General features: G+C 34.2%; 5 protein-coding genes, 1 long non-coding RNA gene and 1 other non-coding gene across 7 annotated transcripts in view; 4 read left to right on the top strand and 3 right to left on the bottom strand.

The window, feature by feature from the left end:
* Positions 1-106, top strand: part of LOC131020187 (bidirectional sugar transporter SWEET13-like) — a 2,169-nt gene extending 2,063 nt beyond the window's left edge. Inside the window, exon 6 of the mRNA XM_057948880.1 lies at positions 1-106. This exon is cut by the window's left edge and continues 427 nt beyond it. The gene's annotated coding sequence lies outside the window, so the exon portion shown is untranslated.
* Positions 107-11,490: 11,384 nt separating this feature from the next.
* On the bottom strand, positions 11,491-13,333 carry LOC131020186 (pentatricopeptide repeat-containing protein At3g13160, mitochondrial-like). Its single transcript, XM_057948878.1, has one exon. It carries the CDS (start codon positions 12,670-12,672, stop codon positions 11,557-11,559), a length of 1,116 nt encoding a protein of 371 aa, XP_057804861.1. The 5' UTR covers positions 12,673-13,333; the 3' UTR covers positions 11,491-11,556.
* Positions 13,334-20,728: 7,395 nt separating this feature from the next.
* TRNAQ-UUG (transfer RNA glutamine (anticodon UUG)) lies at positions 20,729-20,800 on the bottom strand. Its single transcript has one exon. It is a non-coding gene; the product is annotated as a tRNA-Gln (tRNA).
* Positions 20,801-28,254: 7,454 nt separating this feature from the next.
* LOC131020185 (bidirectional sugar transporter SWEET13-like) lies at positions 28,255-30,080 on the top strand. The gene is made up of 6 exons (XM_057948877.1): positions 28,255-28,387; positions 28,706-28,742; positions 28,845-29,055; positions 29,160-29,321; positions 29,425-29,544; positions 29,617-30,080. Exons 1-6 carry the CDS (start codon positions 28,342-28,344, stop codon positions 29,878-29,880), a joined length of 840 nt encoding a protein of 279 aa, XP_057804860.1. The 5' UTR covers positions 28,255-28,341; the 3' UTR covers positions 29,881-30,080.
* A 13,261-nt stretch (positions 30,081-43,341) lies between these two features.
* LOC131020184 (pentatricopeptide repeat-containing protein At3g13160, mitochondrial-like) lies at positions 43,342-44,792 on the bottom strand. Its single transcript, XM_057948876.1, has one exon. It carries the CDS (start codon positions 44,577-44,579, stop codon positions 43,464-43,466), a length of 1,116 nt encoding a protein of 371 aa, XP_057804859.1. The 5' UTR covers positions 44,580-44,792; the 3' UTR covers positions 43,342-43,463.
* A 2,551-nt stretch (positions 44,793-47,343) lies between these two features.
* On the top strand, positions 47,344-48,865 carry LOC131020183 (uncharacterized). Its single transcript, XR_009100632.1, has 2 exons — positions 47,344-47,945; positions 48,466-48,865. It is a non-coding gene; the product is annotated as an uncharacterized LOC131020183 (long non-coding RNA).
* Positions 48,866-54,284: 5,419 nt separating this feature from the next.
* On the top strand, positions 54,285-56,132 carry LOC131020182 (bidirectional sugar transporter SWEET10-like). The gene is made up of 6 exons (XM_057948874.1): positions 54,285-54,407; positions 54,680-54,716; positions 54,967-55,177; positions 55,246-55,407; positions 55,496-55,615; positions 55,685-56,132. The coding sequence occupies exons 1-6, from the start codon at positions 54,374-54,376 to the stop codon at positions 55,934-55,936; spliced, it is 816 nt and encodes a 271-aa protein (XP_057804857.1). The 5' UTR covers positions 54,285-54,373; the 3' UTR covers positions 55,937-56,132.
* Positions 56,133-72,089: the final 15,957 nt, after the last annotated feature.

Genomic DNA, 72,089 nt, shown 5'->3' with positions numbered 1-72,089 from the left:
CTCTATAGTATTTATTAAGTGCAATCGTTGGTCCACAATAAAACGTCGTGTGTAATATGTCTGCTTCACTATTTATGTGTTATTATTATTATTGTTATCGTTATTATAGTGATTTTTTGTTATATATTACGTTCGTCCAATTTATTTTGACATATTTTTTAAAATTTGTCCCAATTATAATAATACTTTGCAAAAAAAGTTCGTGATCCTTATTTTTTTTACACACATTGAATAAATGGTCCATATTCACTTTACACTCTTAACATCTTATTCTTAATTAATATCTGTATCCAAAGCAAATGTGCCAAGATAAGTAGAGACAAAGTGAGTATTATACTCCCTTTGGCCTCTTTCCCCCAAATAACTTTTCTTTCTATTTTTGTACTATGTCTCACTACTAATAATATCTCATTTATTCTTAATTTTTATTTTTTTTCATCAATTTCAAGACTTCATTTATTCTTATTTTTCACATTTTCACCTCAAAATTCATATTTCTTCCTTCTAGGAAGGTATTAATTTGGGGATAAGGGGAGTATTTTTTTTTTGTAAGTAAATAATTTTATTATCATATTTGTGTGACAAAACAAGAACATTACAAACATCAATCTCATCAACTACTCTAGAGCTCAACTTTGTAGCATTCTCCTAAGTTTATCATCAGGGACGGCCCTAGGCGGGGGAAAAAAAAAAAAGACCTCTTTCCGTTTGGTTGTTCCGACAGCCGGCAGGAGCACATTGTGTCGGAGTCGGCAGGAGTAATGAGCAGGACGGCCCTTGAGAAAGTTTGTGTGAAATTTTTCATGAGATTGAGAGGAGAGTTGCAGGCACGAAAATAGAGGGAATGGAGAAATGAGAGTCTAGATAAAAGAGAGAGCCATTGAATATTGCATTTTCTGTTTGCATTTAGAAATAGATTTTTTTATTTTTTTTAATTTGTTGTTGGTCTATTCTGTCGACTTCTTGAGGTAAAGTAGGGAAATATTTTTTTTTAATAGTGCATATGAGCATCTACAGCAGATCTCTCAAAATTTTACTCCTAAAAATACTTCTAAAGTCTTCCCTAAATTATTTTTAACCCCTATTTTACAATTGCACACAACAGCTCTCCTATTTTTCATTATCTATTTTATAAATTTAGGATTAGATTTAAGAGGGTGTAAATTTTTTTGTGGGCCCAACTTGATATAGGTGATCTGTTGGATGATCATTTTATCTCACTTTTTATTATTTTAGCTCAAATTTAAAATTAAGATTACTTTTAAAAGATCTACTGTGGATGCTCTAATATTAGCATTGGGCCCCCAACCTGGGCCATTGCACAACTTAATATACATAAGGGTCGGCCCTATTTATCATTTCTATTACAACGAATAGCTATTACAACGAATAGCAATTTGAAGTTGGCAAAATGCGTATCAATACCTCCTCCGCTCGTGTATAACTAGAAAAGTACACATGGGCACTACTCATTTGAGATGTTAAACTTTATATTGATTTTTGATAAGTATTAAGTATGATGATTCGTAGTTAATAATAATAATAAAAATATACCAAAGTGCTAATATAAATAAAAAATATACCAAAAATATTGAATTAATATTTATGGTAATATATTAAAATTAATTAAAATCATAATTTAAAACCTCATCATTCCAAAAGATTGGGCGGATTAAATTTTCATTTGGAACTTAATCCGTTGAATTTATATCACTACAAAAAAATGTCGATTTACCGGCGGCAGCTCCGCCGCCGGCGATTACCGACGGCTTTCCGACGGCGGAGCAGCCGACCCGTAAAATTTAAATATATGACGTAAATACCGGCGGCAAAATCGCCGCTGGTAAATTTTAAGGCCGCCGGAAAATGTATATTAATTCTTTTTTTAAATTTAACTATAGCGGCGGCATGTGCCGCCGGTGATTAGCGGCGGCTACATTGCCGCCGGTAAAATGAGAGTGCGGGTCGGGCTTTAGCGACGGCAATGGGCCGCCGCTAATTTTGAAGCCCAAATTCGGGCTTCAAGCCCTAACTCTGCAGATCAATGCCCCCCTTCTCCCGCCCCCTGCCCTGCTGCCCCCTACCCCCTGCCGCTGCCGCTAGCTGTCGTCGCCTCCGTCAAGGTAAGCCCCACCTTTCCTTCATTTTGTCTCTATCTCTCTCACCCTCTCTTCCTCTTTCTCCTCCTAATTTCAGGCCAATCCTGTCGTCTCACCGTTGCTGCCATCGCACGGTTCCGCCATCGACCCCCACGGTACACTCTCGTTTTTAATAGACTTTTATTTATTTATTATTTATTTATTTGTTTGATTAAAATTAATTTAACTCTAATTAATTTATAGGATGTTTAAAGTATGATTAATTGAAATTTGTTAATTAGATTAATTTAAATTGATTTACTATTATTTTGTTAAATTAAGTATGCTAATATAAATTGATTTACTGTTTTGGATGAAATGATATGTTAATTAGATTAATTTTAAATTGATTTCCTGTTTCGGATGAAATTTGTTAATTAGATTAATTTTAAATTGATTTACTGTTTCGGATGAAATGATATGTTATTATATATTATGGGATAGATTTAATCGATTTCTTAAGGATTTTCTCCCTTTGTGATAGAAATTGATTATTTCTTAAGGATCTTCTCCCAACAAATGATTGTGTTTGATTTAATTACCTTGTTTTTTTATTATTTTATATGTTATTTTATTATTGCTTCGACATTGGGGGGCCGGGTAGACCTAGTATAGGCTTAGTAAATTAGGACCACTATGGTCACTATAGTTGCTGGTAGAGTCGAGCACTTGGTAGTTAGGATAGTGGGGTTATGTCGTTGAAATTTCTTAGATTCAAGTAATTTATTATATTTGATTTATTTTTATTTTCAATTAGAATTTGCAAGAATGAGTGATAATCGTACGTGGATGTACGCGAGATACAATGACCGTGCTGCATTTGAAACGGGACTTGAGAGTTTCCTCGAGTTTGCGATAAATCAAACGGCGTATACAGATGGAATTGGTAACATTAGGTGCCCATGTAGGAAGTGTAAGAATAAAGTCTTTGCATCTGTACCTACAGTCAGAGAACATGTTACTAGGCGTGGATTTGTCCACAATTACATAAACTGGTGTTATCAAGGGAAAGCACCAGTGTATATGCCGACAGAACATACTAGAATGGATGAGGATGATGGGTCATACAGTAACTACCAAATGATGGTGCATGATCATGCTGGACCTAGTAATTATCAAGATCCTCCAAATCTCGAGGAGCCGCCTAATCCTGACGCTCAACAAATTTATGACATGTTGAACGCAGTCGATAGTCCTCTATACCCTTCCTGTGACACTTACTCACAGTTATCCTGGATGACACAATTCATGAGCATAAAGGTTGAAAATCACATGTCAGAGAGATGTTTTAATCAGATATCTGAGATGGTTCAAAAGACTTTACCAAATGATAACAACTGCCCTGAAAGCTTTTACAGTACGAAGAGAAATCTGCGCGGGTTGGGTTTGCCAGTAGAGAAGATCGATTGTTGCGTTAATAATTGCATGTTGTATTGGGGGCGATAGTGAGCTACAGAGTTGTAATTTTTGTGGTGCATCACGATATAAGGAGAACTTGCAGGCATCTGGAAGCCCCCGAAAGAAACGTGTGGCCGCCAAACAGATGCACTACTTTCCTTTGATGCCCCGACTGCAGAGATTGTTTGCATCTGCGGCAACAGCCGAAAATATGCGATGGCATGCGACTTCAATAGAAGATGGGATCATGCGCCATCCAGCAGACTCACCGGCATGGAAACACTTGAATTCAGTCTATCCTGGATTCGCCGAGGAGATCAGAAATGTGAGATTGAGCCTGTCTACAGATGGTTTTGCCCCATTTGCACAATCAGGGCGTCAATATTCTTCTTGGCCGGTTATTGTCACACCGTATAACTTACCTCCGTGGTTGTGCATGAAAGAACAATTCATGTTCCTCACAGTCCTCGTGCCTGGGCCATCTAACCCAAAGATGAAGTTGGACGTTTTCTTACAGCCACTGATACAAGAGTTGAAATCTTTGTGGGAGGTTGGTGTGAACACTTATGACATATCGTTGAAGTAAAATTTTTAGATGCGGGCAGCTCTGATCTGGACTATCAGTGATTTTCCAGCGTACGCTATGTTGTCTGGGTGGGGTACAATTGGGAAATTGGCATGTCCACACTGTATGGAGAATACAGAAACATTCACACTACCGAAGAGTGGAAAACAATCGTGGTTTGACAATCATCGGAAGTTCTTACCTCGTAACCATGTGTTTAGGAGAAATAAGACTTCATTCTTGAATAATAAAACCTGTAATGTGGGTCCACCAGAACAAAGATCAGGAATAGAAATCTTGAATCAAATTGAGGGGTTGGGCTTCGTGAAGGTTACCGAAGACAGTCTTGTTCAAATGTGAATGGTTTGACTTGTCTGCTCGGGGAACTTCTATTGATACAGACTTCAAGTTGGTTTCAGTGAACCACACAAGAAAATATCAGAAGTATGATCCGTTTGTTTTAGTGAGTCATGCAGTTCAAGTGTTTTACTGCCCCTATCCCAGTACGAACCAATCAAAGAAAAACTGGTGGTCAGCATGCAAAGTCAACGCAAGATCAAAGGTTGAAGTCTCCACTGCCGCATCTAACTCAACATTAGATTAACCATTTCAAGAAGAGGTTGTTACTATTATGTCTACCCACACAACTGTGGACATTGACCCACCACTTCTTGTTCATCCCCTCGGTGGAATCGTTAACATTGAAGATAACGATGAACCAGAAGACGACGACCAACCGTTGACATTTGATGACGACGACAGTAATGATGATGACAGTAGTGATGATTAGAAATAATTGTAAATGTACAATTTGGAATATTTGGCAATGTATTTGTTTATGCTTGTTATTCATTTGTGATCAGAAACTTCATGCAATTCACATACTGTCTATACTTATCTGAATCAATTTCTGTGATAGTCTTGTCATTTTATTTGATAATTGTATACCGGTTATGTCTATACTTATTTGAATCAATTTGAAATAAGTACCATGTCTCATCGTAGAGGATTTTTTAGTTTTTTAGTCGGTCTTCTGGGCCTAAGCAGGAGCGACAGTCCTCCTCAGGCTCTGGGCCGTACATTTCTGCGACTTCAGAGAGTTCCACTCCACAGACCGCTGCTGCATCTGGGTCTAGAAGGCCAAAAGGCCGATCAGTGGCTTTGATTAGGGCCGATTGCGCTAGGCGCGACGGGAGGATCCTCTTTTAGAGGAATACTGATGGGTAAGTATTTTAATTTAAATCATTATTTGTCTATACCAAGTAATTCTTTAAATTATTTTGATATATTGGAATACACAAACAGTAACTTGATCGAGCCCCCGGGGATCTCCACCAATTGCACGAACTCGTTTAAGAGGATTCCGAACCCAGGAGGGTACACGTGGAAGTTAACTCCGCCAACGGTGTAGGACTTGTATTTTGAGGAATTCAAGGTAATTGAACAGAAAGAGTTTACTTGGAACCCTGATGATGAGGCTGATATGAAAAAATGTGGTTAAAAAATGCTTGCAAAAGGTACAGTGACAACATGAGCGAGTATAAGAGACAGCTCAAGGAGAAGACCGAGGCAGGAGAGATGATGGAGACACCGCTGGGCATGTCCGACACCTTTTGGACGGGACTCAAGGCATACTGGGATCAAGATGAGGTTAAGGTTGTTTACGTGAGAACCGATACTCTGAGCCCGATGGAGTTGGAACAGGGATCAGCCGGCACGTTGGAGGGTCTCAGTCAAGTCGTATTCTACAGCAGAGTCTGGTTAGTAATTATCAATTAAGTATTTATCTAATAAATATAAATATTAATATATATATATATACATATATATATATATTATATTACCTTATTTATCTTATATAAATGCATGAACAACTCTTGGATGGTGAAGTCCCCCAGACTGCATTTAACTACAACACTTTCCTCCGCCTAGACATGCACGCAGATGGAACTTTTGTGTCGGAAAAGGATGCCAAACTTGATGTAAATGTTTAAGTTTGAACAAATATTAGTAATACATAGTAAAATGTATTTATTTTATAATAATTGTGCATTGTTATGTATGAATTAGGCGGAGATTCATCGCGTTGCTCCTGAGACAGGACGAGAGGACCGACTCGATGAGGTCTACTTGGAGCTCGTACGTCCCGGTAGGTCACGACTCTACGGCACTAAAAGTGCCGGTGTGAGCCAGCTTAGTAGGGAGTCTACTAGTAGTACAAGCTCTTCCCAGATGTCTCAGCGGATGTATGAGACTCGGATCTCCACACTGGAGGAGCGCATCCAAAGGGCTGAGGAGGATAGGGCGGCCCAAGAAGCAGCACGTAAGGCCGAACGAGCAGCACGTGAGGCCCTTGAGCAGCGGATGAGTCAGTTCGAGGAGATACTGAGGCGGTCGGATCAACTACCTTGAGCAGCACTTCTATGTATCTATATCATGTTGAACTATTTTATTTATGTTATGTTTCTGAACAAACAAAATTACACTTGAACTTTGTTTAACATTTGTGTTTTGTTGAACAATTTGATTGTTTTATGTTTTCAAATTGTCCTATTTATTGTGAGTGAATTCAAGGTATGCAAATGAATTCAAAATACATTATAATTACAAAATGAAAATACTTATACTCTATAACGTAGATTGATAAAAAAAAATTAATAACATATTAATTAATAAATAGGTATATTGTTTCGACATAAAAATAAGGACATATATGCAAATGAATTCAAAAATACATTAAAATTATCAAATTAAAATACTTATGAGTAATAAACTATATTGATAAAAAAAATTAAAATTTTAAAATAAATTAAAAAATAAATATTTATTTGCCATAAAAATAAGGGTGGCACGAGACTGATCTGTAATTAACAACATCACTTGGATACCATCTCGTCATATTCAAATGTTATGAATATATGATATATATTGTATATTGAAATAGCCTTTAAATTATTTAATAGGTAAAAAATATATCAATTATAGGAGTGTTCTCTACTGGGGACAACTCAAAAGGAACTTCAAGGTTAAGCGTGCTTGACTTAGAGCACAAGGGTGACCCACTGGGAAGTTCGTCTAAGGTTTGAAATATTGTATAAATACGAAAATATTGGTGGAGATAAATAAATAAGATAAATAAATAAAATAAATAATTAAAATAATTATATAATTACCGGCGGCAAGGTGCCGCTGCTAATCACCCCCGCATTGGCGACAACGGTGGTTGGTGGTGATCACCGGCGGCATATCTACCGCCGCTGATTACCGGCGGCGTTAAGTGCCGCCGGTAATCAGCGGCGGTGACAACCGCCGGTAAATATCCGGCCAACCACCTGAGTTCCCCGACACATCTACCGGCGGCATTAAGTTTCGCCGCCGGCAATCACATCTCCGACGAGATAATTGCGGCGGCAACGGGTCGCCGGTAATTGCATCGCCGGCGGCCGCCCCTTTTTTACCGGCGGGAATTGCCGCCGCTAATACCATTTTTTTTTTTTTGTAGTGTATTATGTCCTTTGTAATCAAGACAGATCATCTATATATATGGTTTTAATTTGCGAGAATCGCCAAGTGCTAAAAGTAAGATTTTCATTTAATTTCAAGTGGTTAATTATTGGTTTTATATTGAGCCAAATTGGTACGTGGATGCATATGTGTGAAAAGATTAGTTATTATTCTATCCCCAAATAATTGGAAATATGTGAATTTGATTTTATCCTGGATCGTTTCCACTTTAATTTAGTTGGAAAAGTGGAAATCTTTTTAACGATAAATTGTTGAATGGCCTCAGCATGATTATGTAAGCGGCCACTTGATGATGAGAGGAAATGTATAACAAAATAAATGTGGATAACAATCTACTCCATTGCCATCCATCATTTTAAATTGTATGAATCATGTCAATCTTTTCCCCTTCCTACTTGGAGTTTTTCATTTTTATAACATCGCTTTAAAGCCTAGGTTATGCGTCTGAGCTGATCTTCACACTGGAAAGTCTCTGCATTTTTCTTCATTATCTTACCTTTATTTGCCTTTTTATTATCTCATCTTCAATTAATACTCTCTCTCTCAATGCTATGCAATATTGTTTAATTTCAAATAATATATTAAAAAAATCTAAGAAAAGTTATAAGCAATGACCAAATTACTAGGAAATTTCATATTCTTGGAGGTATGATCATTCACTCTTTAATATAGATTTAGTACTCTAAAGTTCACGAACGGATTACAAACTTAGTGAAGTCATTTTATAATTATGTACATTTAGGGGGGGTGTATTCGTTGTGGATTTCCATAGACTTTAAAAAGTCCATGGAATTTAAATTCTATGGAATTCACATAGATTCCAGACGACTTTCAAAGAATTCGTGTTTGGATTTCACCCCGATTTTCACTGATTTTCGAAGAATTTAGGAGATAATTCTGAAATTGAAATCCATGAGTCCCAGCACCGCTGGAACCCAGCGCTCGCTGGGTTTCCAGCGAGCTTAATATCCAATTCGCAGCTAGCTTAATATTTGCAATTGTGGGCCTTGTGGCATCAAAAAAGGCTGCCACCTGAAAGACATTTGCACAAGCTTGTCAGCCATGCAGTCGGTCCATTAATAATTATGTATTTGCACAAGCTTGTCAGCCATCACTTATCAAAAGCACATCACACAGCACCAAAAGTTTCGAGGCACAATGTAAGCGAAAACATAAGCCAAAAGTGGGCTATGTTATACCCAGCGCCCGCTGAGTTCCAGCGCTCGCTGGCTTCTTGGCCGCGGGCGCTGGAACTCAGCGCTCGCTTAAAATTTCATGGATTTCAATTCTCGTGGTTGTTGGCCGAATTTCGTCGTGTGTATTTTTTGGATGAAATTCATGAAAGTCATTCCCGATTTTAAGTCAATGGAATAACGAATACACCTAGATTTGTATGGATTTTAAAAAGTCTTGAACGAATACACCCAGATTTATATGGACTTTTAAAAGTCTTGAACGAATACACCCAGATTTCTGCATACTTTTAAAAGTCTTGAACGAATACACCCAGACTTTTAAAATCCATAGAAATCCATCAAATTCCACAACGAATACACCCCCTCTTAATTTCATGTGATTTGCTCCGAAAACTGAATTTGGGTTTCCTGTTGTTCTAAATTTCTAATCCATCACTTCTAAATATACTGCGAAACTTAATACCAATAATTAATGACATGGAATTTAGGTTTCCCGTTGTTCTAATCTATCACTTTTAAATATACTACAAAATTTAATACCAATAATGACATGCATGGAGAAAGTACAAACTTAACTTTGAAAAATAATACTACTCTAAAAAAATGATTTTATATATTAATAATAATAATAATAATAATAATAATAATATTATTATTTTATTTATTTATTTTTTACAAAAAGGCTCAGAACATGTATGGGTTGAGAAATTATCATCACTTAATCAAAGCGGTGCATAACATTCTATAAATTCCAATCACCACCAATCCATGTATTCGATATCTACAAAAGCAAAAACATAATCTTCAGGCAAAAAGGAAAAAACCCTAACCAAAAGAAGTAATGGTATGTATGACCTGTTAAAGGTTATGGAAAGTCAAATGGAGGAATAAAATCACCTTCAATTATAATTTCAATTGTGATTATTGGGCCATCAAGTTAGTCAATCACCGGAAGCCCAACCCACATAAGCTCTTTAGACTGAGGACTTATTAATGGGTGATTCTAAACACAGCCCCCACATTACTCTTTATAGCCCCTATTTAAAAATAAAAATAAAAATATTAATAAAATTATAATATTGTCCATGTTTTCATCTGTGTAGCCTCATTTAGTGCAAATACCCAGAATCATGATAGCTTTACGGAAGAAAAAACCAACAAATTTTTTCTCTCCCTTCATCAATCATCAACCAAGTTACCAATCAAATGTAAATTTACAAGATGCATCACATTTCAGAATTGGAGAAAATAAACAGAGAAGGAATTTGCTCTGTGGTTGATTGTTATGTAAATCTTTTACTCTTTTTCTTATTACCTTGTTTCCAGCCTCTTAATCTTCATATTCACTTTCATTGTTTTTTTTTCGCAGCAATAGTTTCACAAACACCATCACCTCGTGCGAATAAGGCTTCCTTTTGAGATATAATTCTTTTGCAATGACGTGAATTGAGACCATTTCTCAAATTCTCCTTAATAGTCGTCATTACCCCTCACAATTGCTTCAACAATTCGCATGTTTTTATCAAAATTATGGTGATATTCCTAATTAATCATGTTTCCAAGTGTTTGATTTTAATTGTAATAATTTATGTGTTTATCCAAAATTTTGAAACAGTTCAAATGAATTTGCAGAATGAAAAATGAATTATAATGGTCTGTTAATGTCGACCAAAAAAAATTAAACGAAAAGATAATTAATTTAAATTGAGAGCTATTGGGGTATAATATTATTATTATTATTATTATTATTATTATTATTATTATTATTATTTAAAGGGCTATGATGAGTAAAATGGGGGCTGTGTTTAGAATGACCCCTTATTAATATGAAATGATAAACAAGTTAAAATCTCATTTATAGGAAGGATGGGCCGCAGGCCTAGTTGGTGTAGAAAAGCTTTAATCCTATGTTTTTTAGAAAATAAAACTTTAATATTTTTAAATATCCATCAAAATTAAAATATTACTATTGGAGCGTGAGAAAATTAAAATAAAACTGAGTAACGTGAATTTTCGAAAGGCTATGTAATTTTTTTCATAACAATAATTACAACAATGATACTTTATCTAAATTACTAGTATAATACAATTTCATTTATCATATCACACACGCTAAAGTAGTTAAAAAATATTTTCAAATGTGATACTTCACCCGAATTTGGCCCTGGTTAAGATGGCGTGCAAGCAATGCATCTGAAAATGATGTGAGCCAATACACCTCATCTTCTTGCACAATGCTAAAAAAACACTAAGAGGGTGTTTGGCTGAACTTATAAGCTCCTCAAAATAGCTTATAAGCTGTTTAGGAGCTTATAAGTTCCTTCAAAGTGTTTGGGAAAATAAGCTCCTAAACAGCTTATAAGCTATAAAAATAAGCTCCAAGAGCTTATAAACTCCCCAAAAAATAAGTTTCTCTACCTCAACTTATTTTTTTATAAGCTCAGATGCAACAATTTTTTTACAAATATTTTTCAACTACAATTTATTATTTTCATCATATATCATTCAAGTTTATTTTTTTTCAATTTTCTCTCTCTAAAAAAATATTTTATCTCTGGCTTATAAGCTCAATTATCCAAACACTTTGACAACTTATAAACTCTTAAAAATTACATCTTATAAGCTCTTTGAAATAAGCTTTAGCCAAACACCATCTAAAATCTTGTGAAAAACTGGCAATCCAAACCATGAATCTGATTAAACAAGTGTAACTCTTAATAATAAAAGAAGATAATCAGGGTTGAGAATGTGGCAAAGTATACAAGTGGAGCAGGAGTTTGGCGTCCTCAACTCTGGAGTGCTTAAGCAGCTCATCACTCACTCTCCTCACCATCGCCACAGGAAGTTTCTTCTTCAGACCGGCAGAATTCTTGCACAACTCCAATGCCAAATCAACGCCGATGCAATCCAACGCAAAGGGAACAAGTCGGAGGTACGTGAAGATGTCGGGAGCAGCACTGCTGCTCTCCTGCAGCGCCGCATACCAATTCTTCACCTCCTCAACATTGCCTTCATCCACGAACCCTTTGATCAACACATTGTAAGTGTAGCTGTTGGGCCGCAGCCCCTTCTGCTCCATCTCCCTTACCAATGCAACCGCTTCCCACATTTTCTTCTCGCTCACCATCCCCTGCACCCTCGAGTTATAACACCTCACATCCGGATCCACGCCCTTCTCTCTCATCAGATTCCACGCATTCTCGCCCTCCAAATATCTACCGCTGTGGTAGAGCTCACCCAACAGCAAGCTGAACGTTACGGCGTCGGGGCCGACGCCTTTCGCCGCCATTTCATCCAGCAAGGAAACGGCGTCGTCGAAGGATCCCGTTTTGCAGAACGCTTTCATCGCTGAAGTGTAGGTGATCGCATTGGGCTCTATCGACAGCTTCGCCGGTAATTCTCGGAACAGCTCGATCGCCTTGTCGAAGTTTCTGCAAGGGAAGCAGGCGGAGAGGAGGGTGTTGAAGGAGAAAACGGTGCGCGGGCAGTTTAGTTTGGGCATTTCGTCGAACAGTTGGAGGGCGTGGTCGAGCATTTTGGCCTGGCCATAGAGGTGGATAAGGCGGGCGGTGAAGTGTTCGTTTTTGATACTTTCGTACTGCTTTTGGTGTTGAAGGATGTCTTCGACGTGAGAGAAGTGGCCGGCTCGCGATAGGCGGCGGACGGCGGCCTTGAATGGCGCGCGTTGCGCCCGGAATCCGCCAGAGTTTGACAATTTCTTGAATTTCTCGACGACATTTTGAAATTTGGCTTGGGTGTTGGAGGTGGCAACCGCGACGACGGAATCGGGCTTGCGTTTAGGTAGAAGGAGATGGCGGAGACGGCGGCAGGCGGAAGACGCTTTCTCCATAGATGAAAACGGGTTCAGCCAACTACGCACAGAGGCAGCCCAATTCAGAAAGGGGCTCGTCCTCGGCTCGAGGAAGAAATCTAAATTAAAGTTTAGGGAAATAAATTTGAGGAATAATTGATGAGTTGATCTCTAGTTAAAATTTTAGGGACGCCACGCTAACACCAACACTTGTCACGTCAATTATAATTTCTATATCAGATTTAGAAAATAGCCGGAAATATTTTGTTTGTGAAAAACATGATACTCCCTCCGTCCCCAAAATAACTTCCTCTTTGAGGACGGCATGTGTTTTAAAAAAAAGTGATAAAGTATATTGATAGTGGAGAAAAATATGTTATAATTAGTATTGAGAGTGGTGAAAATGTGAAAAAATGTTATAATTAGTATTGGGAGTGGTGAAAAAGTAAAAAATAAAAATAAATAAAGTATTATTAGTGGTGGGGTAGTTGTCCAAAAATGGAAAGAAAGAAAGAGAAACTTATTTGGGGGACGTCCTAAAAAGAAAAAAAGATGAACTTATTTCAGGGACGGATGAAGTATATTGAAAGATTATGTATTATCATCCTTAAAATTCGTGTGCAACTTATAAAGTAGCTAATAATTCATGTATTTTCGTGTCAATATCTTTTAATAAAATAATCATAATTGTCTTTAAATTTAATATGAAAATATTGTTTTTTAGAGAAAATAGATATGATTATATTAAATTCCGATGAATTGTAAACTAGTTCGAGAAATCTGACTTTTAAATGATTACATCGGTACAAGAAATAACGAATTTCACTAAACAATGAGAAATATAAATTACGTCCCTATGAACATGTCTAAAATCAAGAACACAAACCTCCTTAGCATGGGAAAACGCAAAGTGGAAATCATTAATATTAAAATATAATTGCCATGCCGTTATTCGGTATTTAAATGAAGCGTTTACTTTGAAGGGTTAGCTTTGATAGATAAAGAATAATAAGGTTAACACCTTGTTTATTTTGATGAATTGAAACTTTGGACAAACCTCCTTAGCATGGGAAAACGCAAAGTGGAAATCATTAATATTAAAATATAATTGCCATGCCGTTATTCGGTATTTAAATGAAGCGTTTACTTTGAAGGGTTAGCTTTGATAGATAAAGAATAATAAGGTTAACACCTTGTTTATTTTGATGAATTGAAACTTTGGAATATCTGAAGGCCCTTGATTATTTATATCATTCAAGCTAGTTTTGTTTTATACTCAATGAGTAAGATTGAAGAAATCCTACTATCGAGGATGAAAATATTCAATCATTCATCTCTTATCAATCATGCAAAGTAAACGCTCCCTAATGGGCTTAATTATTTTGAATCTAATTGGAGCTAATTGTTAAAACATGACCGTAGCTTCCAGTGTTTTCAGAAAAAGGACTACATATTACGGATTTGAAAATGGGGATTATATATTATGGAATTTGAAAATGAGGACTATAGCTTCCATTTTTTTACATTTACACTCCTATTTTGAGTCATGATAGAAGCTATATAGTCCTTATTTTAATGTGTTGAATATGAGTGTAAATGTAAAAAATGGAAGCTATAGTCCTCATTTTCCAATTCCGTAACATATAGTCCTTTTTTTTAAAGGGTTAAGTACCAAATCCCCCCTATTGATAGCGTCCTTATCGCGTACAGGACCCTATTGATATGATCATTGCCGATCAATCGAACACTACGCAAACGGAAGACTTGAAAACACGAACAGAAGATGGAATCCCAAAACCTCTGAATCTAACCCACGGAATGATTTAGGCGAACGGATCCCTAAACCCCAACGTGAAGTTGACGCAGCAACTCGGGGACATTGAATGACACGCGACGAGGGATGGTTGACTCGCCGTTACGCCGGATAAATGAACTCTCTTGGAATATACAAGAGAAGATTCGAAACTCTCAAGGAGAAGTGATAACTCACGAAATTTGATATAAAATTGGTTGATCATTCGTTCATAACAAGAGGCCTATATATAGGCAACAATAAAGAGACCTAGTCTAATAAGGAAACAACTAAAACCTAATCTAAACCCTAATTTTCGTCCATCATAAAGACTACAAATAAGGTATGCGAAAACCTAACCAAACTAGGAGAATAAACATGGAAAATAACTCATAATCTAATAAGGAAACATATCCTTAGTCAAAACAAGGTATAAAACTCAAAATTGACTCAACTAAGGCCTAATTTCAGCCACCCTAACATAACCCACGAAAATTATAACATAAAACAAAATAAAAGACTCTATTAAATCAGCCCACATATGCAACGTAACTTGGGCCTCCATGGCATGCATCATTCCCCTCCTCTTGAAAGGGATTTGTCCTCAAATCCAAGTCGTCAATCCAAATGCCGGGATCAAAAATCAAATTTTCGTTCCTTGCATTAATTGACTGTTGGACCATAGTTTTTCTCCCTTGTGCATTCTTCTTCTTCTTCGGCTCTAACTCTGACTTCTCTTGAACCTTGAACCGCAACACAATGATCAGCCTCTCCTCCTTCACGGCCCACATCCAATCACAAGCCCTTGCAAGAAATGACTTCTGCATAAACCCAATCTCCTTTTTATCTATGGGCTGCTCCTTTTCAACGCCCTTAGCTTGCGCCAAAGCCTTTGCTTCCAAAGTAGTTGGAGTAGATTCCTCAAGCACTTCGTCACTTGAATCCTTCAATTTTAGCAACTTAGGAGTAGACTCATCATCTTTGACATCAACCTCTCTATCAACTTCCACCAACTCCTTTGGATTCAAACATGCCTCTTCATTGATATACGCCACGACTTCCACTTCAACATTCATCTTCTTTGGATTCAAACGGTGGCTTGTCTGGTTGAGAGTGACGGTGTCTTCTAGTTGTTGCATTGGCAATGACTGCTTCTCTTCATAGATCCAATTATCCCACTCCCCTCCAAGATACGATTTATGATCGTGTTTCTTTTGGATTGATGGAATATTTTTCAACTTGATATTCTCATGATCCCTTGCTTCATCTCGCCTTTTCTTGCAGCTATAAAATTGTCGAGAAGCATTCTCGAACTCTTCCTCGTAAGATTTTTCTTCTTTCATAAGACCCCTTCGAGGACGCCTAATTGACTGAAGAAAATTCTGATCCGGTCTCCGTTGAGATTGCTCAATTAAATCTAACCTCTCATGAATAGGCTTAAACGCATTCTCTATGATTTTCTGCAGCTCTTCCACCATATATGTAGGCAAATCGACTCCAGTCATACTCCTGAAGAATTCCTAGGAATTTATCAATTCATCGCTGAACAGGTCAGCCAACTTCAACCCTTCGTTTTAAGCATCAAACGTCCTCCAATCGTATTTTGCCCAGAAATACGACTTCTTCGTCTTCGAGAGAGGTTTCTGTGGCCACCTGTTTCGCCTTAATCCGAGCTCTGTACAGAAAGTTATTGCCGTTTTTCGGAGACTGCCAGAACTTGATTTCCTGCGAAAATCTGGATACGAAACGCGGCTCTGATACCAAATGATATGATCCTTGCCGATCAATCGAACACTACGCAAACGGAAGACTTGAAAACACGAACAGAAGATGGAATCCCAAAACCTCTGAATCTAACCCATGGAATGATTTAGGCGAACGGATCCCTAAACCCCAACGTGAAGTTGACGCAGCAACTCGGGGACGTTGAATGACACGCGACGAGGGATGGTTGACTCGCCGTTACGCCGGATAAATGAACTCTCTTGGAATATACAAGAGAAGATTCGAAACTCTCAAGAAGAAGTGATAACTCACGAAATTTGATATAAAATTGGTTGATCATTCGTTCATAACAAGAGGCCTATATATAGGCAACAATAAAGAGACCTAGTCTAATAAGGAAACAACTAAAACCTAATCTAAACCCTAATTTTTCGTCCATCATAAAGACTACAAATAAGGTATGCGAAAACCTAACCAAACTAGGAACATGGAAAATAACTCCTAATCTAATAAGGAAACATATCCTTAGTCAAAACAAGGTATAAAACTCAAAATTGACTCAACTAAGGCCTAATTTCAGCCACCCTAACATAACCCACGAAAATTATAAGATAAAACAAAATAAAAGACTCTATTAAATCAGCCCACATATGCAACGTAACTTGGGCCTCCATGGCATGCATCACCTATAGTAAGGGTTAGAGCTGTTTATTACCTCAACGTGGCAAAATCGCAAGTACTTAACCCTTTCTAACGGTGTTAACCGCCGTTAAAAGGCGGGAGGTTATTTGATGCGATTTTGCCACGTTGAGGTAGTAAACAGCTCTAACCCTGACTATAGGATCATGTACGCGATAGGGATGCCATCGATAGGGGAAATTTGGTACTTCAAATATAGTAATGAGAGTTGGATGATTCTTGGGTGTCATCTTTCTTTATCTTTAGACCTTTGAAAGTTTTCTGTTAACCGAGGGTATGCTTGTTAGTTGTTACATAACAAATTTTAATTCCTTTTCCATCCCCAATAGCAACCAGCAACCAGCAACCAGTTGCTTTCATGTTTTCGGATACTTCTTTTCTCACTCATATATTATTTATACTTCCCTATACATAATCTAAAGTTTTCCTAAAAACTTTTCCCAGACTCTCCAAAATATAACATATGCACTACTCTATGTAATTGGGCTAAGAATATTGTTGCCAGTGGTCTTACGTTGAATAGATTGGCTTTATCCTATCCTTCTCTACCAATATTCTTCTAGTATTTGTAAATCTAAAAATCTTTTCAACCTCCTGATTCTTGGATTCTAGATGGGCTGCTTGCAAGCTTGTTAATGCTATGGAAAGGTTGCACCATTCTTAAAGATGGGTTTAAAAGTTTATTGCTTGTACATACATGTTATTCATTCAAGACTATCTCATGGAAGCAATAACATTATATGCCTTATATAGTATCTACTCTGTCATTTTATTCCCTTTGTTTTTATTTCTTCAGTTCTTTCTCAACCACAGCTCTATCCTCTGCATGCATATAGTCAAAATCTCAACCTTTCAATTTTCAAATAATGGTAAAACTCTTCTTCTGTTAAATTACAAAGTTATGCCTGGCAGATCCTTAGTTTTATTAGTACCAAGAGAAAAGTTCGCCCACAAACACTTTTCAATTGTAATTTCCTCCAAGAACTTTTCTTTTTGTGATTATAATTTGGACTGCAAGCATAAACAAGACTGAAAGATAACATTGCTAATAAAAAGCTGTTGGAGGCTCTTATATTTGTTTTCCAGCAATAGCAATCCGATGCTAAGTAACAATATTCAACACCATTGACTTCCTTATAAACTTAATCGAATTTGGATGGACTGAAGCCACTTGCAGAATGAGTCCTCATTCTGCAGTGTCCTTCCTCTTAAAAGATACTTTGTCACACAAATGCCAGACCAATTTAACTTATTGTGGCAATACTAGTGCAGTGTAGTTTTTGAATAGTGTATCATTTATACGAACTATTACGAAACCCATGTTTATCTTAATTCTCTTCACAGTTATATGCACATGGTTTTTTGACAATATATGGGCATTCAGGGTTTATTTTGAGCTTAAATATCAACTGTGCAATTAGTGCCGTTGACGTGCAATACTGTGTTGAACTCTTTATCTCTATTTGTCTGTAAAAAGCACAATCTAAATTTTTTGTAAGCATCCCATAATTAGCATTTGAGCTAGTCCTACTTGATTTAGACTGATTTGTTTATTACTTGATAGAAATCTAAAATTCTGTTATTGAATATTTTCAGCAAGAAAAAGAGAGGGCCATGATTAGTGAAATGATCTCAAAGCTCACATCTGCTTGCTGGGACAAATGCATCACAGGCACTCCCGGAAGCAAGTTCAGTTCCAGTGAAGCTAATTGTCTCACAAACTGTGCTCAACGTTACATGGATATGAGTCTCATCATCATGAAGCGTCTTCAACAGTGAAATTTAGTCCAATCTTCCATTTTGATTTGAACAAGTCCCATACTTCACTTACTGTCTTTTTCAGGGATATGTTTCTTGTTAGGTTCTGTTCTGCCATCGACAATATTTATGTTTCCGATTTTTTATTATGAAAAGCTAAGCTCAGTATCTATGATCGAGAGATTGAGTTTTTTGTTTCATTATAGTGATGGAAAGTGACTGCAAGTCGGGACGTCAATTCAATTCAAAGCCCATAAATTTGCCCAAATAAATTTAAGAAAGTACATAGTTTTATGGTTGAATTTTAATAATTCGAAATAGAAAATGGGCTAAGCTAATTAGGAGAGCGAGTTAAATGGGCTTGACCCGATGGGTTGGGGGTAAGCAAAATATTTCATTCTTGTATTGGCTGCGACTTCGGATTTTGCACCTTTGCTTTGTCCACTACTTCAAACAAGAATTATGTACTTGAGTGGGCGTAGAATTTCATCTTTCTAGAATTTATCAAACACTTGATGACTTGGGTCTATGTATAGTTCAAATTGGAAACTAACAAAACTTGATTATCCTTACATGATTTTCGTAATCACAAGACTTTGTAGCCCCATTAATGTGTCAATCTCGACAATTTTTTAATATATAATTTAATAATTAAATAAAAAAATGTAACTATTGTGCCACGGTGAACTCGATTTCAACACCTTTGACTTTAAACATTAATCATTTTATCGCTAGATCAACATACACATACTCAATCTCGTCAGTTTTAGTTGGTTGCTTGGTATGTTTATAAGTTTCCCATGTGCGATCTGCCTTTCGTGGATTTATTTGGATATTATAATTGCATCATTTATTGTATTAGAAATTGCTAATTTTGAAAAGGGATTTTACTTTCAAGATTAATAATACATATAACTGAGTATTTTTTATTTTTAATTATTAGAAATTTTCTAATTTCACTCTTTTAATAGAATATGAATCAAATAAAAGTAGCTCAACTTAAATATTATCAAGGGTTTAGAAGTATATATTCCAAAGTTCTAATTCATTTTAGTACTTAATGAATTATCCTAAACTATTTTTATCTATGTCCTCAATACTAAATTCTACTTAAAAGAAATATTATGTATAATATGTCAGTTAATTAAAAAATAAAGCTGGAAAATATCATAGAATTGAAAGATATTGTGTGCGCGACTACAATTTAATTATACTAAAAAATGGAAGTACCTAGAATCTCGAGATGAGCAGGCTGTGACTTACATGCCATTAGCTTATTTTTCAACTCAAAATATATACTGAAGAAGTTAGTAGTCAATAATTACATTAACTTATACTCCCTCCGTCCGCCAAAAGTATTCCACAATTACTATATTTGGCGTCCGCAAAAAGTATTCCACTTTCCTTTTTAAGCCATGGTCCCACCATCCACCTTTATATTTTATCCTTACAAACACTCTTTATTTACAAAAAACCCACCCCAAATTCAATATCAACCACACATCTCATAAAGTGGTGGGGCCCTTTCTCCACTACATCAATATCATCACACATTTTATTAAACTCCGTGCCCGGCCAAAGTGGAATACTTTTGGCGGACGGAGGGAGTATTTCACAATTGTTGTTAAACTCAAAAGATATACTGCAGAAGTTAATAAATAGCGAACAAACAAGATTTAGCAAATTGTTGCATAAAAAAAAGATAAAAATAAATTAAGAGAGGTCCTATGCCATTAGCTTATTTTTCAACTCAAAATATATACTGAAGAAGTTAGTAGTCAATAATTACATTAACTTATATTTCACTATTGTTGTTAAACTCAAAAGATATACTGCAGAAGTTAATAAATAGCGAACAAACAAGATTTAGCAAATTGTTGCATAAAACAAGATTTAGCAAATTGTTGCATAAAAAAAAGATAAAAATAAAGAACAAACAAGATTTAGCAAATTGTTGCATAAAAAAAAGATAAAAATAAATTAAGCGAACAAACAAGATTTAGCAAATTGTTGCATAAAACAAGATTTAGCAAATTATTGCATAAAAAAAAGATAAAAAATAAAGAACAAACAAGATTTAGCAAATTGTTGCATAAAAAAAAGATAAAAATAAATTAAGAGAGGTCCTACCGGGAGTCGAACCCAGGTCACTGGATTCAAAGTCCAGAGTGCTAACCACTACACCATAGAACCTTATTGACCAAAATAGTTTTTATTACATATTTATAAACTTTTTCTTCGTTGGATCCATCTCCAAATTTTACGGTTTTACACAAGTTTTTTTTTTTTTTTTTTTTTTTTTTTTTTTTGGACTTAAGGGGAGGGAGAGCAGTGAGATTTGATCCCTCGACCTCGAGGTACACGGATAAAAGTTCGCACCGTTTAGTATCCCCTTGGGGACTAACCGATTGTAGTTTAACAAAATTACTTATAGTCTTTACACGGTCAACTTTCAAATTTCTAGAATTTTGGGATAGCAATTTGCATGAGGTAGTTATGCCACTACCAGCTAGTTATTTAAATTGTCGACCAATACTAATTGCTTTGCAATTGTTTTATTTTTATTTTTATTGTTTTTTGTTTGCGTTTTTATTTCACGGAAATAATTTGTTTCAGTGTTTTTTTTTTAAAGTTATTTTATCTTTTTCCTATTTTCTTATTTTCATTTTTTCTTCAAAAATATGTTTTCCTTTTTATAATTTTTCTTTTTCTATCTAATTTCTTCTTTTTTGCAAAATATGTTACCTCTTTTTTACTTTTTCTTTGTTTTAATTTCTTTATTTGTTGCAAAATATGTTTTCTATTTTTTTCTTTTTTTTTACTTGTTTCAATTTCATTATTTTCTTTTGCAAAATGTACGGCTTTTTCATTTATCATCATTTAACATTTAAACCTTTTTTTTATTCTCACCCTCTCTCTCCTTTTTATTTCCTTACTCTTTATATAAATGAATTCCCGCGCTGGGAAACCCCTACAAACACATTTGAAAGTTCAATGGCACAGATGATTGGTCGATTCTATGGTTTTTTCTACTCCGTTAGAAGGCTTGTTCGAACCACCACTGTCTTCCCCGGGGATGTTATCGCACCGGAGGTCGCTTATTTGCTGAAAAAGGTTCGCAATTTGCTTCATTCTGATTTTTATTTGCATATTTATGTTTTGTGGTGCTCGATTAGTTTAGATATGAAATATGAAGATGTTTATGGTTTTCAATCCGTTGTGATCTGTAACCTATTTCCTTGGTACTGTTATTACTTTTTATGTTGTGATCTCTGTGGTTTGCGATTGCTTCATTCCAATTTTTATTGCATAGTTGATATTTATTGCGATTGTTCTCTCCCCTAGAAATATGAAGTTGTTTATGTTGGAAATAAATAACTATATGGGAGGATATAAGAAAATATGTGAATTTGTGTGTAGTGGACGTGAATGTGTATCTTTCAACTCACTTACTTCCTTACTTGCTTCCTTACAATTCCACAACATGGTTACATATTTATAGTGGTGAGTTGTATCTAGATAATTCCTACTTTCCTCTAGAATTCTCTCAACTATTACTTTCTCTAGAATTATCTAAACACTCTAGATTATCTCGTTCTAGCTTATTCTCAATTATTCTAAATCTTTCTTTTTTCTTATCTCGTTCTCAACTATTCTAGAATACTCTTTACAAAATATCTATACAAATCAAGTTTATTACTTTACTCTAATAGTTTATGATGTTCGATCTGTTGTTTATGGTCTAGTGTTTCCCATTGATGACATGGTGGTTGAGTTGCTTTTTGTTGATGAATCTCAACAAATTTCATGTTTATTCTAGTCCCTAGACCACTTGATAATTAGTAGCATAAGTAGAGAACAGTGCATTGTGTCTGAGAATCATTATTTCCAAGTTCCCATCTAATAACAGACGAATCTTACTTCTTTGAGCAAAGATAGCAATTAGTTGTTTCTGTCATTTGTTGTCATTTGCTGATAGTGTATCTGAGAAACACTACCTGTTACGATCCTAATACTTGTGCCATCACAATGACATTTCGCTCGTGAGGCTTGTGTGGTGGATTTTTGACATGTTCGAAGAGAAGTTAATGGTGTAACCCATTCTTTAGTGAATTTTGCTATTTCCTGTGCCAATGTAATGTTTTGGGAGGCCGCTTTCCCGGGCGGGCTCCTTGACTTGATTCATCGGAATTTTAGTTAATATATTTCGTTGTTTTTACCTCAAAAAAAAAAAAAAAAAACTCTACGCATGGTTAGCTTAACTTTTTTTTTAAATGTATATTGTGACGTGAGCATTTTTCTACTTCTCCCCCTTCAACGTGAATTATGCATTTTTTCTATAATTTCAGGAAATAAAATAAAGGTTTCCATCAAATAGGTGAAAAATTGAAAATGTTACTTTGAAAATAAAATAAAATAAAATCACAACACAAAAATATATTATATATGGACATTATAAAAATCTTTATAGTACATATTTGTTGTAAAAGCTAAGAGATTTGAAGTCACGTAAATATCGAACATATAAATATAATACCTCAATATTAGTTTTTTATAGTTAAATATAATTTTACCATGTTTATCTTAATATAAATATTATACTATAAAATATTTAATAATTATAATTATTGTTACACTTTTTACAAAGTTAAAAATGTAGTATATGTTATCGAATTCAGGCTCTTTATTAAGTAATTGATTTGACATTTTATTTTATTTTTAAATAATTTATATTTACTAATATTTTGGTTATATTTAATATTAATATTTATTTATTTTATATGTTGTGCAATTTCGATACCGGTCGTCGACGCTGTCGTGCATCACAAATGGGTGTACACCGTGTACTAATTAAAAGTGAACTATTAGTGGGTCCCGCAGAACACCAATATTACTTCAGTAATTAATGTTCCACTGTATAATATGGACCAAAAATGTAGGGATGTCAATCGGGCCAGCCCATCGGGTTTTCGGGCTAGCCCTATCGGGTTCCGGTTTAATCGGGTGCGGGCTAATCGGGTTGGAGATTTTTTCGGGTTGTAAATCTTCAACCCTAACCCTAAACTTTCGGGTTTCGGGCTAGCCCATCGGGCTAATCAGGTTAAAGGCGTAAAAATAAAATTACCATTTGTATTTTATTATTCCTAATGATCTAATGTATAATGTATAAAATATACATAGAAATTAAATATATAAATTATATAGCAAAGCATGAAATGCAAAAATATAAGATATTCAAAATTACATAAACAAAATTATATTAAAATGAGATAGTAAAATTTAACATGTATCAATGCACTAGAATCAATCTGGATTATTACTGAATACGTCTCATTGACAGAAAAAAAAAATTTGGTATCACATTAAAATGAGATACTAATAATTAATTTCTAACTAATGAGATACTAATAATCAATTTCTACAAAAAATCCGTAATTAATTTCACTTTTTTTTAATGAGATTGCACACACACACACATATATTCTAACTAATTAATTTCATTTTTTTAATGAGGCTACATATATATATTTAAGCAAATACAATAGATCTAAACATAACAGAAGTTGTAACTAGATGCATTAGTCACAATTCCGTCAGCCCACCGGGTTTTCGGGCTAGCCCTATCGGGTTCCGGGTTAGTCGGGTGCGGGCTAATCGGGCTGGAGGTATTTTCGGGTTGTGATTTTTCAACCCTAACCCTCTAATTTTGTCGGGTTATTCGGGTCGGCCCACGAGTTTCGGGCTGCATTGACATCCCTACAAAAATGTGAGAAATGCCCAATAGAGTCCATATTGTTTTTTTCAATTACTGGAGTAGATACGTCCCATAAAGTATACTCAAAATACTTTACTTTACATTATTTCTTTAAGCATTATACATTATTTCTCAAAAAAAAAAAGCATTATACATTATGGTATCTAATCAATTTCTATAATATTAAAATTAATTATATATTGGTGTAGGCGTCGCATGCTAATTAAATATTATCGTAAAACATTCATGTGAGTTAATTTCAACCACTTATTTTCACAAACAATTAGTACCAACTATGAAACAGCTTTGTTAAAGAACAAGATGATAATAATAATAATAATAATAATAATTCTTTCTTCTTACATAGTTACATTCCACATACTGCTATGACATATATATACTCTAAAAAACAAAATCTTTCGCCCCCACCCCCCCCCCCCCCCCCCCCCCCCCCCCCCCTCCCTCTCTTTTTTTGCTTAAATTCAGTAAACTTTAAGACCATCCCCTGCGAATTGCGAAACATAATGCTAAAGAAAAAAAAAACTTCTTTTATCACACAGCAGAAGCATCTTTTTTCTGGATCCCACAATAAACCGAAACATACAAATTATTTAAGGGCATATTTGGAATTGAATTCGGCGCCACAACTATTTCCCAACCTTTGATTAGAGATCAAAATGTCGAAAATATTCCCTTTTATATTATTTAACAATTTATTTCCTCCTATATTTATATTTAATAAATATTCTTAGTGGCAAACATATATAGCTAAGCAGCTAACCCACCCAAAAAATTGTGAGAGCCAAAAGAAAAGCATGATTTGATAATTGATAATACTCTAAAAAATAACTGTTGTTTTTCTCTCTTCACCATTTGTATTAATTCTTATTTTGTGCACGAATCATGATTGGACGCCTAGCTATATGACATAACTGATGCATACAATTAAGTATTAGAAGAAATATTATTCGGCAATATATGTTGCATGATTCAAATATATAGCTATATAGTACTCCATTTGGTATGAATCCTTCTACTATGTTTAACTATGTTTTAATTCAAGCGGTGCAAATTCTTATATGTAAACAATAAAATTTAGAGTTTAAATTACACCGTTGTTTCTTTTCACGTCCAAAAAAAAGCTACTACCCATAATAATTGATAACTAAAGATAATAAAAACTCGCATAGGGGAACACATTGAAAGAATACATCAATATCGTAAATGTGAGAACTTTTTTTTTTTTCTTTATAGGAACTTGGAAGTACGAGGTTTAAAACTTCCACATTGACTCATTGCGCCCTACAAACTAGAGACTTTGTGAATAACAGTAATTGATCCAGGATTTACTCGGATCCTCGTATCACAATTTAATTTAGTGTGTTTTACTATGTTTCATTTTTTATCTCTCTATTCTACAGTTATTTATTACAAAAATAAAAAATATTAATGAAATTTTAAAAAATTATATATCCTACCTTTGAGTTAATTAACCCAAATAATTCATTATTAATTCAAACAAATGTAAAAAATCAATTATAAATTCTAACTGGATGAGTGAACCCTTGTTAGTTATCTTTTTATTATATTAAAATATAGTAATAAATTAAAATTTAAAAAATAATTAAAAATTATAACAAATTAAAAGTGGAGCATGATGAGATACACTAAATTGTGGAACATATGATCCCATACACACACACACACACATATATATATATGGTTATTTAAAAGTAGTTATTTATTTATGCAGTCGAAATGTGTTTATTGACTGAGCTATTTTGAGTCGATTCACAATTGAAAAATATAATGACTTGAATTGTATATATATTGTAATATATACATGTATATATTGTAATATATATATACATGTTAAATATTTTAGTTATGCACTTTTAGTTGTAAATACTAATGTTCCAATAATTAAAACAAACTAACTAACTATACTTAATACTTAGAACTCAAAAGGGGGAGTTTGAGAGTGCAAAGGTTGTTACATGGGTTGGTCTGTGAAAGGTGGTTGAGGGAGAAGTGATGGGTGTTCCTGAAGTATCTTGGATCAAGGACATGAATACGCTAAGTATAGTGGGAGTTGTTACAGATAGTAAACTGGTGGCAGATATTCTTGTATCGAATGGAAGTGATAACTTGAAGCTTGGGGATATCATCATCTATAGTTACAGGCAATTGCTTACAAATTTGGATCATGTTAATGTTCATTATGTTAGAAGAAATACAATTGTTACTCAGGGCCGGCCCTTTCATTAGGCCAAAGGGGCAATGGCCTAGGGCCCCCAAATTTTAGGGGCCCCAAAAAATGTAAAGCCCAATATTATTATTGAGCCGATTAAAAAAAAAATTATGTTTCCTACTTTTCCTAAGCCCAATACAAACGTCACTAATCTCTCTCTCTTAATTCTTTTTTCTTTCCCAATTCCTAGCAAATTAATGTCTCTGATCTCTCTCTCTCTTAATTCTTTTTTCTCTTCCAATTCCTAATTCTTTTTTCTTTCCCAATTCCCAGCAAGTTAATGTCTGATCTCTCTCTGAATTCTTTTTTCTCTTCCAATTCCCAACAAACTAACGTCTCTCTCATTTCTTTTTTTCCCCAATGTCTCTCTCTCTCTCAATTGATAGAAGACTGAGTGCTCTGCTCTCTCTCTCTCAAGACTCATTCTCTCTCTCATTCTAACTCTATCTTATTCTTAATTCTCTCTATTTGCTTGTGAATTTCAATTTGATTATCTCATTATTTGCTCAAAATGCTAGGAGATCTAAATTTGTTTCTATAATTATTTGATGATTGTTTTATAATTTATTGCACTTTATAGTTAATGTTACACGTTGCTACAACTTCTCGAACCTTCATCTTTAAAGGGCCTCTTTTTTTCCTTTTCGCCTAGGGCCCCCGGAATGTCAGGGCCGGCCCTGTTGTTACTGCCCATAGGTTTGCTAGAAGCACTTGTGATGGGATACGTATGTTTGGGATAAACCTCCGACCATTGTGGAGAGTCTTCTTCATGGTTCATGCGTGTGTTCTTAATAAAATCGCTTGTCTTTGTCGGAAAAAAAAAAAAAAAGCATACCTTTTTTTTAAATTACACAAATAAATAAAAATATACGTCTTAATACTTAAATTAAGTGATTATGAGATTTTATTTAAATATTTATAATAAAATAATTTTTTATTGTATTTATAAAGTTTTTATATGATATATAGTTGAGTTAATATTTATTTTTTATATTAAAAAAAATATAAAAATATTTTCCATGCATTGCACGTGTGCAAATTAAATGCGAGTAAATAGTACTAATAATCTAATTTCAAATTGACATAGATTACAGGTGCCTGCTTATTCTCATTAACCATAAAAAATAAGTATCTAATCAAGTGACATATATAAACCACCAAAACAAGATAATCCTATATTAAACCATATCTGAAATATTTATATATTTCTTTAGAGCAAATTTCCTGTAACACTAGATGATCTTCAAAATTAGGAGCAAAATGACGTCTGCCACTTGATAACTACTGATGCCCGGTAGCATTTATGATTTTATAATTCACAATTATAGATTGGGTTTTTGCTGAATCGGAGAACACATTCAAGGATATATTCCCTTTAATAATTTGACTAATCTAAATATTGTTAATTTCCAAAATTATTGCACGGATTAAAGGTTGTGACCTCGATAGAATGACTATTGTACCCCTGATCATGTACGAAAAATTTATAATATCTCCAGAAAAAAGTTGCTTTTCTCTACAGAATTTATCACTAGCTCTTTATTTTCAAATTAAATAAAAACTTAGATATTTTTTCTTTTGGCTAAGGTTTGAAACTTTAGCACAGGTGTCCCATGATTTCTCTGTATATAAATAGGATGTCGAAGGATTCAGTATTGTCCACAAGATAAGCAAACACAAGATCTATTTTGAGCTTAATTTGAAATCAAAAAAATTTCTAGAAAGTAGATGGCAGGTTTCTCTGGGGAATGGGCTTTGGCATTTGGACTACTTGGTAAAAACTATTTACATATGTATTTATTTTACACATATATAGTATTTAATTTAATGTCTGCATGCAAACCAATAAAAAAAAGTCATGGTTATTGTTTTTTTTCCCCTTTTGAGTTGAGTCATTGTTAATTTTAAGAAATATATCATTAGCCAATCTTAAGTCTTGTTGTTACAATATTACGTACACTCATTAATTAATAACACATAAATAAAAATTTGATGTGCACAGTATGCAGCATCGCCAACGTAGACTAATTTATAAAAATACTTACTAGGAAATTCTGCCAGTGTAACTAACTAGTTGTATAATTTTTTGCAGGTAACATTGTGTCGTTCATGGTGTTTCTCTCTCCAATGTAAGTCTAATCTTCTAAGCATACAATTAACATTGATTATTAATTATTTGGTAATGATTAATTAGTCGAATAAGTATTAATTAATGAGTTGAACTAGTGCAGACCAACATTCTATGCAATTTACAAGAAGAAAACAAGCGAAGGTTATCAATCAATTCCTTACGTGGTGGCACTTTTTAGCGCAATGCTTTGGATTTTCTACGCATTTCTCAAGTCCAATGCCACTCTTATCATTACCATCAACGCCTTTGGCTGTTTCATTGAGACCATTTACGTCTGCTTCTATCTCTTCTACGCCCCAAAGAAGCTCAGGGTAATTAACCATTAACCATGCACACACGCTGCAGAACTTTTATTTAAAAAAAATATCCAAATAGATATAATTAATTTAGTCGAAAAATTACAATTGAAATGCAGGTACAAACCCTAAAGATGATTGCGCTTCTTATAATTTGTGGGTTCGGATTCATCGTTGTGTCGACTATTTTTCTGGTGAAGCCGTCGCGACGCGCCATGGTGGTTGGTTGGATTTGCCTCATCTTCTCCTTGTGTGTGTTCGTTGCGCCATTGTGCATACTGGTCAGCATATATATATATGCATATCAAATTAATCAATTATTTACTATGTATACATATCATAAAATAGTTTTAAAATATATCATTAATACATTAATTTTTGCAGAGAAAGGTGATACAAACCAAGAGTGTTGAGTACATGCCATTTCTTCTATCACTATTCCTTACACTAAGCGCCGTCATGTGGTTTTTTTATGGTCTTCTAATCAAAGATTTCAACGTTGCAGTAAGTTCATATCCCTACCTATACATACATATATTTTAATTTTAGCAAATAAATTAAATTACGTATGTGTAGGTTCCAAATGTGCTTGGGTTCAGCTTTGGGCTGGTTCAGATGGCACTCTACGTTAAGTACAAAAATGTGGGGAAAATGAGCAGTAAGCAGAAGCTTCCAGAAACAGTAGTAACTCAAGTTGTAGTGTTGGAGGAGCCAAAAAATTCAGACCACATTATCAGCATTGTCAAACTTAATGAAGCGTTACATTCAGAAAATATTCGAGAAGCTTCTAAGAATGATGAAATAAATAATGATGGAGTCGAAGGATTACAGCAAAAATAAACAATGAGGAATTACCTAAACCAGGGTCTCAAGTCTGATGGGGGCTACGCATTTACTGCATCATATATGTAATATGTTTTGCAATTTATGTGGCATCTCTTTGTGCAATTTGTGAGTGCAGCTAGAGCACTGTGGATGTTTATCAGTAACTGTATGTTTAATTTAATCAATTAATCAATCAATGTTTGTATATTTATTGATGATTATGCGGCTCAATCTTTAATACTCTCTGTTCGATTCATTATAAGTGGCACAAAAATTTTGGGCATGCATGTAAATTAAGAAGGGTTAAGTATCAAATAAGCCCCTATCATAGTGACCCTTATCACGTTTAGATCTCTATAGTCGAAGTTGGACCAACTAAACCCTCAAAGTGCCTAATTTTTAACAATCGGGCCATCCGCCCTAACGGCTGTTTAACACCGTTAAGATTTTTTTTTTTTTTTTAATTTCGCCATTTCTCTTTCCCATCTCACTCTCTCTTTCTCGTCTCATTTTTTCCGTCAAGCAGGGAATGGCAATCCTTTCCGTTTCATCACCTCACAATCGGACGGCGCGGTTCAGGTATTGGCTTCGCCGGAAGAAGGGAAGGTTGGCGGTGCTTGGTGCGCCTAGGGTTTTTCAGGCGCGACTTAAGGGTGCGGCCGGTGGGTGAGCGGTGGTCAAAGGCGACGCCCTTCGCCGGATAGGCGAAGGGGAAGAGGTGGTGTCAGTGCGAATCTATTGTGGCTTGTTTGAGAGGGGGCTGAGCTAGGGAGAAGAGAACAATGAAAGGGGGCAGCGGAGGCTGGGGCTTAGGGCTCTCAGGCGGCGATTGGTGCCTATCCTTTCTCGCGATTAGTGGTTGGGTCGATTGTGTTTTTGTTTCTCCGTCTAGTTCGAAAGAAGAAGAAGAATGAGAGATATCTCTCTCTGTCGTCTTACTCCCTCAGAGAGGACGGAGCCATTCCTATTTCTGTCAAGAAGGGCGTGACAGTTGCAGCCTGGAGATCCAAGGCTTTTCAGAGATGGCTTAGGGGTTGTGGCCTTCGAGTGGTGTTCGGAGGCGACGCCCTCTACCAGATAATCGAAGCAGGGGAGGTGGCGGAACCTTCACCGCCACTGGGGAAGGAACCGTTGATGCGTGGGACGACGGCTGGCTGGACGGATCTTGACTATTTGTTTTGAGCGAGGGGAAAGAGAAGAGTGGGAGAAGGAGAGGATGAGAGGAGCCCCGGGCCGAAGGCGGCGGCCGTGACTTGGTCACCAAATGTCAGAGGAGTGTGGCGGCGGTTCTTATCACCAGCGGCAAGTTGCTGTTTCGTGAGATGAGAGAGAAAATGATATGTGTATTTTTCCGCGAGTTTCCGGCGACTTTGGCGAAATAAAAAAAAAATTCTTAACGGTGTTAAACATCCGTTAGGATGGAGGGTCCGATTGTTAAAAATTAGGCACTTTGAGGGTTTAGTTGACCCAACTTCGACTATAGGGATCTAAACATGATAAGGGCCACTATGATGGGGGGCTTATTTGATACTTAACTCAATTAAGAAAAAAAGTGCAAATTGATTAAAAGTGATAGGACACTTATATATAGTAGCCTAGGACAACTTAAAATAAATTAAAATACATACCACTTTTAATGAAACGAAGGAAATATATTTTTTAAAATGTTATTACTATACCAAAGAATGAAAAATACACTCACGCTCAATCTTTAATACTTGTTGTTGGTATGTTACACTTTAGCTAATCTTGTCACACTCTGATATATAGTTGTAAACTATATTCTGCTTAATCTTATAATTAAAGTTAGTGAGATGGATATATCAAGTTATATATGCATTATTGGATCAAAATGTAATTAAGAAAAGAAAAAGTAAGAAACTCATTATTGTAAACTGTATGTCTTATTATGATATCTAAAGAAATGACACTTTTTCCTTTAATTTTGTGTTAAAAGGTGGGAAACTCATTATAATTAACAAGTAATCTCTTTTCCTCCTACTTTTAACAAAGTATTTTTTTTCTTGTCCAATTATTAATAGGTTTTGGACATGTCTCACCATGCGCCTTAAGCTTTTACATGAATTTGAATTTTGTACATTCAAAATTAGTTGGATTGTTCGTATAATCTACACTAGCCTATATAATTCTAAATTAACAACGTCATTAGTATTTAGTGTTTGGCTATTAGCTAGATTAGGCGATTCTATGTATATACCATCTCGTGCCACCAAAGCTCACACATGCATGTACAACAACATATTGAAGGGTCTTATGACAAAAGTTACATTTTTCATATGGACAAATAATGATGTTAAATTAAATATCATAATAAAATCTTTAATTTGATGTAAAAATCATCAATTTCGATTCATGAAAAAATAGTCCATAGGTAAAAATTAAATTGTCAAAACAAAAGAACATAACAAAATCTTTATGTGGCAATTAGCTAGGGACCTCAAAATCTTTATGTATCAAATACGGGGTGTTACATCAACTACGGACATAAAAATCGTAATTAAATAAAAGTATGATTAGAGTACCTTAAAATTTACTCCTTCAAGGGACTATCACTTCCTAAAAATCGTCAACTTCGATTCATGAAAAGTATTCAATAATGATGTTAATTTAAACATCATAACAAAATCTTTAAGTTTATGTAAAAATTATAAAAAATGAATTTGAAACTAATAAGTTATCATAGTTGAAAATGTCAAAATTATTTTTTCTCTTTAATTTATATCTAATTTTACTTCTTCTTTTTCTTTTTTTTAATGTTGTTTTCATTTGTTAATGGAAAAAAAAAAGTAGATGTAATTTTTTTTCCCCAAAAAAATCACATGATTGTTTAATTAAATATTTTTAAATTTACATATATTTAAGTTATAGTAGTTTTTAATGCAATTAAGATTAATTATATTATAAGTTTTAAAATAAAAGTTTTAGAAAACTGAATTTGTATTAATTTTAATAATACTATAAATTTGTAGATGACAATTAGTTATAGTATATCTCAAAATTAGAATGTAAAATATTATATAGATTTATTTAGTTTTTAGTTATATATTGTCTACGATTTATTTATTTAGTCATTTATTTGTATAAATATTTTTGTTGTTATATATGTTTTTACTTTTACATTGTTTGTATTAAAAAAAAATTGTTCTGAGCTATTTAAGTGTGGGCTATTAATGGAATATTCTACTATTATCATTAAATTTAATATTATACTAATTGAATTTTGCAATATTATTATTATACACTATTTCAAATCAAATACTAATATATTTAAATAACACAAACTATTTTGCTTACCAATTAATCTATCTCACAAACTATGATATTTTGATAATTTTACATAATTTAAAATGTAAAATATATATAATAAAAGGTTAAATACCAAATACAACCTCAAGGTTGTCCCACCCTGCGCAAAAATAACCCCAATAAAACATTAGTTGCATTTAGCCTCTTATTGTACTATTTATTAAACTAATACGTCCACCCTTTCTCATGGCCGTTACCTAGCTCCCGTCTACAATTTTTTTAATATCAAATGGGTCACACTTACCGTTTAATAGCGGGTTTCTTCTCTGCAATTCACAATCTTACATGAACCCTAATTTTTACAGAAGCAAATTATTGTGTTTGAGACGAAATTTTCACGATTCAACTTGGGAGAAATCGCGAAATCCTTCACACCGCAACCAACAGTGCTCCCAGCAGCGCCACCAAAAAGCCACCACTTAAACTCTCGGCGCCGCTGGCAAGGGCAGGCGCAATAGTCGAACCCTCAATCTCCGCCGGGGAAGGCGCCGGAGAAATTCGCAAGTTGCGATGCCTCTCTGAAATTACCACAATGATCAACTTCTGCCCCTTCTCTCAGTGGCTATCGACGGCGCTGATGAAATAGTACGGACCTGAACGCACGAGCTTCACCTTTGTGCTGCCGCCGGTGTAGGTCTCGATCGGACTCGACGTGTTGCAGGTTATGTAATCTCTCTTCATCACTTGCAGCACCGAGTCTTTCGATCCATTGTATTCCCAAACTGCAAATTAAGAGGGACGAATTCAGAAATTAATTGAGTTATGAAGCGTTGATTTGTTACTTACCGAATCTCCGATGTTGAAACGCGATTTCTCGGCCCAGTGGTTGAGGGAATCTGAGACAGAAGTAGAGACCTTCCAAGTGTTAGATTTGCATCTATAAAAACTAGGGTTCATGTAAGATTGGAAATTGCAGAGAAGAAACTCTCTATTATACGGTAAGTGGGACTCATTTAATAAAAAAATTAAAAAAAAATGTAGACGGAAGGTAACAGCCGTGAGCAAGGGTGGACTGATTATTTTAATAAATGGTACAGTAAGGGGTTAAATGCAACTAACGTTTCCTTGAGGTTATTTTTGCGCAGAGTGGGACAACCTTGGGGTTGTATTTGGTATTTAACCCTATAATAAAATATGTCGTGATCCGTGCATTGCATGAAAGGTTGTACTAGTATAATACTCTCCCGTCCACAAAAAAAATTTCTAGGAGAGAGTGACACGAATTTTAACAAAAAAGTTGCTTGAGTGCATTGAGAGTGAAGAAAAAGTCGTTAAGTGTATTGAGAATGATGAAAATGTGTTTTAATTAATATTGAAAGTGGTAAAAAGGTGGAAAATAAGAGTAAATGAGATATTTATAAGTGGTAGGGTATATTCCAAAAATAAGTAGAAAGTTCTTTTGTGGACATCAAAAAAGAAAAAAGTAGGAAGTTTTTTTTGTGAACAGAGGTAGTATAAAAGAGGAGCTTTTCACATCCAATTTTTTTTCTATCCTCTCAAATTTTTTCACCAAAATTTCTCTATATGTTCTTTTTTCTTCTTTGTATTTTTATTATTTTTAAAAAAAGTGTCAATTTCGATTCATAAAATAGTATTCAATATGGATGTTAAATGAAAGATAACATAAAGATCTTTCATTCGTTGTAAAAATTATAAATAATGAATTCAAAAACGAATAAGTTATGATCGTTTAAAGTGTCAAAATTAAATTTTGTTCTCTCTTGTTTATGTCTAATATTGAACACCGTGCTCTTTTTCATTTTGTTTTCGTTTGTTGGAGAAAGAAAAAAAGTAGATGTCATTTTTTACCTTTAAAAAAAGTTTACACTATTGTTTAGTTATAATTTTTTTAAATTTATTTATTTTTAAATTATAGTAGTTTTTAATGCAATTAAGAAGAAGAATTTTATATTAATTTTAATATGAATTTACAAATAAAAAAGTAGTTTTATATCTTAAAATTACTAGAATTTAAAATATCATGTAGACTTATTTAATTATGTGTATGAATTATTTATTTATTTATTTATATTTGTTGCTATATTTTTATTTTTATAGCATTCCTATTTTTTTCTTATTTTTTAATTAGTTTGACTAAGCTTATTTTAAATAGTTTGTAAATATATTTGTTATTTGACTAAGCTTATTTTAAAGAGTTTAATTATAAGCTCTTAAAGCTTATAAGATGTTTCAAGAATTTACAAGATATAATTTTTAAAGAGTTTATAAATTATCAAAGTGTTTGGATAATTGAACTTAAAAATTAGAAAGACAACTTTTAGTTTGTGATAAAAAAAATTTGCTAGAGAGAGAAAATCGAAGTGAGATGAACATGAGAGGGGTAAATAATGAACTACGTGTGTTGGCCAAGGGGTAAGGGGTTAATGCCTAAGGGCAAAGGTCTTGAGTTAGAGTCTCTGTGACGCGACCTTTTAATTTTTTTATTTAATATTGTAAATTTAAAAAAAAAATAGTTAAATAATTTTTATAAAATAAGGTAGAGAAACTTATTTTTTTTTGGGCGCTTGTAAGCTATTGGAATTTATTTTTAAAGCTTGTTAGCAACTCGCACGCAGTTGAAACCTCTACACCACACAAAGGTGGAAAAATAACCACACGCATGCGGAATTACTACCCACACAAATGTGAGAAAACTACTCACACAAAAGTGGAAAAACTACACCGAACGCAGGCGAGAATATTGAATCCAAGATCTCTCATACAAGCATGAGCGAAAACTAGCTAGCTAGCTAGGAGTATACTCAACGCACACCTTGCAAAATGGAGTAGATAATTCATACATCGATCTGTAGTATATTAAAAAAGCAATTTTGGTTTTGAAATCAATTTTAAAATAAATAGTAATTTTATAGTTATAATATAATTGAAAGTTTATTTATAAATTATATTTTTTCTTTTTATTTCTTCTTTCTTTATCTTCTTATTTTTTGTTTTATTTAGTTCTAAAATTATGAAATTTGACTAATTATAAAATATTCAATATGTATATCAAATTAAAGATCACGATAAGATCTTTAATTTGGTATATTTTATGTAAATATTTAATTTAAAATGTAAATGTTATATTTATTTAAAGATTAAAATTTAAAAAAAAAATTATCTTTCCTTTCTCATATTTTTCTGAAAAAGTCTATTTTTTAATTTATTTTTATTTTTACTTTTAACTTAAAATATATATCTAGTTAAAATTATTTTTTTATTATATTTATAAATATGATAATTAAGTTGATGTCAATAAATATATAAATATAAAAACATTTCTCGTGAAATGATGTAAATACTAATTTTTGAGTAAAAAGCAAAATAAAAGCTAAAATATGACATCACAATTTGTCTTTTGCCATTATCTTCTTATTTCTTCTTCTCTTTAATTTTCCCTTTTTGTAGTGGCTCTATAGTTATTAAGTGCAATCGTTGGTCCACAATAAAACGTCGAAAGTAATTTGTCTGCTTCACTATTTATGTGTTATTATTATTATTGTTATCGTTATTATAGTGATTTTTTTTGTTATATATTATGTTCGTCCAATTTATTTTGACATATTTTTTTTAAATTTGTCCCAATTATAATAATACTTTGCAAAAAAGTACGTGATTCCTATTTTTTTACATACATTAAATAAATGGTCCCTATTCACTTTACACTCTTAACATCTTATTCTTAGTCTCTGTGTCCAAAGCAAATGTGCCAAGATAAATAGAGACAAAGTGAGTATTATACTCCCTTTGGCCTCTGTCCCCAAATAACTTGTCTTTCTATCTTTGTACTATATCTCACTACTAATAATATCTCATTTATACTTAATTTTCATTTTTTCATTAATTTCAAGACTTCATTTATTCTTATTTTTCACATTTTCACCTCAAAATTCATATTCCTTCCTTCTATGAAGTTATTAATTTGGGGACAAGGGGAGTATTTTTTTTTTGTAAGTAAATAATTTTATTACCATTTGCGTGACAAAACAAGAACATTACAAACATCAATCTCATCAACTACTCTAGAGCTCAACTTTGCAGCATTCTCCTAAGTTTATCATCAGGGCCTTTCCGTTCGGTTGTTCTGACTGCCGGCAGGAGCACGTTGTGGAAATATTATCCAAAGATAATATTATCCAACATTAAAAAGTTTGTGGGTAAGGGTGTATTATCTAACATTAAAAAGAAACCTCATCTCTTGCGCAAGTGTGGGTAAGGGTGTATTATCTACCGGTGGAATTATGGACTCCAGTTATCATTGCTAATATTGGTCGAGCCCTAGGACATCCGTTGCGTATTGACAATGTTTCTGCTAATGGCCAAGTGGGGCACTTCGCCAGGGTCCTTGTGGAAATCAATATGGCGCTGCCCCTTCTCAATTCAATGTACATCGATGATGGTAATAATTCTTTCTACATTGAATTTGGTTTCGAATCTTTGCCGTTGTTCTGTTCTCGTTGTAAAATCACTGGTCATTCCACGGACAAATGCCGGAGAGCTGCGAAAGCAAAAGGCAAGCAGAAGAATGAGGAAGCGGCTGATCAAGTTGAGGAGAATCATAAAGGAGATGCTAAGGTGGATCCGAAGCCTGCTTGGCAGCCTAAGGAACAGGTTTATTACCCTAATGTCAAGGATAGTGATCTCCCGCAGATTGGATTGGAAAACCGTTACGGCGTGTTTCATAAAGATGATGAGAAGGTGGCCGAAACAGATAGTGACAGGGTGGACGAAAACTTTGTTGTTGAGTCTCCCGATATGTCTCTAAATGAAATTGGGGAGGTTAGTGCGGAGCGTCTGAATGCGGATGGGGCTGATGATTTTCAGGAGGATCATTGCATCACTAAGCGACATGATTTGTCGGCTGGTAAGGGAGCTACGACTTTCATAGGAGATGAAGACTCCGGGAGCAGCAAAGGTCAGCATGGGGAAGAGGTTGTTACTTCTCCAAATATGCAGTCGGAGGATAGTGATGAGTTACAGGTTCAGAAAGCAGCTGCCATGAATACACAACGGGAGAAGGACCCTACTCCTGATTTGAAGGATAGGACGGAGTCTCAGGGGATCATTCCGGATCAAGAGGATATTGCTAATCGTATTAGCAGGCTCGAGGCGCAGGTTAGCCAAGGGATGGAATTGCTCGTTGAGCAAGTTCCACCTAAGCGTGGACCGGGTCGTCCTAAAAAGGGTATGGAACGTTCGCGCGTGCCACTGAATCCGAATCCGGTAGATTACATAAAAGGTCGTCTAAGAAATGCGGAGGAACTGGGATATAAGCCGAGGGACTTTGTGGTTGATCATAGCAACAATAGTGCTATGCGTGCTATGAACAATATCGCGCACGGCCGTTGGTCGGATGAAATGGAGTTGGACGACTTTTGATTTTGTTGCCAACTGTTGTCTTTTGACTTAAGCTGTCCTATGCGTTGATGTTTTTGTTTTACGAGCTCTTTTCGAGTCTCGGGCCCTTAGTTTGCTTTCTTGTGCATTCAATGATTTTTTCTTTTTCCTTTTTATATAAAACGTAATTTAATACTGTCGACTTCTTGAGGTAAAGTAGGGAAATAATTTTTTTTAATAGTGCATAATATTAGTATTCCCAAATTTTGGGGCCCCAAAAATTTGGGGCACTAGGCCATTACACGACTTAATAATATATATATATATATATATAAGGGTCGGCCTTGTTTATCATTCCTATTACAACGAATAGCAATTTGAACTTGGCAAATAGGTATCAATACCTCCTGCGCTCATGTATAACTAGCAAAGTACACATGCGGCACTAGTACTCATTTGAGATGTTAAACTTTATATTGATTTTTTATTAGTATTAAGTATGATGATTCGTAGTTAATAATAATAAAAATATACCAAAGTGCTAATATAAATAAAAAAATATTCCATAAAAATTGAATTAATATTTATGGTAATATATTAAAATTAATCAAAATCATAATTTAAAACCTCATCATTCCAAAAGATTGGGCGGATTAAATTTCCATTTGGAACTTAATCCGTTGATCAATTTATATTATATCCTTCGTAATCAAGACGGATCATGTATATATATGGTTTTAATTTGCGAGAATGGCCAAGTGCTAAAAGTAAGATCTTCATTTAATTTCAAGTGGTTAACTATTGGTTTTATATTGAGCCAAATTGGTACGTGGATGCATATGTGTGAAAAGATTAGTTATTATTGTATTTCTATATCCCCAAATAATTGGAAATATGTAAATTTGATTTTATCCTGGATCGTTTCCACTTTTAGTTGGAAAAGTGGAAATCTTTTTAACGATAAATTGTTGAATGGCCTCAGCAGGGTATCCCATGATTATGTAAGCGGCCACTTGATGATATAACAAAATAAATGTGGATAACAATCTACTCCATTGCCATCCATCATTTTAAAATGAATCATGTCAATCTTTTCCCCTTCCTACTTGGAGTTTTTCATTTTTATAACATCGCTTTAAAGCCTAGGTTATGCGTCTGAGCTGATCTTCACACTCGAAAGTCTCTGCATTTTTCTTCATTATCTTACCTTTATTTGCCTTTTTATTATCTCATCTTCAATTAATACTCTCTCTCTCTCTCCCTCTCTCTCTCAATGCTATGCAATAATGTTTAATTTCAAATAATTAGTTTGTAACAAGACTATTAAAAAATCTAAGAAAAGTTATAAGCAATGACCAAATAACTATATATGGACATATATATACATGATATATAGGAAATTTCATATTCTTGGAGGTATGATCATTCACTCTTTAATTTAGATTTAGTACTCTAAAGTTCACGAACGGATTACAAACTTAGTGAAGTCATTTTATAATTATGTACATTTAATTTCATGTGATTTGCTCCGAAAACTGATTTGGGTTTCCCGTTGTTCTAATCCATCACTTCTAAATATACTGCGAAACTTAATACCAATAATGACATGGAATTTAGGTTTCCCGTTCTTCAAATCTATCACTTTTAAATATACTACAAAACTTAATACCAATAATGACATGGCCGAGAAAACAAACTTAACTTTGAAAAATAATACTACTCTAAAAAATGATTTTATATAATAATAATAATAATAATAATAATAATAATAATAATAATAATAATAATATTATTATTATTATTATTATTATTATTTATTTATTATTATTATTATTATTTTTTGTTTACAAAAAGACTCAGAACATGTATGGGTTGAGAAATTATCATCACTTTCTATAAATTCCAATCACCGTCAATCCCTGTATTCGATATCAACTACAAAAGCAAAAACATAATCTTCAGGGAAAAAGAAAAAAACCCCAACCAAAAGAATTAATGGTATATATGACCTGTTAAAGGTGTAATTATGTCGATTATTTAGGAACATTGTGTTCGATTATTACAAGAGTTTATACTTATGTTTGTTTATCATTTAAAAATCAATAATTTAATTCACCTAATTTTTTACTGATAAGTTATAATGTCAAATAATATTATATTGAAATTCAACGGGCTTAATTATTTTAATAGATTTTGCATAAGGTAAAGAGGCTAATGTGGCAAAATTGAGGGAGAAATTATCCAAATCCAACTTTTACCATTTTTAACCCACAGCTTGAAAGTTGAAACCCTACAATATATATTTGTAACCCAGCAAATACCTTCACATCTGCAAATTCCAGCAGAAAAATATTATTGATGCACGTCAAACTGTACAACAATTAAAGTATTTACTATTAAATCTTTTTAAGAAACAGAAAATTTCTTTAATCAAGTTGTGTACGTTCCTGGTTAATTTTCATCATTTTCTTTGAGCAATCCGAAACGTAAGGGCAATTAAAGTAAAACTTTTTCTTTTGGAAAGGCAATTAAAGTAAATTAATAGTGTAAAATGAGCTTTTACTTACGTCAAAACTAGAGTATAGGCAAACGCCTAGAGTTCCTAAGTCACATGGGACAAATCACAAATGTGTAAAATTTGTGAAGCCTCCGGTTGTCTTTCTCCCAATTCAAATTGACTGATTTTTGGAATTTCTTCTTCCTGTTTTATAGTACTATTTTGTTACACGATGAGGTTGGTATATAGACTACACCGGCATAGAGCTATAAAAGCAAAGTAAATTCATGAAATATTTAATTTGTGAGCTACGGGATAAAATAATAAATTTAATATTATTATTATTAGAAGTAATTGTCTGTAAATCCATAAAATTTTTCAGAAATTAGTTATTGCACCAGATCTAAAAAATTGGCTTCTAAATCCATAATATTTTGTTTTTGTCTGATTTTTATTCGGTGACCGATTTTTTCTTATGCTGACTCCGAAAATGACACGGTAGTCGGTAGCACCTGGAATTGACACCTAAGCATATTTTTGACATGTGAAAAATAAATAATATATAAAAAAATACCCTAATTTCCCCTACCCATCGTCTTCCCCAACTTTCCCCACTCCCAAACCCTAATTTCCCCTCCCCCACCCGCCGGCGCCACCCCTGCCGCCACCACCACCGCCACTGACGCTGTCCTTGCCGCCGCCACCTATTATTGACACACACACAGTGGGAGAGAGAGAAAGAGAGAGATGAAGAATTTCTCTCCAAACAATTAGGCTCAACGAGTTTTATACAATTCGAGCCCTTCTCGACGGATATATTCATGTCGTCGTTGTGCTCAACGCGACCTTGCCGCCATGTTCGTTGGATTTCAGACAAAAATAGGAAATTAGGGATACCAAAGACTAAGAGGGAGACAGTGCTCCTCGTGTGTAGTTTGTGTGGGATGAGACGAGGGGGTGAGAGACAGCGGGGGGAGGGGGGATTTGGCTGAGGAGAGGGCCGCGCCTGTGATGTGCGTTTGTGTTCTGAGTGGTGTGAGAGTATCTTCTGTGAATGGTGTGCGTGCGAATTTGGGGTAGATGAGTCGGAGCGGCGGGGGTCGGTGACGGCGGGTGGGTGGTGGGAGAATTAGGGTTTGGGGGTAGGGAGAAGGGGGAAGACAATGGTATAGGTGGAGGGGAAATTAATTTTTTTTTTGTTTTTGTTTTTGTTATTGTTATTTAAATATATTTTTCACATGTCATAAATAAATTTAAGTGTCCTTTCCGGTGCCACTATGTCATTTTCGGCTGCTATGTGTCAATTTCCGACGTCCACGTAGGAAATTGACCGATCACCGGACAAATTTGATTGATCACCGGACAAAAATCAGACAAAAATAAAAGGTTATGAATTTAAAAATTGATTTTTCGGATCTAGTGCAATAAACATTATGAATTTACAAACAATTACTCCTAATTATTATTATTATTATTATTATTATTATTATTATTATTATTATTATTATTATTATTATTATTATTAGAAGGTTATGGAAAGTCAGATGGAGGCAGTGAATAAAATCACCTTCAATTATAATTTCAATTGTGATTATTGGGCCATCAAGTTAGTCAATCATCGGAAGCCCAACCCACATAAGATCTTTAGACTGAGGACTTACTCCCTCCGTCCCAGCTTTTAGTATCCAACTTTCCTTTTTTGGCCGTCCCATATTTTGGTATCCATTTCTATTTTTAGTAAAAGTAGGTGGTGCCCTTATTCCACTTTAATTATTTTAACTCTCACATAAAATGTGGGACCCTTATTCCACTCACAACACATCAATAACTTTATTAAAACCCGTGTCGTTCTCAACTGGATACCAAAAGCCGGGACGGAGGGAGTATTATTTATTAATATGAAATCATAAAAAAGTTAAAATCTCATTTATAGGAAAGATGGGCCGCTGGCCTAGTTGGTGTTGAAAAGCTTTAATCCTATGTTTTTTAGAAAATAAAACTTTAATATTTTTAAATATCCATCAAAATTAAAATATTACAATTGGACCGTGAGAAAATTAAAATAAAACTGAGTGACGTGAATTTTCGAAAGGCTATGCCTATGTAATTTTTTTCATAACAATAATTACAGCAATGATACTTTATCTAAATTACTAGTATAATACAATTTCATTTATCATATCGCACACACTAAAGTAGTTAAAAAATAGTAGTATTTTCTAACGTCATACTTGGACAAATTCAATCCCCTCACGACAAATCCCGAATTTGGCCCTGGTTAAGATGGCGTGCAAGCAATGCATCTGAAAATGATGTGAGCCAATACACCTCATCTTCTTGCACAATGCTAAAAAAACACTAAATCTTGTCAAAAACTGGCAATCCAAACCATCAATCTGATTAAACAAGTGTAACTCTTAATAATAAAAGAAGATAATCAGGGTTGAGAATGTGGCAAAGTATACAAGTGGAGCAGGTGTTTGGCGTCCTCAACTCTGGAGTGCTTAAGCAGCTCATCACTCACTCTCCTCACCATCGCCACAGGAAGTTTCTTCTTCAGACCGGCAGAATTCTTGCACAACTCCAATGCCAAATCAACGCCGATGCAATCCAACGCAAAGGGAACAAGTCGGAGGTACGTGAAGATGTCGGGAGCAGCACTGCTGCTCTCCTGCAGCGCCGCATACCAATTCTTCACCTCCTCAACATTGCCTTCATCCACGAACCCTTTGATCAACACATTGTAAGTGTAGCTGTTGGGCCGCAGCCCCTTCTGCTCCATCTCCCTCACCAATGCAACCGCTTCCCACATTTTCTTCTCGCTCACCATCCCCTGCACCCTCGAGTTATAACACCTCACATCCGGATCCACGCCCTTCTCTCTCATCAGATTCCACGCATTCTCGCCCTCCAAATATCTACCGCTGTGGTAGAGCTCACCCAACAGCAAGCTGAACGTTACGGCGTCGGGGCCGACGCCTTTCGCGGCCATTTCATCCAGCAAGGAAACGGCGTCGTCGAAGGATCCCGTTTTGCAGAACGCTTTCATCGCTGAAGTGTAGGTGATCGCGTTGGGCTCTATCGACAGCTTCGCCGGTAATTCTCGGAACAGCTCGATCGCCTTGTCGAAGTTTCTGCAAGGGAAGCAGGCGGAGAGGAGGGTGTTGAAGGAGAAAACGGTGCGCGGGCAGTTTAGTTTGGGCATTTCGTCGAACAGTTGGAGGGCGTGGTCGAGCATTTTGGCCTGGCCATAGAGGTGGATAAGGCGGGCGGTGAAGTGTTCGTTTTTGATACTTTCGTACTTCTTTTGGTGTTGAAGGATGTCTTCGACGTGAGAGAAGTGGCCGGCTCGCGATAGGCGGCGGACGGCGGCCTTGAATGGCGCGCGTTGCGCCCGGAATCCGCCAGAGTTTGACAATTTCTTGAATTTCTCGACGACATTTTGAAATTTGGCTTGGGTGTTGGAGGTGGCAACCGCGACGACGGAATCGGGCTTGCGTTTAGGTAGAAGGAGATGGCGGAGACGGCGGCAGGCGGAAGACGCTTTCTCCATAGATGAAAACGGGTTCAGCCTACTACGCACAGAGGCAGCCCAATTCAGAAAGGGGCTCGTCCTCGGCTCGAGGAAGAAATCTAAATTAAAGTTTAGGGAAATAAATTTGAGGAATAATTGATGAGTTGATCTCTAGTTAAAATTTTGGGGATGCCACGCAAACACCAACACTTGTCACGTCAATTATAATTTCTATATCAGATTTAGAAAATAGATGAACTTATTTAAGGTAGTATATTGAAATATTATGTATTATCATCCTTAAAATTCGTGTGCAACTTATAAAGTAGCTAATAATTCATGTATTTTCGTGCCAATATCTTTTAATAAAATAATCATAATTGTCTTTAAATTTAATATGAAAATATTGTTTTTTAGAGAAAATAGATATGATTATATTAAATTCCGATGAATTGTAAACTAGTTCGAGAAATCTGACTTTTAAATGATTACATCGGTACAAGAAATAACGAATTTCACTAAACAATGAGCAATATAAATTACGTCCCTTCGAACATGTCTAAAATCAAGAACAGAAACCTCCTTAGCATGGGAAAACGCAAAGTGGAAATCATTAATATTAAAATATAATTGACATGCTGTTATTCGGTATTTAAATGAAGCGTTTACTTTGAAGGGTTAGCCTTGATAGATAAAGAATAATAAGGTTAACACCTTGTTTATTTTGATGAATTGAAACTTTGGAATATCTGAAGGCCCTCGATTATTTATATCATTCAAGTTAGTTTTGTTTGATACTCAATTAGTAAGATTGAAGAAATTCTACTATTGAGGATGAAAATATTCAATCATTCTTCTCTTATCAATCATGCAAAGTAAACGCTCCCTAATGGGCTTAATTATTTTGAATCTAATTGGAGCTAATTGTTAAAACATGACCGTAGCTTCCAGTGTTTTCAGCAAAAAGACTACATATTACGGATTTGAAAATGAGGACTATATATTATGGAATTTGAAAATGAGGACTATAGCTTCCATTTTTTTACATTTACACTCCTATTTTGGGTCGTGATGGAAGCTATATAGTCCTTATTTTAATGTGTTGAATATGAGTGTAAATGTAAAAAATGGAAGCTATAGTCCTCATTTTTCAATTCCGTAACATATATAAAGTCCTTTTTTTAAAAGGGTTAAGTACCAAATCCCCCTATTGATGGTGCCCCTATCGCGTACAGAACCCTATAGTAAGAGTTAGAGCTGTTTATTACCTCAACGTGACAAAATCGCAGATACTTAACCCTTTCTAACGGTGTTAACCGCCGTTAAAAGGCGGGAGGTTATTTGGTGCGATTTTGCCACGTTGAGGTAGTAAACAGCTCTAACCCTGACTATAGGATCCTGTACGCGATAGGGGAAATTTGGTACTTCACCTTTTAAAAAAAAATACTAAAAGTTACGGTCCTATTTTAATAGTTAGCTCAATCTAATTACAAATGAAAAAGTCCAATTTTAAGATAAGTCTTCAAATTAATTTTAAAGTAGCAATTTTGTAATTAAAATAAAATTGAAGATTTATTTCTAAATTATATATATATATATTATATATATATATATATATGTTCCTTTTCTTTTATTTTATTCTAAAATTTTGAAATTCAATTAATTATAAAATATTTAATATGCATACCAAATTAAAGATCACGAAAAAAGCTTTAATTTGAGTATATTTTAAATTATGTAAATATTTGAATTTAAAATGTAAAAGTTATATCTATTTAAAAATATTCTCTCATCTTTTTTTTAATAAATCTAATTTCAATTCTTTTTTTTAAAACTTATTTTTTTGGCCTTTTTATAATATCAATATTTATTATTGTGAATTATTTTTTATTTTTTTTATTTTTTAATATCCAACTCAAATATATTCAGTTAAAATTATTTTTTATTATATTTATAAATATGATAAATGAATTGGTATTAATTTTATATAAATATAGAAATATAAAAATGTTTTTTGTGCATGGTAGTTGTCGTTAAAATTAAAAATCAACTTTAGTGTGCGTTTGCTGCTGATCCAAGAATAAAGTAATTAACGTATAAAATTAAATATCATAGATTTAACTTAAGTCCATGAAACGTGATATTTAAATGTGATTTATGCCGACTTCACAATCGATTTGGGAAAGTCAAGATACTGTTATAAATTCGAGTCATCTATTTTTTTTAAAGGAATTCGAGTTATCTATTTTGTTAAATGATAAAGGTTGCAAATATTTAAAACAACTTGTCTACTAGTCTCATTACTACTTATTCGATATTCATAAACTTATTTGTCTCTCATTCTTGGGTTCATGATATATATGAGGAGTCCCGATTCGTGGAGGAAGAAAGAAAACAATGGATCCGATCTTTTTTCAATTCAATGTTGGGTTGTTGACATTCCAAATCCAACTAGCAGATTTATGAGGAATATATCCCCTCTAGAATCTTCTGCATCCACCAGCACGTGTCTTTAATTAGCTAAGGCCCAATTAGTTTATTGGCTATCATCTTGACTTGATGGGCATCAACGTAATTATGAGCCACTGGTTTTTAAAGTTTAGGGCAAAACCCGACGCAATAGTATTAATCTTTATTAATCGGAGAAACTTGACTATATAGGGGCTCCAATTGAAAAGAAAAAAATCGAAAAATAAAATACATGTCTCATTCAATTAAGGTCCAAAATAAATGCACAATTCTTAAATGGACCAACCAATAAATCTATGGGAATTTTTAAAGAGATAATTGCCTGTATAAATCGCGACCTTTGATCGATGCACATTAATGTAACGATATGCAACACTCTCTAAATTGAGGTGTATATTAATGATTCCTATTTGTGGACAGCTCCATAATTGGTGGCAAAAGTTGTAATTATGAAATGAATTTGAAGGCTGACATTTAATCTGATGCAAAGAGATTAGTTGAAGGAATATGTTCGAGTAAAATGTGGTGTATAAATAGAGGTGATAAGCGGACATAAAATGCAGAGATCGAGGAAGAGATGAGAGGAGAGGAGTTGCATGAAGAGAAGAGGGTTCGATGGTTTAGTAGCCAAGAATGATTTGCCTGGAAATCTATAATTCTAGCTAGGATTCCGGGCAGTCTTCTTGGTTACTTCAACGCCTCTTCTCTCTTATGCTACTTCTTTTTGTCTTCGTGCTTCTATACATGTAATATATATACATGCATATATTTGCTAAGTTTTCGTTTCATAACAAATGGCTAGCTAGAGGGAGTTCAATCTAACATAGAAAAGATCATCGGGTTCTAATCATATCAATTTTTTCGAATTGGTATTCTGTTTCATCCAATTCCAGTTTCATCATATTCAGGAATTTGGTGTGATATAAATTAGTTTTGGTAAGCATGCATTGAATTTACCATGGTAGCAAGTTGATTAATAATGTCACACACACACACACACACATTATGAATCATGATTGCTGAGTATGAATATAGAGTTGCTACTTGTGGATAAGCGTTATTGACATTCAAACTCGCGATCTTTAATTTTAATTGGGGATTTTGATTGAATTGTGTGTTATGGGATGGGACAATCTTGAACTGGATAATCTTATAAATGAGTGTGCAAATGGCGATACATAAATATTAATCAGTCCCTGTAAGTTTCAATATAAAAGGCTACGCTGCTTGAACTTATTACTTAATTTATTAAATTATTATTGTTCAGTTAGCCCAATAGGATATTTGATTGAGCTTGTTGTCGACCATTTTTTTGATCATTAATCGTGCATTTTCTACTAGTGAGCTCACTATTTTGTATATTAAATTACCTAAAATATAAATCTTTGAAGATATAATTTTTTTTTTAAATTACAAGAGGTATCTGAATATAATCAATTATGCAATCCGTATGCAGGCGGAACCTTATCACCACCCAAACCGTGGGAAAACATCACTGCATACAGGCGGGACCTTATCACCACCTGAACGGTGGGAAAACATCACCGCACGCAGGCGAGAAACGCCCTGCGTGTGGGACCTCAACACCAAATAATACAACATCGCACGCAGGCTGGAATACAGCGCCACCTTAAGTGGGAAAACATCATCGCACATAGACGGGATTAAACCCAAGACCTCTCACAAAGAAGAGTCTTTGGGTGCCTCAACCTTATCACTAGAACAAGGCCTCATTAGCATCTTTGAAGATATAATTAATAGGGGTTATTGCCAGAAAATACATGTAGTTTGTCAATTTTCTTGTTTATAACATGACCTTATAATTTGACCAGAAAATACACCAATTTTCAATTTAATCGCAATTATAACATGACTTTGTAGCTTGACCAGAAAATACACCAGTTTTCAATTTAATTGTAATTATAACATGTCTTTATAATTAATTTAGTATAATAATATAAAAATTTTACATTAAATATTTTTAATTTTCTTTTCATCTCACAATATACTATATATATATATGTATATATATAGATATATATTTGATGAATATGTAAACAATATATAATATTATTTACTTTTTAACATAGTTCCTATTACATATGTACCTAAATTATTTATTGGTCCTAATATTTTATAATTTCATAATTTAAATAGATAAATACTTATTATATATGTAATATATTAATAGAATATTAAAATCAAATTTATATATATGCATTTTATGTGTTGAAAATGTAGAAATATATTTTTAACTTAATTTTTATAAAAATAAATCAATCAATTAACAATATTTTATACATAACAATTTAATATGAAGTTACAATAAATATTAATACATCTATGATGAACAATAATCTAAATAAGGTCATGTTATAATTGAGATTAAATTGAAACTTGGTGTATTTTCTTGTCAGATTATAAAGTCATGTTATAATTACAATTAAATTGAAAATTAGTGTATTTTCTGATCAAATTATAAGGTCATGTTATAAACCAGAAAATTGACAAACTACATATATATTTTCCGGCAATAACCCCTAAATAATACCGGTGTATCAAACATGTAAATGTCGACTAGTAAAAACGCAACATTATTATTCATTATATAGTGTTAATTACAAAAAGGTATCAATTTTATTATTGAAAAGCTGTGGTTTTAGATGTGTTAGCTATTAGAGACCATTTAAGTTGGTTGCAGCACACACTACGCTCATGTTGAGCGACAGATGTTGAATATATTTGTCACACTTTGCCTTAAATTCTGCACGAATAGGATGTAAGAATATAATCACAATCTTCAAAATTCCATGTGTAAGTCCCTTAACAATACTCACCAATCTTTAATGCTTTAAATTTTCTCCGTCAATTGTCTTACAAATATTCTCTCTGCTCTATCTCTTCTACTCGATTTAAAATCCTGTCAACCTTAATTTTCACATATTAATATTATGGCCTGTAGAATAGATACTCCTCTTTCGAATTATTTTTCACGAATTATTATTTATTTATTATTATTTTTTTTACCTCCGCCTCAAAATAAAAATCTCTATAATTAGTCTGAGCCTCTTACATTTGATTTTCTAATACTCCCTCGCTCCGTCCGCGATATCGTTTCCACATTGTGGACGAGCGGGTTTTAAGAAAAGTGGTGGATAGTAGTGGATATTGTAGTGAGTGAAATTCGAGTCCCACTATTGTTGTGAGATGAAGTTTGTGGACCCTACTTCTATAAATAGAAGTGAAAACGATATTACGGACGGATTGAAATAGCAAATGTGGAAACGATATCACGGACGGAGGGAGTATAATTTATTCGGTTTACGGAGTTTCCAAGTTATTATGCAAAAACATGATTTATCTAATGTACGCCGAAATATATATACCATTTTGGCACATGAATTAATAAATTATACTCCATTCGTCTATGATATCATTTCTATTTTTATTATTTTCGTCCATTCACTACAAAAAAACTTACCTGACACCGACGGAATTACCAACGGAAAATAATCCGTCGGTAATCACCGACGGAACAACGGCGGAATTCCGACGAAGATGTTTTTAAAAGTTTACCGACAGAGTTATTAATTAGCGACGGAAAATATTCCGTCGTTAAATATTATTTTTTATTTTTAGTTTGTTTTTTAATTATTTCTTAAATTTTATTGACCGAATAGCGACGGAGCGTAATTCGTCGTTAAATATTATTTTTTCTATTTTTTATTTTTTTTTTAATTTTTATTTTTTTAATTAAGCCGTCGGTAATCCATCGGTAAATAGTATTAATTTTTTTGTTATTTTTATTTTATTTTTTAAAAAATATATTTTTTATTTTTTTAATTAATATTCTATTTTATTATTATTTTTAAATTATTGAGAATATCTTAAAATTTATTGTTATTTTCAACAATAATATTTTCTTTTTTTAATTAACAATAATATTTTTTTATTTATTTTAAATTCGATCGTATATTTGCCGTCATTTTTTCATCGGCACCACAAGTCTTAGATATCATCTCGACATATTCTAAGATTATGAATAAATGATATTGTATTGAAATAGAGTTTAAATGAATTAATAAGTGCTAGTTATATCAATAATACGCGTGTTCTGTACTAGTGACTACTCGAAAGGAACTTCAAGATTAAGCGTGCTTGACTTAGAGTACAACTAAGATGGGTGACCCACTAGGAAGTTCGTCTTAGAGCATCTGCAACGGGCTACTTGATGCCCCATACTCGAGTAGCCCATGCATCGAGTAGCTTAATGCAGGGCTTGCCTACTCGAGGGCTACTCGTTTGTTCGAGTATACCCGAGAATCACCCATTTTCTCCTCTTTTTTCTTTCTTTTTTCTTTTCTTTGAAATTAGATATTTTAATGTTAGTTTTAAATATGTTTTTTAGGATTTAAGTAATTTTTAATTTATGTCTTTATGTTTTTTTTAATGTAATTTTTAGGATATTTATTTTAATGCAATTAGTAAATTATTTTTTTAATGTAAAATTATTATTATTATTATTATTATTATTATTATTATTATTATTATTATTATTATTATTATTATTATTATTTCGTAAAAAAAATTCCGTCGCTAATACCGACGGCCATTTCAGACGACGCCGGCGTCGTCGCGTGCTCGCCTACGGACGGTCCATCGTCCTTTCCGTCGGTATTTAGCGATGAAAAAAAAATTCATCGGTAAATTTTTTACCGACCACTTTTACGGCGACGCACGGCGGCCGTCGGTATCTGACTTTACCGACGGATTTTATGGATTTAGCGACGAAAAATTTCGTTGGTAATCGGCCAGGTTCTTGTAGTGATTCATTATAATATCATTTTCACTTCTATTTATATCAGTAACAAATTGCATTCACAAGTCACAATAATAGTGGAATCCAAACTGCATTCACAACAATACTTACTATTACTAACTACTAGTATCTATTAGTATTTTTTTAAAATATATGTCGTCCACAAAGTGGAAACGATATCCTGGATAAATGGATCGAGTATAGTTTTTAGCATATGTGTATCCGGTCGTCTAACAAAGTACGAGCTAAATGATGATAAAAACCAAATTTATCCGTACCATTTATTACAAAATGCCAATACAGCTAACCACAAGTATGATTTATCCATTTTCTTAGCTGGAGAAAGCATTCAAATCTTGAAATTAATTTGAAACTCGCAAAATAAAATGTAAAAGCTAAACACTAGGTAAGATACTATTAATTTGTTTGAGAGTACAAATGTAATTGAGTGATGGTGACAACTTCCAACTAGATATAGTCATATAGATTTATAATTTGTTAGAAAGTGCAATGTAATTGTAACCAATTTAATAATTAATGAATGATATTTAGTAGATATGAGAGAACAAATTGGAGGCGATTACTGAACATCATATATAGTGCGTCGGGCAAGCTGGTTTGGTCTTATGCTGGCATTATTATTGACGTGAAGGAAACCCCAATTTACCTAAACATTGATTGATCATCATTTTTCGAAAAATAATAGTAATAAAATACTCATCATTAGTTAATTTTTAAGCTGATACAAACTTTTATTATACTCCTATTACATGAGAGAAAAGAACACTATTTAATTTATTTTTAATAGACCGTTAACCTTATAGATAGGGAAAGTCGTAATTTTGATCCCATAATAATTTGTAAGAAGCCGGGGCCCACCTGCAAAATGGGACTCGATCGAGACTCGTATTTTCAGGTCATTCTATATCGGTTGTCTTTTTTCTTCATACAAAAGTTGTATAGAAACATATAGAAGGTATGCAATCACGCGAGGTCTCCCAAAACTCATATAAATACTCGTAGGACATCAAATTCCGAGTATGAAATTAAATTATGAAGAAACGACAAAAAAAGTTGTTAACAACATTTACTATCAATAATGCTATTTAGACCAGATATGTTCAGACATAAATGAATAAATGGTATTATATTAGTCGAAATAAATCTTAATGCATGAGTGGGACGATTTGCTTTATGTCACATACTTAAGTATTTATTTTGAATTAAGATATACTGTGAATAAACATTTCTTAATTAGTTGGAAAATGGAGGGAATAGGTGTGAACCGGATTAATTTGTGGGAGGGAAGCCAAAATATATTAAATTGGAGCCAAAACAAGTGAAGGGTATATAAAACAGTAACTCTGAATATTATGTAGTATTCGATTAAGCAGTAAATCTAAGTCTGAGTAGACCTGCGAACCTCATTGTGTCTGGACATATTACGTCCAATTAGCATCAATGTAACCAATTTAGACATTACAAATTTAAAACTCTTAAAGAGATCACATCTTAATTAGTTGCCAATATAAATTTGTGCGTGGGAAATTAATGAATTGAGCGAGCAACTTAAAAAAATAACACGTGCCACTAGCAAAATTACACTTTTCTGGGTGTAAGAATAAATAATTCTAGAAATTATGTGTTCATGGATCTTAGATATTAATGCATTAGACTAACACACGCACACTAACAAGATTACTCTTATTCTTAGATCATGTTAATTAATTATTGTAGGTCGGCATGATATATAATTACTTTCTCTGTCCCATTTACTATTGGCATGTTTTCCTTATTGATGTGTCCCATTAATATTAGCATGTTTTTATTTTTGGTAATGATTTTACATTTCAAACAATATGGTCGCACACACGTTTATATATTTTTTTACACTGCAATTTTACTCTCCTAAATATCCATATATCAAAAGAAATAGGTCAACAATAATGGGAGGGAGTACTTCCCATGCATTCACTCAATATTCTAGAATAATTTGTTTGACAAAAGAAAGGGAAATTTGAAGAACATTAGACAATGCACACAAAAGCTGAGGTGGCAGGAGATGATTGGTTTGTACCAGAATTGGGGTTTGCTGAATAGGAGCACATCTAGGGCTCACGAGTTCAGCCATCAAACACTACCAGAAACTGTAAGTATGAGTTGTAAGCCTTAAACCCAATTGGATGGGTGGGTGACACGTCGGAAAGAGCCTGCGTGGGTCCCACTGATTTTAGGGGCTCTGCCAAAACACAGCCAATTTTGATCATGGGAGAAACAATGCACATATTACCCAAATTATGTTAAATGGGGTAAGGATCACCACTCTTTTGTGTGTTGCACAACTGTAAAGAATAAAACAATTGAGGTTTTCAACCCTCCCACCACTCGTTTTAATTTGCAATTCAAATTAATGAATTTATAGTTCCATTTCCACCCCACTTCCTAGCTCTATATAAATGGATGCTGCTCCATCATTCTTACTCGTAGTTGAAGCATTTCGTTTTTAAGTTGAGATCACAAATTTCATTTTCTTTCCAAATTCAAGATGAGTTACTTGGATTTTATCTTCGGCCTTCTGGGTACAGCATCTTCATTAATTATCTCGCTTTTTTTCATTTTCATTATCAAATTCTTGTAGTACTTTTTTAATTAATGTCACGTGTTTCCCATGCATTTTCATGCTACATAGAAATCTCGAGTAGGGGCAAAAAGGCTATACATGTAGCAAAAAGAAGCTAGTTAGTATTACATAACTATCTTTCTACGTAAAATACATCTCCATGCATATGCATAAGCATTCGCCATTTATATATTATACACAACACTCATAAATAATTTATTTTTTTTGCAGGCAATCTCGTCTCCTTTATGGTTTTCCTTGCACCAGTGTAAGTCCCTCTCTGATTCTTTACAATTGAGCAGTTCCAACTTAACGAATGAAGATATATGTGACGAAGAAATTAATTAATTATTAAACTACAAGTGATAGAATTACATATATACATTCGTGGTGATCGTTATATATACAAGACATGCATGCATGTCCTAAATTATTCTGTCATCACTAGCTATACATAGATATGCATATGTAGTCATAAATTCTTTGTGAGTAACGATGTTTCATATATAAATATGCAGACCAACATTTATTCAGATATACAAGAAAAAATCAACGGAAGGATTCCAATCTGTACCATATGTAGTGGGGCTGTTCAGCGCGATGCTGTGGATATACTATGCTCTGCTCAAGACCGATACTACCCTTCTCATCACCATCAATTCCGTTGGCTGTTTCGTTCAGACAGCTTACATTTGTTTCTATCTCTATTATGCCCCCAAACGTGCTAGGGTACCTACCTACTTGCAATTTCTATTTTTACTTTCAATTATATGATTAATTAATTAATATGCATGCAGCTGCAAACTGGGATGCTCATTCTTCTTCTAAACATCCTTGGCATGACCCTAATTGTTGCGCTCACTTATTTTCTCGCAAACGGCTCCACACGTGCCAACATTGTTGGGTGGATCTGCCTCGTTTTCTCCTTGTGTGTCTTCGTCGCCCCTTTATTTATCGTGGTGAGTTCATTTTTCTCTTCATCAATATCTAGCTTAATTATTAATTAACTCTTTAATGAAGTATTATACATATATTAATTTTCCTCAGAGACAAGTGATACGAACCAAGAGCGTGGAATACATGCCGTTTCTTCTCTCATTTTTCCTCACCATAAGCGCTGTCATGTGGTTCTTCTACGGCTTACTGCGCAAGGACTACAACATTGCTGTGAGTATATACATATATATGATGAACGTAATTAGTAAACATGATTTTGATTAATATTTTGTTGTATAGATTCCAAATGTGCTGGGATTCAGCTTCGGAGTGATTCAAATGGTGCTCTACGTGATATACAAGGGTGCGAAAAAGGCGGTAGCAGAGAAGCTTCCTGAGATACAAGTGGATGGCCAAAAGAGAGACCAAATCATCGACGTTGTCACTCTCAGTGCACTGGTTTGCCCTGAAATTGTTCCGGCTCTTCCCCACCTCGTCCGCGGAGACAATTTCGACCTCAAAAATGACATCCTCATCACTACTTCTACCTGAAAATTTAATCCATTCTATTTACAACTAATTAACTTAAATTCAATTATATAAAGTAGTTTCATTTGCTGTTGCCCCTAATGGCTTGTGTACGGTTTAGTTTAGACTACTTTCAAGGCCAGTTTAAGTGTATCATTTTCAGTTCAGTTCAAGTGTAACATATATATATGTGTGTGATTAATAGTGTTGTTATGTAATATTCCTTGACCCAGCTTAGGTACGTCTTTATATATTTATGTTTAACGTGTGACTTTGAATCTCGTTAAGATTGAAAATTCCAAGCACAGGGAAATGCCAAATACGGCAGAAGGCTTCTAATGTTGACACTTATTGGTGAAAATTGATAAAGGAAAAGAAAAAAGATGGACCAACAAAATTAACAATGATTAATTAACTTGGAGAAAGAATGTCCCTCAAAAAAAAAAAAAAATAGAACTTGGAGAAAGAATGATTTTGGATTTGATACATTAATACAGAAATTTATATTTTAACTTTTAAATATATCAAATATTTTTTTTTTGAAAGGAGGGAAGGGGGTCCGATTTTTATTCCTTTAACATTCATTTTGTTTTGTGCGAATTTAATGAAAGCTTACGTGGTAATTAAACTAGACTAAACTCTTGTGAAGATTATATATGCACATATGATATATGTAGTGACGTCAAACACAAAAAAGAGCTAAAAAAGAAAGCGTCTATTTTTTTTCAGCCTAACTAAACTAAACTAAACTCTGGTAAAATAAGCAATTTTTTACGGATGAGATTCTATGTTCCATAATTTAATATGTCTCATTATGTTCCACTTTAAACTTTCTATTTTATAATTATTTATTATAAAAATAAAAAATATTATTATATAATAAACTCTAACTAATATTTATCACAAAAATTTAAATTAAAAAAAAATACTATATACTCCCTCCGCTCACAAAAGATCACCCTCACTTTTCACGTTTTCACCACATTCTATACTAATTAAAACACATTTTCGCCATTCTCAATACACTCAATAATCTTTTCTCAACTCTCAATACAGTCAATAATTTTTTTCTTAAATTAAAGGGTTAATTGCCCATAAAATACCAAACTTTCATCAAATTCTGGTTTTGCATACAAACTTTAAACTGTGGCGTGATAATTACTAAACTTTTGATTTTATCTGATTTTGCTACTAATCTAAATTCCGGCCAAATTTCGTCCAAATTCCATGCCAATATTCGACTAATTTGATTTGTACATGTTATTTGCAATAAAATATTTAAAGAAAGCAAATGAGTCGAACTACTTGGCACACAAGAATAAATACGACACGTCAAATATTAGCATGAAATTTGGACGAAATTTGGCCGGAATTTAGATTAGTAGCAAAATCAGATAAAATCAAAAGTTTAGTAATTATCATGCCACAGTTTAAAATTTGTATGCAAAACTAGAATTGGATGAAAGTTTGGTATTTTATGGGTAATTAACCTTAAATTAAACACGTGTCACTTCCTCCTAGGAAATTCTTTTGTGGACGAAGGGAGTATTTAATTTTGAATTAATTAATTCAAATAATTCAGTATTAAATCAAATAAATATAAAAAAATAATTATAAGCCATAATTGGATGAGCGAACCATTGTTAATGATCTTAAAATCATATTAAAACATAATAATTAATATTGAAAAAAAAAGTAACTAAAATTTATAACAAATTGAGAATGGGATACGACGAGAACAAATCAAGTTAAGTGGCCATTTATTTACAATAGTTTTGAAGAAAATTGTTTTGAGGTAGATTATAAATGGTATTAATCTCATCAATATATACATGTACGCATCGCTATATTTTTTGGAGCGTTTAATGTAATATGGGATAGCTAACAAATAGCTACGCCTATTTGCTGTTTCCAGAGCGATTGTAGCCAACATTACCCAAAATATCCATAGCTAATCTCAACTTTTGATATCCAGTCATAACATACGGTAAAATATTTGGTAATGAAGGAATAATACCTAAATCCAATAATGATGGAACTTTACCAAGTTTTATAATTAAGGAAGATGCACGCCTTATCAATTCCGGCTTCATCTTTTCTTTTAGGGTTAATTACGCCAAAACGCATGAACTTTGGTCCGTTTTCAAACTTTTCCATGAACTTTAATTTTTGCCTTCAATTCCCTGAATTTAAAGTGTTGTTCAATTTTTTCACAATTTTGAGCTCCGGCGAGTACCAAGCTGTTGGCGCCTACATGATACTATCGAGATGAGTCAAATGACATGGCGTCTACTTCGACTAGAAAATTGACACTTGGAAAATTCAAAAAATAATACTAAAACAAAAAAAAAATCATCAATCTTCCCCAAACTGCCATTCCCGTCACCCCTCCTCACCTACTGCCGCTCGCCGCCTACCTGCTCCTCTCCCGCCACCGCCGCCCCCTCCCCCTGGGCCCCCTCCCCGTCGTCCACTCCCTCTCGATGTCGCTCCTGTCCGCCACCATCTTCGTCGGGATCCTCCTCTCCGCTGCCATTTTCGCTTCAGAGACCTTGGGACACGCATCAGAATTAAGCAAAATTAAAGTTCAAGAATGAAGCTAAAGAAACAAGCATCAAAAGCCCTTTTATGGGGAAATCTTGAAACTCAATCTAATAGCTTAATTTCATGATGGTGCCGTCGCACAAATAAAGAATCTACCTGGATCAAGGATTCCAATTGTAAAAAAAAAAAAAAATAGAGGCAGAAAAGATTTATCAACCTCAGCATCAAAGCCCACAGAATTCCGTAGACCCCCTTTCTAAAAGCCTCCCACAAATCAACATCATTGTATTCATTGTAAAATTGAATCTACATGTCCCCATCCCCCGCCTCTATCCTATCTCCCTCAGATCCCCATCGTATGTAAAATTGAACGGCCGACGACTGAAACATCAAAAACGGGCCCTGAAATCGCATTTTCGGTATTGTGCACGAGAATTTAGGAATTGGTGCCGAAGATGTTAGCGTTTTTGAGCACTGAGTGATTCGAGATTCTGAAGGGAGAGGAGAAATTTGAGATGAGTTTGGAGAAATCGACGTGGAGATGATGATTGGAGAGGTTGATTGAGGACACTCTAGAGTGTTTGCAGGAGATGCCGCTGAAATCGAGCTGTCGGAGTCGGCGAAGCCGCCGGAGTCTGTGAGAGCGTTGGGTGTAGTTGAGAGAGAAGGGTTTGGATAAAACGACGTCGTTTTATTCCCCAATTAAACGACGTCGTTTTGCTTGCCGTCCAGCATTGCCATGTCATTTATCAGGTGATTTAAAAATTGACATGTCAACTTACAATTTGGGAATTTATGAAAAATGTGGAAAAATTGAACAACGCTTTAAAATTCAGGGAATTGAAGGCAAAAATTAAAGTTCATGAAAAAGTTTGAAACCAGGCCAAAGTTGATGTGTTTTGGTGTAATTACCCCTTTCTTTTATCTATTTATTTATGGAAATCCGTAACTGTTAGTATCTTCAATATATAGCCTACAAACTGTATAGGACTGGAAAACAACAGTAGAAATTATCAACTAGTGTATATATGTTCTCACAACTCCTATAATTCTCTATTCCCATACCCAAAACACTATAGTAGCCATTATTTCTTCTTTTGTCATTTCAATAATAATCCTACTTTTGTAGCATTTACATTCTAAGCAGGCTTATTTCAGCAATAACAGATAATTAACATGAGGATTTTAAAAAAAGGTGTTAAAATATGTAAAGCCAAGATTCTGCATAACTAACCTAAAAATGAAATGAAAAAAAAAAGTGGTGTATCATTTACTACTTTTTATGTAGGTTATCCACTAGCCCCAACTCTTGTCTTGAGTGAGCAAATTTAGAAGCAGCTCTCCATGACATTAATCAAGTGGTCTTACGCATTTCTGCAGGTAAAAAAAACACCACCACCAGCCAAGAAAACATTATATGAGAATCTAAAGATGGAGATTCTGTTTAGTGTTGAATGACTAGAAAGTAGGAATAATTCAACTTGCTCATGGCCCACCACATCTCTCTCCATTGGCTTGTGATGCAATCGGAGAATAGAGATTTGCTGCATCCAAAGAAAATATGAGCTAAGTATAATGTATCCAGCTAAAAAGATGGTTTCTATTTTAACCACAGCAGTATATATTATTGAGCCAACTCTTTTTCTGTTGAATATTTCCTTTGAGAAGAAGTAACTTCCACCAGAGGCGAATGGAGACCAACGTTGTCTTCATTTATCTCATTGGAATCATATAACTAGTGTTACTACCGTATGCTATATTTATCTTGTCGACTGGCGTTATTTTGATCAGTAAGCTAAGTGGATTAGATCAGCAAACCAAGTGCATAAATGGAAACAGCAAAACCACAACATTTTTATTCTACATAAGAATGCAAGACTTTTCTGTTGGGACTCACGACTATCATCTGCTAATATTTTCTGCTTTCATTCCGTTTACACCTAGACATCTTCATGGGTAGAAGTTTTTAGTGTTTTTTTTTTACTTCAAGTATGCGTTGTATAATCTTAGAATAATATCAATGCAGATCCTCAACCAGAATATTCGGATATAACAGTTAGTGGGTGCTTAAGTGTCATGGTAAAGAAGGTGAAGAGGGAAGCTGTTGGCTCATTAGTTACCTTTTTGCTTCACCTGCAAAGGCAAAGCTCGAGAGAGATGTGGTAAAATTATTTTACATCATCTACTAATGTGCATAAGAGATAAGCTTGACCATGTTGAGTAAATAGAACTAGTTTGCAAGATTGTAAGCAGGAACATTTAGCAGTCTGTAAAAATGCTGATACTAAATATCAACTGGTATATTCAAATTCCAAATCTCAGAGACTCTCAGTCATGATATGGAATCTTACAAGTACATCAAAATCACAAAACAATCTTCACGAGTATCGTCAATTGATTGTTCAAATAACTGCGAATCGCAACACATTTGTTCAAGGCAGTAAAGCTATAGAAATGAAAACTAGATAGACCGCATTTAACTCTCAAAAGAATCCAGATTGTAGTGAAGTTATATCAAGCTAGTTACAGAGTAGCAGAGTAGACTACAAATTCAGCTACACATTAACAGAGCTCTGGGTTTGAAGCATAAATGGTTGACATTTGCATTCACAACTAATTGTCGAGGAAATGTTATGAAACGAAATCTATGCAAGGCCAAGGGTCTTTTACAAGCTAGTGGAAGGGCATTTAACAAAATTGAAAATCAATTCATTCCCATGATACACTCTTACATAAATCACCTTCACAATATTCTGTTCCTTGGCAATCTAGAAGCAAACTCAAGATCAATATCCTTTTCTTCTATAAACATTATCATCCATTACTAGTGCTCTAGAACATGAATAGTATGTAGGAAGATCGACCAAATCACTTCTTGATATGTAGCATTCATGTCGACCTTTGTCATTATGTGTAGACGATAAAAAATACAAATTCTCTCATCTTTGAGGTCTCTCTCGTGTTCAATTCACTAAGAGTCAGGCTCAGGTAATGACAGACAACTTTCTTCTGATTCTGAACAGTACTAACAACAGATGACAACTCCACTTCTCTTCTGCTCAATCACACTACCATCACTATCATCCATTACCACTTCTTTTCTAATAGCTCAATTTGATTAGCTGCCCCACTAGCTAAACAATAATAACATTTGATTAGCTGCACTTGTGGGGAAACAAGTAATTTTTGTTTATGTATCCATTTTCCTTAGTCCTAGAGCAAGACCAAAAGTTACTAGACAAAGTAGGCTCCATATTGCTTTAGTTTCCTTGATGCATCTAAAGGCACTGTGGGAGATCATCTTCTTTCCTTTGATGAGATAAATGAGTTTAACCCAACAATAAAGTTGGTCGAAGCTAAGCCATTTTGGCAACTACTCTACCAGTGGCAATTCAGACACAATGTCGATCAACAGATGAGTTTATATCCTAGTTTGTCTGCCTAAATTTCAAGACCGCAACAACACAACCGAATCAAGTTGAGGTTAGACAAGTGGGGCATTTACCCATCCTCCACAATCAGCGTAAACGAATTCAGCTTCACCACTATCTTTGTTAAACTACTAACACATTGTGATTGTAGAATTAAACGAACCACTCAAACATTTAGTTAAATCGTAAATAGGAGATACATACCACCAATGAAAATTCTGCAAAATCGCCGCAAATTGCAAATCGTCCCCAACTGTTATCTGCTCCCAGAATTTATGGCAGAGTGTAATTGGGCGTCAATATGTTCGATGAATATTATAGAATAGTTTTGTTTTTTTTTTTAATTCAAATAGTATTATAGAATAGTTTCACAAGTGTAAATAGTAGCTACAGAGATACAAAATCTAAAATAAATGGCATGTTTAATTTTACATAGAATTAAACTTCAAACTAATGTTCAATACTTTCTTCATAAAACTAAATTGTTGAGTTGTTATGCCATCTTGTCTGAGTTATAATTACTTAAAATTAGATAGCAACGTAGCAATAAGTCACATTAAGTGATTCCCACATCTTTTTGTCTCGTATTTTTCAATGTGTAAAAAAAAACTACTATCATATTAGTGTGTGTTGATAAGATACTCTTAAAAATTTTCTACACAAATATTCTTGTGCAATCGATTGCACTGTATAACTAGTATCCAGAATGACACTATTTATTCGAGAAACGACACTTGAACATTTTCGAATGACACTATTTCAATATAAAAATGACACTTGAAAATCTCCAATTATCATTTGTATATTGAAGTAGTGTCATTAAAAAACCAGTTGCACGGTGCAACCGGTTGCGCGGGAGAGTGCCTCAATATTCTATTGGGAACTCAACTCAACAGCCACAATAATAATAAGTACATTTTTGAAATAAGTCAAATAATTTATAAATTAATTAAATAATTGCCCTTTTTGTACTAGCCTAAGACTAGGTTTATCGGTTCTAACATGGTTGACCAGGTCTCCTGCCAAGTCACTAAAGGAAAAAAAAAAAAAAAAAAGAACCAATTGATAAGGCAATTGTTTGCATGGTCGACCTTGAAACATGAACCAATGATATCTTAATATTTGTCAATATTTAATTGGTTGAGCAAATTTTGTTAGTATAATTAATAAAAACTAGTATATCTTTTATATAAAATATTATATATATATATATATATATATTATATATATATATATATAGGGTAGGGATCCATAGAGAATTATATTTTTCGAGAGAATGAAAAATAACGAATAAGCCTATAAATTTTCCGAATAGATCAACATAACTAATGAACAGATGTATTAAGTAAATATGGTAAAAATAATGAAAATCTCGCCCCTATTAGGATTCGAACCATGGCCAAAAATCTTATTCATACGATATATTGATTTATTCATCGAAATTACAGACTTATTCGAACGCATTCTCTATTCTCAAAATATTTAGCATTCTCCATGGATCTTCTCCCTATATATATATATATATATATATATATATATATATATATATATATATATATATATATATATATATATATATATATATCAAAATTTATATTTTTTCATTCTCTATAATTAGAGACCACTCTTACTATATTTCAACACACCTTCAAAATCTTCCATTTTCCCTCTCTACATATAACATCTAATATTTTTTTCTATATTTTTCTTCAATGGATCGAGGCAATAATTCTTTCTTCAACTCTCAAAATTTCAATCCCTCCCAAGACTATTATCCAAATCTTGTTGATATTCCAAGCTCCAATGAATTCCCAGAGTTTGATTATGCTATGAATTCAGAATTCTCGCATAATCCAACTGATTCTCCTATTTATGAATATCACCAAACATCTGAAAATTTTTCTGCAAACCCTTCCAACAATGCGTAGCTTGGTGCTTTGTCAGTAACAATCCAATTAAGCGACCATGTCTTATTTGAGATCGTGATATTATAGGAAAAATAATGATTGTTTGCATCATCATGCATAATATGATAGTGGAAGATGAAAGAAGCACTTACCTTAACTATCATGATCCTACAGAATTCATCGAATATCGACTAAGACAGAATACTCGTCCAAGTGAAGATGGAGAGGAAGCTAATGATTTCGTATACTCTACGAATAGGATTGGAAGCCTAGCGAGCTATATGAGAACTAAGTCTCAACTTCGCAATAGAAAAGCTCACAACTCTCTATTACATGACTTGATCGATCATATATGGCAAAAGTTTGGTGATGATAATTAAATGGTAGTATATATTATTTTTTTTCCTATTTCGAGTTCAGGTTGTTGTAATTTCTATTTTTAGTTTGTCGTAATTTAAATTTTTATTAGTTTGTTATATTTTTTATTTTAATTTTCTTGTAATATTTTAATTTATATTTAATTAAACTAAAATTATTACGATTAAAAATAATAATAAAATAATTATATATAATGTTGTGGTTGGATGGTTGTGTGGTCATTGATAAACCAATAAAAATAGAAATGGTTGGGTTGGGATGAATATAGGTGATATAGAAGAGATAGAAATTAATTAAATATTAAAGATAGTTGGATGATTGAGTGGTTGGGTGGTTGCTGATAAACATAGTCTAAGTGTATCCATTAGATCGCATGCATCCCTTGATATAAGAGCCATTGCACTTGAGAGTTGAGACCTAACAAAATAGTTTATGATTCGAGACTTTTCTAGTGCACTCTTATTTTTTAGCGGATACATTTTGTGGCATTGAACCTCCTTAATAGGATACTGGATTTACTAGTTTTTTTTTTTTTTTTTAGTTAGTTTGATATTGGATTTAATAGTTGTTCACATGATGTCTTCAATTGATCAGTCGTAGAATTACAATTTCGATACTTATTATTCTTATATTGTGTTTATTTCAAATATGGATCATACATTAGATTCATAAGCTAGTGAACCGGCCTCATCTCTTCACTTATTTTAATATTTGACCCTAAATTAAATTGGAAATTTATTCGAATTTATTGTAATTTTATTATATGTTCACGACCTTAGTTAATGTAACATTGAAATTTAAGCTAATTGCATCGTAAGCTTAAAAATATTTATTTCTTTAACGATATCCAAAAAAATAATCAAATAGTTGGTCCCAAAACCCAAAAGCAAGGCCCAGATATGGACTTCAAACGTTGATTATTGGATCCCAGCCCGATTACATACGCATTTGATTAATTAATATTGAATTTACTATTAAGTTGAAAACATACACATTAATTAATATACATATTAATACAAAACTTGGGGATAAATTCTGGTACATATCATCATTAATTTATTAACTAGGAACTAGTATAATTCAGGAATATCGGCTAAATGGATACATTATTGTTATTTCAGAATTTTTGCACTTCATATCAAAGTGATCAAACGTTTCTAGAACGAATTATCAAATAATTTGACATTACTTTTGTTTTAGAGGGAAAACATAGATCTTTTATAAATCGGAATGAACAATATCAAGAATTCAAGTGGAAAAGTCAGATTTTAAGATCATTACATCATTTAATTGATTAACATAAGAAACTAACTCATGCGCCACAAAATCAAACTCTCTACGAGAGTGACAGCAATCGATCGACACATATTTATAAGATTTGACATTACTTATCAAAGTTATTGCTTTCCGCATATTTTGAGTCTAATGGTATTCAAAGTTTTTACTAATTGTTATAAGAAAAACTTTGAATTTTAATTAAAATATATTTTGCCATTTAATAATACAAATATTTCTCTGGCAAAAAAAAATACAAATATTTCGGAAAGTACGAGACCTCTGCATTCAATTTCCTCCGGCTGTCAACTTCCTTTTTTGGATCATTATCACTTATCAGAGACAAGAAGATGCTATAAAGGGAAAAATGAATTAAGCTACTCCCTATTAATAAAAAAATTAAATATAATATATGATGCATTGATGCTATTTCTTTTATAAAATGTAACGGATTCGTGCACTTTAACTGAAGTGGAAAAACTTAACATGAATTCTCAGCTTCTTCGTAATTATAATTTTCTTATGAAGACGTTCAGTTTTGTATTTGTGCAGCTAACGAAATCAGAATTTTTTAAAACGAATTTATAATCAGAAAATATAAACAATTAAAGTTAGTGCATGCAGTGGGAGATCCGAGGGCTAGGGTTCAACCCCCTTCCAAATTTTGAGCCCCCCCAAATTGTGAGTTTGTTTTATAACATATACTCCCTCCGTCCCCAAAATAAGTTCCTCTTTGGGGACGGCACGGATTTTAAGGAAAAATGGTAAAATATATTGATAGTGGAGAAAAATACTCCCTCCGTCCATGAAAAAGAGTCCCATTTGGGACTCGGCACGGGTTTTAAGAAAGTTGTTAAAGTAGGTGTAAGTGGAGAGAGAAGTAAATTTATAGGGGTAGTGTTAATGACAATTTTACTTGCTTAATCCTTTGTTAATGGGTAAAGCAATTCAGCAAATTCCAAACAAATTAAGGCATTATAGCAATCAAATGCAACAAATTTAGGATATTAATTAAGAAATCGATTGAGTAAACAAATTCAACAAATGGGTTAAGAAATCGATTCAGCAATTTCAACAAATTCAACAAATTTCAACAATCGATTCAACAAATTCAACAAATTTCAACAATCGATTCAACAAATTTACCAATCGATTCAACAATTTCAACAAATTTCAACAAATTCAGCAAATTCAGAAATCGATTCAACAAATTCAGCAAATGCCAGCAACAAATCTAGAAAATTCCAAACCAAATTCAGGATATTCTCCTGCCGCATCACTCCATCCACCACTACCAAGCTCCTCACCAGTGCGAGTTCCTGTGGTGCTCCGAGAGGATCGAGACCAGCCGGAGGCGGCGCCTTATGGTTTCAGGCTCCGAGAGGATTTGAGGGAGGCAGCGCCTTATGGTTTCAGGCTCAGAGGGGGGCGGCGATTTGGGGTTTTGGGCTGAGATGGAGGCGGAGATTTGAGGGAGACGGCGCTTAGGGTGAAGAAGAAGAAGCGAGGCGGCGATATGGCAACAGATCCATCGGAGCGGTGAGAGAGAGAAAGATGAAGCTAGGGAATTTAGGGTAGATTCTGGATTTTGGGGATTTAGGGCTGAGTGGTGAGAGAGAGAGATGAAGCCAGGGGAGCGGCGCTCAGGCGCGGCTTCGCCGGAGAGGGAACCGCGGCGGCCGCAGCCCTCGCTGCTGTCACCTTCGCCGGCAGTAGATGAAGGCGGCGCGGCGTCTGGGTTCAAGGGTGCGTGAAAGTTTGAGAAGAGAGAGAGGGCGTGAGGCGAGAGGTGAGAGAAGGGAGGTGCAGCGGTGGTGGTGCCCGGAGAGCCGGCGACGCCGGTGAGGAAGGAGGGGGGAGGGGGGCGCTGCATCTCTGTGTGTGTCGTGTGTGTTTTGTGAGTGTGTGCGTGAGTTTTAATTAGGTTTTAATTAAGGAATTAACTCAATTATTTTTAGTTATTGAGGTAGATGTATTAATGGCAAAGTAAAGTAAATATTGAAGTCTTTGGAGGGTATAATGGTACAAAAAGTGAAACAGGACTCTTTTTTGTGGACAAATAAAAGAGGGGAAACATGACTCTTTTTCGTGGACGGAGGGAGTATGTTATACTAATTAGTATTGGGAGTGGTGAAAAGGTGAAAAAGTGTTATAATTAGTATTGAAAGTGGTGAAAAAGTGAAAAGTAAGAATAAATAAAGTATTATCAGTGGTGGGGTAAATGTCCAAAAATGGAAAGAAAGAAAGAGGAACTTATTTGGGGACGTCCCAAAAAGGAAAAAGAGAAACTTATTTCAGGGACGGAGGGAGTATAAGGAATACCCCTCCGTCCCAATATTCAAGTCTCGTATTCCTTTTCGAGCCGTTCCATGTTATTCCATTTTAATAATCGTAGTAGTATTTATATTAATTGTTTAATATTTTTATAAAAATTTGTTATATAAATTTGTATTATTTTTATCTCATTTCCCTTTTTAGTTAATTTTCAATGTTGGTCGAGTCGATCTTCAAATTAAAGTAAAATTATGGAGTAATTACGCCAAAGATCATGAATTTTGGGCCAATTTCCAAACTTGCCATGAACTTTTTTTTTTATCAAAAATTCCCTGAATTTAAGGAGTTGAACAATTTTTCCATGACTTTCAAGAATCCTCAAATTTAATGCTGACTTGGCACTGTTTTAGTAATCTGATACGTGACATGGCATAGCCAACGGTGAACAAAAACGACGTCGTTTGTTGGGATTAAAACGACGTCATTTTGAGCCCAACCGTGCCATGGCTGGTGGCGGCGGATCTGTGAACCCTTCTGCTCAATCTGGGAGGCGGTGGATCTGGTGATGATGATGGTGGAGGGCGGTGGAGAGAGCTGGGTCTGAGCTCACAACTCACAAGAAACCATAAATCACAGAGAAGAGAAAAACGACGTCATTTTTTTCCACAAGAAAATGAGGGTTTGAACCAATTTCCACTCCACTTTTCTTTATATCCAATGCTAAAACAGGGATTCGATTTAATCACCTGAAATCACCTAAAATAGGGTTTCGATTTAATCACCAATTTCCACTCCACTCCACTTTTCCACAAGCAAATGTGGATTTGTTACAATTTTCTTAAGCTTATGTTTCTTCTGAATTTTTCCTTGTATTAATGGTGGTGGATCTGGTGATGATGATGGCGGAGGGCGGTAGAGGGAGAGATATGCGTGTGTGGTTGGCAGCGGGTGGATTTGGTTATGATGATGGTGGAGGGCAGTGGAGAGAGAGAGGGCGGTTGAGCGGTGGATCTGCGTGGGTGGTTTGGCGGTGGCGGATCTGGCGATGGTGGTGGGGAAGGGCTTTGGAGAGAGAGTGGTGGCAGAAGGGCTTCGATGTGGGGAATCTGCGGGGGTGGTTGGCGGCGGCGGATCTGGTGATGATGATGGTGGAGGGCGGTGGAGAGAGAGAGGGCGGTAGAAGGGGTTCGATGCGGCGGAAGAGGAAGACGATTGATCTGGTGATTGTGGAAGGCGGCGCGAGGTCTGGAACGACACGAGAATGAGGAAGGCAGATGTGGTGGTCCTCGACGCTGCTTCGCCAGAGAAAGGCAGTAGCGGTCCTTTGGCAGCGGTCCATCGGCCGAATTGGAGAAGGGGAAGGGAAAATAATGGATTTTTTTATTTTTTTTTCCAAGTACGTGCCACATCAGTTCGGTATTACCACGTAGGCGAGACACGTCAGCTCGGAGCTTCACCGGAGCAAAAAAGCATGGAAAAATTGTTCAACTCCTTAAATACAGGGAATTTTTATAAAAAAAAGTTCATGGCAAGTTTAGAAATTGACCCAAAGTTCATAGTTTTTGGCATAATTAACCCTAAAATTATGAACTATTAATAATAAAAATTAGTTATTTTTTTGAAGATGAATAATTTTAAAAGAAACGAGTAGAAATAGGTTTTTATATGTTTTTAATGTATTTATTGTTGAATTAATGAAATACGACCCCCTATTTATTATAGTAAATGATTGAGTTCTATGTCTATGCCCATTAATATTACTTAGACATAAAAATGAACTATGAAATACTAAAAAAAAATTGGCTTGAGAGTAGGGATGACAATGGATCTTAGGTCCGGTCCAAATCCGTGGATCCAGATCCATAAAAATGGATTTGGATCTCAATTTTTTGGATCCACGGAACTGGATCCGGATCTGAATCTCATTTTTTAAAACGAATCTGGATCTTGAAATTTGAGATCCGGATCCGACCAGATCCGACCCGTGGATCTGTTTTATTTAATATATATTATTTATTTTTTATATTTATTTTATTTATAATATTAGATATATTAAAAATTAAAAATAATAGACAAATTAGAATTATTTTGAATTTTTGATGACTTGATTTTCTATGTTAAGACTTTGTATTGCATGAATGTATTTTGTGCAATATTTTTCATGATGAAATTAGATGTTGATTTTGTGAATTTTTTTTTTTGAATTTAATTTAAAAACAGTAGATCCATGGATTTGGACCCGCGAATCTGGATTTGGATCCAAAATTTTTAGATCCGTAGATCTAGATCTGATAGATAAAAATGGATCTGGATCTGGATCTGGTATTGATGAGATCCGGTCCAGATCCGACCCGTTGTCATCCCTACTTGAGAGCTATCATACCCGAATTCCCATACAAATACTTACGAACGTCATACTTCAAAAATTCAAACCCCTATTGATAATTCCTAAATCTTCCCCTGAATGCATGAGTCAACATATATTCTAGAAACACATATGTGTGGAAATGTAAGTTTAATTCACTACAAGAAAACTGGTCGAACACCGACGGAAATCACCGACGGACTATTTTCCGTCGGTAGATACCGACGGATCCCCGACGGACCGTCATCCGGCAACATCGCCGGAGCCGACATCTATTTCCGATGAAAATACCGACGGACTACCGACGGAATCACTACCGACGGACAATATCCGTCGGTAAATTCGGTATTTTCGATTTTAATAATTATTTTTATTTTTTACCGACGGAATACCGACGGAATCCCTACCGACGGATTAAACTCCGTCGGAAATTTGGATAATTTCGAATTTATTAATTATTTTTATTTTTACCGACGGATTACCGACGGAATATTCCGTCGGTAATTTCAATAAATATTATTATTTGTATTTTTATTGTTTTTTTTGTTTTTTTATTTATTTTTTTATTTTAAATTATTTTTAAAATTAGTACCGACGGATAAAGTCCGTCGGTAAATTATTTTTTTTATTATTTGATTTTTATTATTTTTTATTTTTTATTATTATTTATTATTTATTTTTTTTTAAAATTATTTTAAATTAATTTTCTATATTATTATTATTTTTAAATTATTGAAAATATTTTAAAATTGATAGTTATTTTTAGCAATAATATTTTCTCTTTTTAATAAACGATAATATTAATTTTTTTTATTATCTTAAATTCGATCATATATTTACCGTCATTTTTTCGCCGGCACCACAAGTCTTAGATATCATCTCGACATATTCTAAGGTTATGAATAAATGATATTGTATATTGAAATAGAGTTTAAATGAATTAATATGTGCTAGTTATATCAATAATACGCGTGTTCTCTTTTGGCGACCACTCGAAAGAAACTTCAAGGTTAAGCGTGCTTGACTCAGAGCACTAGTAAGATGGGTGACCCACTGGGAAGTTGGCCAAATCATATGCAATTAAGTTCAAAATACATTAGAAATACGAAATACTTGTAGAATACGAAGATAGGTTGATAAAAAAAAATTAAAATTTAAAAATTAAAAATAATTTACCGACGGAAAATTCCGTCGGTAATCCGTCGGTAAACGCGCCACCTACCACGGCCAACGCCGGCGCCGGAGACTTACCGACGGCGACGTCCGTCGGTAATCCGTCGGTATCCACCGACGGACAGAAAAAATCCGTCGGTAAATCATTTACCGACGAGCGTTTTCACGACGGGTGAAATCCGTCGGTAATCCGTCGGTATCTCCATTTACCGACGGAATTTTGATTCTTACCGACGGAATATTCCGTCGGTGTTCGGCCAGATTCTGGTTGTGATTTATCCTTTAATTTAATATTTTGAACCAATAGGGGATGTCTCATGTCTAGGGCTGTAAATTCGGATACCCACGAGATAAAATCGGCAAAAAACTCTACTCTCAACCGTCGCACTACATTGTGCGGGTACCCGACTGCCCGCAGCGGGTATCCACTGCAGGTACGAGGGTACCCTCATTTCTTGCAAATGTTTGGTGGTATTTTGCTTCGTTGGAGGGTATTTTTGTCCTGCAATTTGCGGGTACCCTCTTTATCGGCGGACGGTCGGACGGCATCAATCTGCTTTGGCGACGGGAGAAGATTGAAAAATTGGGAATGTGGGACTCCCGATTGTGTGAGTGTGTTAGACTTAGGTAGGGTTAATTCCTATTTCGTAAATTGAAATTTAAAATTGAAATGCATTATGCAATTACTAAATAATAATTATAAAAATTACTTATTTAATTAAAAATATATTCGAGTACGCTGGTACCCAAGGGTTCCCCATACCTGCAATTTTTTGGTATTTCCTATCCGCGCCCGATAATCCATATGCATTGAATAGTACCATATACTC

The sequence above is a fragment of the Salvia miltiorrhiza genome, chromosome 4, assembly GCF_028751815.1.
Source record: "Salvia miltiorrhiza cultivar Shanhuang (shh) chromosome 4, IMPLAD_Smil_shh, whole genome shotgun sequence".
NCBI lineage: Eukaryota > Viridiplantae > Streptophyta > Magnoliopsida > Lamiales > Lamiaceae > Salvia > Salvia miltiorrhiza.
The sequence above is the reverse complement of the archived record's forward strand: the minus strand, read 5'-3'. Positions and strand labels throughout refer to the sequence as shown.

Excerpts from the sequence above, each read along its gene's own strand:
- LOC131020184 (XM_057948876.1), bottom strand. The coding sequence starts at position 44,579 with ATGGAGAAAGCGTCTTCCGCCTGCCGCCGTCTCCGCCATCTCCTTCTA.
- LOC131020186 (XM_057948878.1), bottom strand. The coding sequence starts at position 12,672 with ATGGAGAAAGCGTCTTCCGCCTGCCGCCGTCTCCGCCATCTCCTTCTA.
- LOC131020182 (XM_057948874.1), top strand. The coding sequence starts at position 54,374 with ATGAGTTACTTGGATTTTATCTTCGGCCTTCTGG. Across the intron at positions 54,408-54,679 it reads TTTTATCTTCGGCCTTCTGG|GCAATCTCGTCTCCTTTATG; the intron begins GTACAGCATCTT and ends TTTTTTTTGCAG. Across the intron at positions 55,616-55,684 it reads GCAAGGACTACAACATTGCT|ATTCCAAATGTGCTGGGATT; the intron begins GTGAGTATATAC and ends TTTGTTGTATAG.
- LOC131020185 (XM_057948877.1), top strand. The coding sequence starts at position 28,342 with ATGGCAGGTTTCTCTGGGGAATGGGCTTTGGCATTTGGACTACTTG. Across the intron at positions 28,388-28,705 it reads TTTGGCATTTGGACTACTTG|GTAACATTGTGTCGTTCATG; the intron begins GTAAAAACTATT and ends AATTTTTTGCAG. Across the intron at positions 29,322-29,424 it reads TTGCGCCATTGTGCATACTG|AGAAAGGTGATACAAACCAA; the intron begins GTCAGCATATAT and ends TAATTTTTGCAG.